This window comes from Mirounga angustirostris, unplaced genomic scaffold, assembly GCF_029215605.1.
Source record: "Mirounga angustirostris isolate CCGP_5_RB_7025 unplaced genomic scaffold, mMirAng1.0.hap1 SCAF_8, whole genome shotgun sequence".
Lineage (NCBI taxonomy): Eukaryota > Metazoa > Chordata > Mammalia > Carnivora > Phocidae > Mirounga > Mirounga angustirostris.
This window is the reverse complement of record NW_026991716.1, coordinates 29,677,047-29,749,135: the sequence shown is the minus strand read 5'-3', so window position 1 is coordinate 29,749,135 and position 72,089 is coordinate 29,677,047. Positions and strand designations below refer to the sequence as shown.

Below are 72,089 nucleotides of genomic sequence, written 5' to 3'. Positions count from 1 at the left end.
AGAAGCTACCCAAATGTGAAAAATGTAAGGGTACACAGATAAGTAAAATGCAACTATAAACAAAGGGAGAGAATTAACATGCATTCAGTATCTCCTATGTGCTGGCCACTTTTGTGGACGTTTTTCATTTTATTTTAATATCTACAAATGACACTGTGAACCACAAAGAATGAAGGCCCTGTGGCTGCTCAAGGCCTCTACAGGTTGCTTTAGTACAAATTAGAGAGAATGTTCCTTTCTCTAGGCAGATGCAGCCTCACTCGAGGACACTGCTGGGATTTCAGTCCCCAAATCCCTCTGTGCAGTGAACAATCTATGCAACCATAATATAGTGTCCTGAAGATATAGGAGTGGTATCTCACTCTTAACATGTCCAAAACCCAAGTCCTGATCCTGTCACATACAGGTACCACACCGGCATTCCCTCAATTGCTCAGGCCATCAACGTCTTTAACTTCTTTCTCTCACTCTCCTCAGATAAGCCACCAGCAAATCCCATCCTCATTACTTTCTCATTATATTTCAAATTAGATCACTTTTCACCATGATGAAAATCTTAGCCCAAGCATCAACATCTCTTGCCTCAACTATTTCAGCTGACCCCTAACTGGTTTCTTTCTACTCTTGCCCTCTTATAGTCTATTTTCCTCATCAGAAAGGATACTCCTTAACAAGCAGTTCTTAAATCAATTAACTTACTATACATTGTTATCCCTAATTTGCTATCCCTAATAAGAGAAATGTAAACATGAAAAATGTTAATGACTCGCCCAAAGCCACAGGGCTTGCAAGTGACTCAACCTGATAGAAATATAGAATTGTCTGACTTTAGATTTCATGTACCTTATTTTTACACAATTTAGTAATATCTTACTAATTTCCTGCTATGGATCTTTAGTGTAGAGTCTGCAATCTTAGCTTCTTTCTATTCCAGTCTACCTTTGCATTCTTAGGGAAAACTTGGATCAGTAAGCATTTTATTGTGGTCTAAATAAACCATAATTTAAAATTCATAAAGCCAAATGACAACTTATTTCTTTGATTTCCCAGTCACTCTAAGGTGGCCCTATGAAGCTCAATCATCTTGTTTCTAAATTCCCAAGCTCTACCAGTCTGCCCTCTATCACTTCTGGACATGGAAATATAAATTTGCTGGTCAGCTAGAGACTACAAAAATCTTCTGACAGGAAAATATTGGGCAAAGTCATTATATCAGTTTAGGTGCATGAAATGTAGTACTTAAATTTTGATATTTAAATATATCACAAGTTATATTTTAAAGTTGTCATGATAATTCAAAATTTTGAAATGCACTGAATTTATTTTTAATGTTACTAAGTTTTACAGCAAATGTCAGTGAGGCACATGAAAATGTTCAGCACCCTTGGTATTTTTCTGTTTTCAAAATATCCACAGAACCAGGAGAAACAAGTAATAATAGTGTAAACCAGAAGGTTTCATGTGTCTTGGACTTAATCCCATCACAATAACACCCAAGTATGGCAGGAAAAATTCATTTTCAGAGAAAAAAAAAACACATTGTCATTACATTTCCAGGTAGATCTTTACTTATACTTTAGTAAAATACCAAATTAGACAATTATGCAACATAATTTGTCATTTCCATACTGTATTATTTATTTTTACACTTTCATGAAAACAAGAGTGATAGCATGAGGAGTTTTCATGTAATTTGCTTTGTCTGTCTCCAGATCTTTTAGACAATGTTTCCATGACATTACTAAGTGATAAGTTTTAGGTTATAGGATCCACATCCAATCACAATATATGTGTGTGTGTGTGTGTATTCATTATAATTTGCCATCTCTTCATTAAACTTGAACTCTCAATAAGTTGAGTAAATATTTTGCCATTTTTTCTCTTACTTGACCTCAACTTATTTTATAACTAGTATGTTCTTCTGTTTCAGTGTTTCTTTCCATGTATAGTTTATTATCTCTTCTCCCTACATATTTACCTTTATTAACCTTCACCTGCTTTTTCATGTCATTTGACTCATAAATTAAGTCATGAGAAGATTTTGCCTCTAGTTTCTTGCCTACTTGGATATTTGAGGGCATTGATTGGGTAATTCTCTGTAATGATATTGAAACTACAGAAATAGAAAATCCAAACTGATTTTTCTTGGTTTCATTTGTGTTTTTAGAGGGATCCAAAGGAGATTACAGTAAGTATTCTCTTGTTTTTCAACAAAAATTTGCTTCCCATTAGAAACATTTCCCTAGATTGTAAATGCTTTGAGAAAAGAGAAATGCCATCAGTTCATATGAATACTAAGTAATAAAGTCTCCTAGTGCTGATTTAGGATAGTCTGTCATTAACATACTGTCAGTTTCTAAACTTGGTCTGCTGGTTTCCAAACTGACTGAGAGGAAAGGAAAAAAAAAAGAGGAAATGATGAGTGATGGAAAAGGGAAGTGATAGAAATAAAGGAGGAGAAGAGGAAAGGAGAAGAAAGGAAAGAGGTGGGGAAGAGATGAGGACAAAGAAATGTAAGCCACAAATTTTCATAGGTATAGCATCTGTCTACTAAAAGCTGAAATCCTTTATAGAGTTGGAAGGGATGGAGTTGATGGGAGTGGCCTCCGATACCACCACCGGGTCAGTAAGTTTCCCAAGGCCAGGGCTGCAATTCCTGAGAGGAGGTCACAGTGATTGATATGAAAGGTCAATGATCCAAATTCTGATGATTCACCTCATGTTTCTGTGTGTGTGTTTTAGCACCATCAGCCAACTCCCTAGGTAAGTTCCTTGTGGCTTTTCTACTATCATCTGGTTTGTACGTCCTGTAGTTTGTGTATGTTTTTTTCTTTTTCTATATCTTAAAAGAAGTTTTTAAACTAAAGTACAAAAATAATTGACACTTGTAAATCCATACCCTAGATTTGACAACAGATATTTTGTAATATTTCTCAAATGACAGGTAATATAGAAATCCCTTTTATCCCCATCCCTACACACATTCCACTCTCCCCTTTCCACAAACTCTTATAAATATACCATAAATCTTTTAAGTTTATTTTTGTCTATTTATATAATCTTTATGCATCACTGAACAATAATATTGTTTTGTATATATTTAAAAACTTTACTAAAATGACATCATTCTGAAAGTATCATTACAACTTGCTTTTTTCCCCAAAAATATTGTAATATTGAAAACATACAGAAATCCAGGTTACACATTTTAATTGTTAAATAAATATCCCAACTTACGGACATATTTTTCCTATTCTTTCGCCTACTGATGTGTTCTCAATGTGTTCAATTTCTGCTATCATAAATAATGCTGCAAAATGTCCTTTAATAATTTGAAAAATAGTTTATCCCGGGTACACACCCTGAAATGGGATTAATGACTCTCAGTGTGCATGAACATTTATGTAACTTAAGCACATTTTTACTTTACTAGTTGTTGTTTAATTGAATTCCACATAGGAGGCACTCCAAAATCTGTAAAAGTTTCCCATTTCTCTGCATCAGTAACAACCCCAATTTTGTCATATTTTCACCTTATTGCCACTTGGATAAGTGTAAAATTTTTAATTTGCATTTTACTGCTAACTCCTGAAACTGAGTATCTTATATGTTTACTACCTACTTAGGCTTCACCTTATACGAATTGTTCATTTAGTTTACCCATTTACCCATTAGGTTATTGATTTGTAGAAATTCTTTGTAACTATGAAAGCTAATCTTTTATATTTTGTTAAATATTTGCAAATATCTTCTCCAATACTATCTCTTACTTTTTTTAAATTTTATTATGTTATGTTAGTCACCATACAATACATCATTAGTTTTTCATGTGATCATCCACGATTCATCGTTTTCATATAACACCCAATGTTCGATGCAATACGTGCCCTCCTTAATACCCATCACCAGGCTAACCAATCCACCCTCCCCCCTCCCCTCTAAAACCCTGTGTGTTTCTCAAAGTCCATAGTTGCTCATGGTTCATCTCTCCCTCCGATTTCCCTCTCTTCATTTTTCCCTTCCTTCCCCTAATGTCCTCCATGCTATTCCTTATGTTCCACAAATAAGTGAAACCATATGATAATTGACTTTCTCTGCTTGATTTATTTCATTTAGCATAATCTCCTCCAGTCCCAGCCATGTTGATGTAAAAGTTGGGTATTCATCCTTTCTGATGGCTGAGTAATATTCCATTGTATAAATGGACCACATCTTCTTTATCCATTCATCTGTTGAAGGGCATCTCGGCTCTTTTCACAGTTTGGCTATCGTGGACATTGCTGCTATGAACATTGGGGTGCATATGGCCCTTCTTTTCACTACATCTGTGTCTTTGGGGTAAATACCCAGAAGTGCAATTGCTGAGTCATAGGGTAGCTCTATTTTTAATTTTTTGAGGAACTTCCACACTGTTTTCCAAAGTGGCTGTACCAACTTGCATTCCCACCAACAGTGTAAGAGGTTCCCCTTTCTCCACAACCTCTCCAACATTTGTTGTTTCTTTCCCTGTCCATTTTTGCCATTCTAACTGGTGTAAGGTGGTATCTCAATGTGGTTTTCATTTGAATTTCCCTGATGGCTAATGACGATGAACATTTTTTCATGTGTCTGTTAGCCATTTGTATGTCTTCTTCAGAGAAGTGTCTTTTCATGTCTTCTGCCCACTTTTTGACTTGATTATATGTTTTTTGGGTGTTGAGTTTGAGAAGTTCTTTATAGATCGTGGCTACCAGCCCTTTATCTGTAGTGTCATTTGCAAATATCTTCTCCCATTCTGTGGGTTGTCTCTTTGTTTTGTTCACTGTTTCCTTTGCTGTGCAGAAGATTTTATCTTAATGAAGTCCCAAAAGTTCAGTTTTGCTTTTGTTTCACTAGCTTTTGGTGATGTATCTTGAAAGAAGTTGCTGTGGGCAATGTCAAAGAGGTTACTGCCTATGTTCTCCTCTAGGATTTTGATGGATTCCTGTCTCACATTGAGGTCTTTCATCCATTTTGAGTTTATCTTTGTGTATGGCATTTGAGAATGGCCGAGTTTCATTCCTCTGCATGTGGCTGTCCAATTTTCCCAGCGCCATTTTTTGAAGAGACCATCTGCTTTGTCAAAGATTATTTGACCATAGAGTTGAGGGTCCATATCTGGGTTCTCTATTCTGTTCCATTGGTCTATATGTCTGTCTTTATGCCAGTACCATGCTGTCTTGGTGATCACAGCTTTGTAATATAGCTTGAAATCGGGCAACGTGATGCCCCCAGCTTTGTTTTTCTTTTTCAACATTTCCTTGGTGATTCGGGGTCTTTTCTGATTCCATACAAATTTTAGGATTGTTTGTTCCAGCACTTTGAAAAATGTCATTGGAATTTTGATCGGGATGGCATTGAAGGTATAGATTGCTCTGGGTAGTGTAGACATCTTAACAATGTTTATTCTTCCGATCCATGAGCATGGAATGTTTTTCCATCTTATTGTGCCTTCTTCAATTTCTTTCATGAGTCTTCTATAGTTCCTAGAGTATAGATCCTTTACCTCTTTGGTTAGGTTTATTCCAAGGTATCTTATGGTTTTTGGTGCTATTGTAAATGGAATTGTTTCTCTAATTTCTCTTTCTACAGTTACATTGTTAGTGTATAAGAAAGCAACTGATTGGGCGCCTGGGTGGCTCAGTTGGTTAAGCGACTGCCTTCAGCTCAGGTCATGATCCCGGAGTCCTGGGATCGAGTCCCACATTGGGCTCCCAGCTCGGCGGAGAGCCTGCTTCTCCCTCTGACCCTATCCCCTCTCATGCTGTTTCTCTCTCTCTCTCAAGTAAATAAATAAATAAAATCTTTAAAAAAAAAAAAAAGAAAGAAAGAAAGAAACTGATTTCTGTGCAATGATTTTGTATTCTGCCACATAAGTGAATTGCTGTATGACACATAGTAATTTGGGAGGGGAGTCTTTTGGGTTTTCCACATAAAGTATCATGTCGTCTGCAAAAAGAGAGAGTTTGACTTCTTTGAATACCTTTTATTTCTTTTCGGTGTCTGATTGCTGTTGCTAGGTCTTCTAGTTCTATATTGAACAATAGTGGCGAGAGTGGGCATCCTTGACGTGTTCCTGATCTTAAGGGAAAGGCTCTCAGCTTTTCCCCATTGAGGATGATATTCGCTGTGGATTTTTCATAGATGGATTTTATGAACTTGAGGAATGTTCCCTCTATCCCTATAGTCTGAAGTGTTTTAATCAGGAAAGGATGTTGTATTTTGTCAAATGCTTTTTCTGCATCAATTGAGAGGACCATATGGTTCCTCTCTCTCCTCTTATTAATGTGTTCTATCACATTGATTGATTTGCGAATGTTGAACCAGTCTTGCATCCCAGGGATAAATCCCATTTGGTCATGGTAGATGATCCTTTTAATGTATTGTTGGATCCTATTAGCTAGGATTTTGTTGAGGATTTTGGAATCCATATTCATCAGGGATATCAGCCTGATATCATTTGATATCAAGATATCAAAAAGGAAATTCTCCTTTTTGATGGGGTCTTTGCCTGGTTTGGGGATTAAGGTAATGCTGGCCTCATAGAATGAGTTTGGAAGTTTTCTTTCTGTTGCTATTTTTTGAAACAGCTTCAGTAGAATAGGTATTGTGTCTTCTTTGAATGTTTGGTAGAATTCCCCAGGGAATCCATCAGGCTCTAGACTCTTGTTTTTTGGGATGTTTTTGATCACTGCTTCAATCTTGTTACTGCTTATTGGTCTATTCAGGTTGTCAATTTCTTCCTGTTTCAGTCTTGGCAGCTTATAGGTTTCCAGGAAGGCCTCCATTTCACCAGATTGCTCAGTTTATTGGCATATAGTTGTTGATAATAATTTCTAATAATTGTTTCTATTTCCTTGGTGTTAGTCGTGATCTCTCCCCTTTCATTCATACTTTTATTAATTTGGGTCCTTTCTCTTTTCTTTTGGATAAGTCTGGCCAGTGGTTTATCAATCTTATTAATTCTTTCAAAGAACCAACTTCTAGTTTCGTTGATCTGATTTACTGTGTTTCTGGTTTCTAAGTCATTGATCTCTGCTCTAATTTTAATTATTTCTCTTCTAATGCGGGGCTTAGGCATCGTTTGTTGCTTTTTCTCCAGTTCTTTAAGGTGTAGAGTTAGTTGGTGAATTCGGAATTTTTCTATTTTTTTGAGTGAGGCTTGGATGGCTATATATTTCCCCCTTAGGACCGCCTTTGCAGTATCCCATAGGTTTTGGACCGATGTGTTTTCCTTCTCATTGATTTCCATGAATTGTTTAAGTTCTTCTTTGATTTCCTGGCTGACCCAAACATTCTTGAGCCGAGTGGTCTTTAGCTTCCAAGTGTTTGAATTTCTGCCAAATTTTTTCTTGTGATTGAGTTCCAGTTTTAGAGCATTGTGGTCTGAGAATATGCAGGGAATAATCTCAATCTTTTGGTATCGGTGAGACCTGATTTGTGACCCAGTATGTGGTCTATTCTGGAGAAAGTTCCATGTGCGCTCGAGAAGAATGAGTATTCTGTTGTTTTAGGGTGGAATGTTCTGTATATATCTATGAGGTCCATCTGGTCCAGTGTATCATTCAAAGCTCTTGTTTCCTTGTTGGTTGTCTGCTTAGATGATCTGTCCATCGCTGAGAGTGGAGTATTGAGGTCTCCTACAATTAATGTATTGTTATCAGTATGACTCATTATTTTGGTTAACAGTTGGCTTATGTAGTTTGCTGCTCTCATGTTGGGGGGCCTAGATATTTACAATTGTTGATCTTCTTGTTGAATAGACCCTTTAAGAATAATACAGTGTCCTTCTGTGTCTCTACCTACAGTCTTTAGCTTAAAATCTAATTTGTCTGACTGAGGGTTCTAGAGGGGAGGGGAGTGGGAGGATGGGTTAGCCTGGTGGTGGGTATTGAGGAGGGCACATTCTGCATGGAGCACTGGGTGTTATGCACAAACAATGAATCATGGAACACTACATCTAAAACTAATGATGTAATGTATGGGGATTAACATAAGAATTTTAAAAAAATCTAATTTGTCTGATTTAAGAATTGCTACCCCAGCTTTCTTTTGAGGTCCACTGGCATGGAAGATGGATCTCTATCCCTTCATTTTCAATCTCGATGTATCTTTAGTTTCAAAATGAGTCTCTTGTAGACAGCGTATAGAATGGTCCTGTCTTTTTATCCAATCTGCAACCCTGTGCCATTTTATGGGAGCACTTAGGCCATTCACGTTGAGAGTGATTAGTGAAAGATATGAATTAATTGTCATCATGTTGCCTGTGAAGACATTGTTTTTATAGATTGTCCCCATAAATTTCTGTTCTATATCCCTCTTGGGGTCTTTCTCCTTTTATAGAACCCCCCTTAATATTTCTTGCAGGGCCGGCTTAGTGGTCACATATTCTTTCAGTCTGCCGGTCATGGAAGCTCTGCATCTCTCCATCCATTCTAAATGAAAGCCTTGCCAAAAGTATTCTTGGCTGCATGTTCTTCTCATTTAGTACACTGAATATGTCTTGCCAGGCCTTTCTGGCTTGTTAGGTCTCTATGGATAGGTCTGACATTATTCTGATGTTCCTCCCTCTGTACGTAAGGAATCTCTTCCCCCTAACTGCCCTTAAGATGGTTTCCTTGGTTCTAAGATTTGCAAGTTTTACTATTACATGCCGGGGTGTTGGCCTGTTTTCCTTGATCTTGGGAGGGGTCCTCTCTGCCTCTAGGACTCAAATGTGTGTTTCATTCCCCAGATTAGGGAAGTTCTCAGCTATGATTTGCTCAAATACATCTTCTAGTCCTCTCTCTCTCTCCACTCCCTCCAGGATTCCAATTATTCTGACACTGGAACGCCTCATGGTGTCACTTATTTATCTGATTCTATTTTCATGGATTCTGAGTTGTTTTTCCCTGGCCTCCTCTTTTCCCTTTTTATCTATTATCATGTCTTCCAGGTCACTTATTCATTCTTCTGCCTCACTTACCCTAGCTGTTAGATTATCTAGATTGGATTGGATCTCATCGATAGCATTTTTAAATTCTGCCAATTCAGCTTTCATTTCTGCCCTTAGAGATTCTCTGTTGCCATTAATTGATTTCTCCATTCTAGCTATTGTCTTCACAATTGCTAGCCTGAATTCCATCTCCGACATCTTGGTTATATTTGCATCCATTTGTAAATCTGCAGCATAAGTCATAATCTCTGAGTCTTTTCTATTTTGGGGGCTCCTCCTCCTAGTCATTCTGTTGATGGGTGGTTGAGGGAATGTATAGAGTACAAATTATTGACCAGAACCCAAGCAAGATGCACCTGTTTTCTAGGGACCTTAGGGTTGCTGGCCTCTTATTTTCCCAGCCTGTCTTCTGGGGGAGGGGCCTGTTGCGCTGTTACTCAGGCAACCCTGTTTGGGCAGAGTTGCCCTGCGCCCCTGTGGTGGGGGATGGGCTCAGTGGGCATCAGTTTTGGGGGCTTTTGTTCTCTGGCGGCTTTTCCTGGCAGCTTTCTGTGTCTCTTCCGGGAGTCAGAGCAGAAGAGACCGTTTCCAACCTTCTGCCTCAGAACAGAGAGATCGCAGTCTGTTCTTCAGTGAGCTCTCCAGACCATATTGTCTCCGTTTCTGTTTGTGCTTCTATGAACTGCAGTGTCCTGGGTTGTGTGCCCCTCCACAGCACTCCCAGTCCTGCCTCCAGGTCGGGGCATGTCTCTGCCCTTTGTGCCTCTAAAACCGCCAGCCACTCCCAGTTCGCACGCATGACACTCCCGCTCCGGGTTCTGCCCTGGGGGCTGCCCTAAAGTCCTTTCCCTGCCACTACCAGTCTTTGAGTCGTGCCCTGTCCCCAGCGATCGAGGCTGTCACTCGCTGGCTGTGTAGGATCCCCATGGCCAGGCTCCCTCCCGCTGCCGTTTATCCTCCTATATCTGCCCGCAGAATCATGGCTCCCCGCTTCATACCTCGAAACCAACGTCTGCAATATTCTGTTTGTAGAGATCCAGATCTTCTTATGTCTCAGGCTGATTTCGTGGGTGCTCAGAGTGGTCTGGTAGAAATCCAGCTCAATTCCGGGGACCAGTTGAAATAGGGTCCCCTACTCCTCTGCCATCTTTCCTTCCCTCTCTCTACTATCTCTTACTTTTAAATTTTTAAAATTATGTTCAACTAGCCAACATACGGTACATCATTAGTTTTTGATGTAGTGTTCAGTGATTCATTAATTGCATATAACACCCAGTGCTCATCATATCATGTGCCCTCCTTAATACCCATCACCTGGTTACCCCATCCTCCCACCCCCTCCCTTCTGTAACCCTGAGTTTGTTTCCCGGGTCCATAGTCTCTCATGGTTTGTCTCCCTCACCAATTTCTTCCCATTCAGTTTTCCCTCCTTTCCCCTATGATCCTCTGTGCTATTCCTAATTTTTATGGTGTCTCTTGACATTTAGAAGGCCCCATTCTCCCTCCTCCCCACCAAACACACAATTAGTTGTAATAATACTTGTCAATCTCGTTTTCTTTTAGATTTTGTGGGTTTTGGGGTGTTTTTTTGGCCTTTCTGGTCTGGATATCACATAAATGTTATTCTACACCTTCTCTTAATAGTAATAATTTTCTCCTTCCACATATAGGATGTTAATCCAAATGGAGTTTTTTGTATTCGGGATTTTTTTTTTATCTCATGCTTAGTTTTTCTGTGGATTTTCTCTGTTTTAGTGAACCTTTGTCTTTTGTTCAACAGATACTAAATTGCTTCCATTACTAAAGGTTTATGACATATATTATGAGGAATGGCACATTTTTTTCTCTTTGTTGTTCTTTTCAGAAATGCTTTGCCTATTCTTGGACCTTTATTCTTACACAAATTTTAGAATCCATTTCTCAAGTATATGAGTCACAATAGGATTACACTGGAATTTCACTGAGTCTGTAGATTTATAAAATCAATTTTTCCTATGCATTAATATGATAATGTATCGTTACTCAAATCTTATTTTATGCCCTTCAATAATGTCCTATAATTTTCTCTAAAGGGTCTGGAGCATCTTTTGTTAGATTAATTACAAAGCACATATTTGTTTTTGTTTCTGTTGTGAATGATGTTTTTTTCCATTGGATTATACAGACAATTATTGCTGCTATATAAGTTGGATGTTGTATTGTTGAGAGTAGATTTTGTATCTAGCCACCCTGCTGAGCTCTAAGACTTCTAATAATTTAGAGTCTTGGATTTTGTATGTAGAAAATCCTATCTGTAAAAACTAACAATTCTGAGTCTTCTTTTCAGTTCTTAAACTTTTTCCTTATCTTATTGTTTTGTCCAAAATATCCGGCACTAATATCAGCAGTAATCACAGGCATCCTTCTTGGTAACTGACTTTAACAGGAATGCCTCTGGTTTCACCACTAAATGTGATGCTTGCCTCCATTTGGCAGCTCCCTTTTATCTGGCTAAGAAAACTCCTATTTCTAGTTTGCTAACAAAAATCTTCTTAAGTATTGAATGCATTTTAAGTAATGCTTTTTTTTGTACTTAATAGCATACTATTATTTTATGATTCTAAAATTCTAAAAACTGTTCACTCAATCTATGGATATGTCCTATTTTTTTTAAAGATTTTATTATTTATTTGAAAGAGAGATTATGAGAGAGAGAGCACGAGGGGGGAGGGTCAGAAGGAGAAGCTCCCTGCTGACTGGGGAGCCCAACGGGGGCTCGGTCCTGGGACTCCTGAGACTCTGGGATCATGACCAGAGCTGAGGGTAGACCCTTAACCAACTGAGCCACCCCAGGCGCCCCCTAGATATGTCCTATTTTTATTCCTAGTATCACTGGGCTTGTTCTTTCTTTCTTTGGTCATCCATGCCAAAGATAGTTATTATTTATTACTCTATTTGAAAATCAATTTTGGTTTTTTTGAACATCTACTAATTATTTTTTCCTATTTTATTAGTTTCTGTTTTATCTTTAGTATTTCCTTCTATTTTCGTTCCTTTTTCTAGTTTACTATGTGAAACACTTCATTAATTTCCAGACTTTCTTCTTTTCTTTTTTTAAAAATTTTTTATTGTTATGTTAATCACCATACATTACATCATTAGTTTTTGATGTAGTGTTCCATGATTCATTGTTTGTGCATAACATAGAGTGCTCCATGCAGAACGTGCCCTCTTTAATACCCATCACCAGGCTAACCCATCCCCCCACCCCCTTCCCCTCTAGAACCCTCAGATTGTTTTTCAGAGTCCATCGTCTCTCATGGTTCATCTCCCCCTCTGATTTCTCCCCTTCATTCTTCCCCTCCGGCTATCTTCTTCTTCTTTTTTTTCTTAACATATATTGCATTATTTGTTTCAGAGGTACAGATCTGTGATTCAACAGTCTTGCACAATTCACAGTGCTCACCATAGCACATACCCTCCCCAATGTCTATCACCCAGCCAACCCATCTCTCCCAAACCCCCCCACTCCAGCAACCCTCAGTTTGTTTCCTGAGATTAAGAATTCCTCGTATCAGTGAGGTCATATGATACATGTCTTTCTCTGATTGACTTATTTTGCTCAGCATAACACCCTCCAGTTCCATCCAGGTTGTTGCAAATGGCAAGATTTCATTCCTTTTGATGGCTGCATAATATTCCATTGTGTATATATACCACATCTTCTTTATCCATTCATCTGTCAGTGGACATCTTGGCTCTTTCCACAGTTTGGCTATTGTGGACATTGCTGCTATAAACATCGAGGTGCGTGTACCCCTTCAGATCCCTACATTTCTATCTTTGGGGTAAATACCCAGTAGTGCAATTGCTGGATCGTATGGTAGCTCTATTTTCAACTTTTTGAGAAACCTCGATACTGTTTTCCAGAGTGGATGCACCAGTTTGCATTCCCACTAACAGTGTAGGAGGGTTCCCCTTTCTCGGCATCCCTGCCAATATCTGTCATTTCCTGACTTGTTAATTTTAGCCATTCTGACTGGTGTGAAGTGGTATCTCATTGAGGTTTTCCTTCCAATTCTATTTTTTGGAACAGTTTCAGAAAAATGGGTATTAATTCTTCTTTAAATGTTTGGTAGAATTCCCCTGGGAAGCCATCTGGCCCTGGGCTCTTGTTTGTTGGGAGATTTTTGATGACTGATTCAATTTCCTTAGTGGTTATAGGTCTGTTCAGGTTTTCTATTTCTTCCTGGTTCAGTTTTGGTAGTTGATACATCTCTAGGAATGCTTCCATTTCTTCCAGACTATCTAATTTGCTGGCTAGAGTTGCTCATAATGTGTTCTTACAATTGTTTGTATTTCTTTGGTGTTGGTTGTGATAGCTCCTCTTTCATTCATGATTTTGTTGATTTGGGCCATTTCTCTTTTCTTTTGATAACTCTGGCCAGGGTTTATCAATCTTGTTAATTCTTTCAGAGAACCAGCTCCTAGTTTTGTTGATCTGTTCTACTGTTCTTTTGGTTTCTATTTCATTGATTTCTGCTCTGATCTTTATTATTTCTCTTCTCCTGCTGAGTTTAGGCTTTACTTGCTGTTGTTCTCCAGCTCCTTTAGGTGTAGGGTTAGCTTGTGTATTTGAGACCTTTCTTGTTTCTTGAGAAAGGCTTGTATTGCTATATACTTTCCTCTGAGGACTGCCTTTGCTGCATCCCGAAGATTTTGAACAGTTGTGTTTTCATTTTCATTGGTTTCCATGAATTTTTAAAATTCTTCTTTAATTTCCTGGTTGGCCCATTCATTCTTTAGTAGGATGCTCTTTAGCCTCCATGTATGTGAGTTCCTTCCGACTTTCCTCTTATGATTGATTTCTAGTTTCAAAGCATTGTGGTCTGAAAATATGCAGGGAATAATCCCAATCTTTTGGTACCAGTTGAGACCTGATTTGTGACCTAGGATGTGATCTCTTCTGGAGAATGTTCCATGGGCACTAAGGAAGAATATATATTCCGTTGCTTTGGGATGGAATGTTCTGAATATATCTGTGAAGTCCATTTGGTTCAGGGTGTCATTTAAAGTCTTTATTTCCTTGTTGATCTTTTGCTTAGATGATCTGTCCATTTCAGTGAGGGGGGTGTTAAAGTCCCCCACTATTTTTGTATTGTTGTTGATGTGTTTCTTTGCTTTTGTTATTAATTGCTTTTTATAATTGGCTGCTCCCATGTTAGGGGCATAAATGTTTACAATTGTTAGATCTTCTTGTTGGATAGACCCTTTAAGTAGGATATAGTGTCCTTCCTCATCTCTTATTACAGTCCTTGGTTCAAAATCTAATTTGTCTGATATAAGGATTGCCACCCCAGCTTTCTTTTGGTGTCCATTAGCATGGTAAATGGTTTTCCACCCCCTCACTTTCAATCTGGGGTGTCTTTGGGTCTAAAATGAGTCTCTTGAAGACAGCATACCGATGGATCTTGTTTTTTAATCCAATCTGATAGCCTGTGTCTTTTGATTGGGGCATTTAGCCCATTTACATTCAGGGTAACTATTGAAAGAGATGAATTTAGTTCCATTGTATTGCCTGTAAAGTGACTGTTACTGTATATTGTCTGTGTTCCTTTCTGGTCTATGTTGCTTTTAGGCTCTCTCTTTGCTTAGAGGACCCCTTTCAAGATTTCTTGTAGGGCTGGTTTCGTGTTTGCAAATTCCTTTAGTTTTTGTTTGTCCTGGAAGCTTTTTATTTCTCCTTCTATTTTCAATGACAGCCTAGCTGGATATAGTATTCTTGGCTGCATATTTTTCTCATTTAGTGCTCTGAATATATCCTGCCAGTCCTTTCTGGCCTGCCAGGTCTCTGTGGATAGGTCTGTTGCCAATCTAATGTTTCTACCCTTGTAGGTTACATATCTCTTCTCCCGAGCTGCTTTCATGATTTTCTCTTTGTCTCTGAGACTTGTAAGTTTTACTATTAGATGTCGGGGTGTTGACCTATTTTTATTGATTTTGAGAGGGGTTCTCTGTGCTTCCTGGATTTTGATGCCTGTTTCCTTCCCCAAATTAGAGAAGTTCTCTGCTATAATTTGCTCCATTATATCTTCTGCCCCTCTCTCTCTTTCTTCTTCCTCTGGGATCCCAATTATTCTAATGTTGTTTCATCTTATGGTATCACTTATCTCTCGAATTCTGCCCTCGTGATCCAGTAGTTGTTTATCTCTCTTTTTCTCAGCTTCTTTATTTTCCATCATTTGGTCTTCTACATCACTGATTCTCTCTTCTGCCTCATTTATCCTAGCAGTTAGCGCCCCATATTTGATTGTACCTCATTAATAGCCTTTTTGATTTCGACTTTAGATTTTAGTTCTTTTATTTCTCCAGAAAGGGTTTCTCTAATAACTCCCATGCTTTTTTCAAGCCCAGCTAGTATCTTTAAAGTGATGATTCTGAATTCTAGATCCGACATCGTACTAATGTCTGTATTGAGTAGGTCCCTGGCAGTTGGTACTACCTCTTGTTCTTTTTGTTGAGGTGATATTTTCTGTCTTGTCATTTTGTCCAGAGGAGAATAGATGAATGAGAGAACAAAATGCTAACAGGGTAACAACATCCCCAGAAGATATACTCTAAACAAATCAGAAAAACCTGAAACCAGGGGAAAAGAAAGGGAAAGAAAGAAAAAAGAAAAAGAAAAAGAAAGAAAAAGAAAAAGATAAAAGCAAACAAAAACAGAACAAAATAAAAAAAAAACAATATGATCAAATATGATCAGGCTGGTGCATAGATCAGTGCCACACACTAGATTTTGGGTGTATTTTCGTCTGTTAAAAGAAAGTGCTTCCCAAATTTTAAAGAAAGAAAAATTTATATATGTACAAAAATAGGGGTTGATACAATGACGGGATGGAATATTATATAAAGATGAAAATTATAAAAAATTTTATAAAAGGAATTGATAAGATAAGAAGTTGTTTGAAAAAAGAAAGAAGAGGATTTAAAAAGAAAAAAAAAGGGAGAGAACATGATCAGGCAGGAGACTAGAACAAAGTCATACACTAGAGATTTAGGGTATATTTTGATCTGTTAGAAGAAACTATGTCTCATAATTTTAAAGAGAGAACAACTAATATATATGCCAAAAATAAGGGTAACTACTATGAAGGGATAGAATATGACTCTAAAAATGAAAAATAAAAATGTTTTTTAAAAAAGGGATTGATAAGATGTTGTTGAAAAGGGAAAAAGAAAAATTAAAAAAAAAAAAGACAGTTAAAAAAAATTAACTTTGAAAGACTAAAGAATCATGGTAAAAAAGCCATGGATGCTATGTGCAGTATTCCCCTAGCTCTGGAGATCTGCCGTTCTCATTGATGGGTAGACTTGGTCTTGGCTGGCTGTTCTCCCTGATCCTGTGGGGGAGGGGCCTTTTGCCGTGGTTCCCAAATGTCTTTCCCAGATGCGGAATTGTCCCGCCCTTGCCAGGTCCGGGCTAAGTAATCTGCTCGGGTTTGCTCTCAGGAGCTTTTGTTCCCTGCAAGCTTTCAGTACAGCTTTGGAGGACTAGAGTGAAAATGCCGGCTACCCAATCTCCACCCCAGAGAAGCCAAGAACTCGGGGCCCCGCTCCTTAGTGCACCCCCAGAGAAAAGCAGTCAATCACTCTCATCTCCCTGGTCTCCAGCCGCACTCCGTGCTCACCCGGGCTGTGACCAAGTGTTTCTATCTCTGGCTCCGACCCCATGTGGAGTCTTCAAACCCAGCAGATCCCAGTGGTGTGCTCCTGTGCCACTCCTCCCCGGGGAGGAAGGGGAGTCTCCCTGGATCTTCCACTTGTTGGGTCCCTGCTGGAGGAGCAGTGGCCTGACTGTGCCACAGATCATGGTTTATGGCAACCCCAAGCTGAGAGCCCATGCCTCGGCTCCGTCTCTGCAGCCAGCTTCCCCGCTCCGATACCTGGGAGCTCTGCCACACTTAGGCACCCCCAGTCTTCCTGTGACCCCGAGGGTCCTGAGACCACACTGTCCCATGAGGGTTCCACCCCCCTGCTTAGCCAGTGGAGCGACGTCCCTTAGCAGAGCAACTTCTAAAAGTTCCGATTTTGTGCTCCACTGCTCTATCACTTGCCAGAAGCGGCCAATGGAGGCCCCCTCCCCCGCTGTCTATCCTCCCAAATATCGCCTCGGATTCACTTCTCCTCAGTCCTACCTTCCAGAGAGTGGTCGCTTTTCTGTTCAGAAAGTTGTTGCTCTTCTTTTCTTTGATCTCCTGTTGTGTTTGTAGGTGTTCAGAATGGTTTGATCCCTATCCAGCTGAATTCCTGAGACCAGATGAAATCCAGGTCTCCTACTTCTCTGCCATCTTGCTCCCACCAAAATGGCTTCTCCAGACTTTCTTATTTTCTAATGTAAATATTTAAGTTTATTCTAAGTTCATTTGCTATTTTTATTGTTGATCATAAATTGTATTACGATTTACAAGTGAGATGTGTGTGATTTAGATTCTTTGAAATGTGTTAAGACTTTTGATGCTTTGTAAGTAAACTTACAAAGAATATTTTTTATTGGTTGGGTTCAAGATTTTACCCACAGATGTACTATCAGCCCAAGCTTATTAACTTTATTATTCAAATATTCTCTATCGTTATTCTTTTGCATGACATACTAGCTTCACACAGATATGTTTAAGTCTCCAAATATAATTGCCTCCTTTTGATGTCATTTTTCTTTTTAATACTTCCCATTTTTCTTTTGCATATTTTGGTTTTTATTAGATATATACAAGTTGTAATTGTTCTTTTTTTTAATTTTGCTTTTTTACAATGATATCATGTCCATCCATAGACTCATAGATTTTGGATAAATTTTACATTATCTGATACTAGTATTGCTCCAAAACCTTTGTTGTAATATGTATTTCCCTATTATTTATTTATCCTTTTATTATCAAACTTACAGCTTTTCTCTCATTTTTATCTTTTTAAAATAGCATATTGCTTGACTCTGTTCACATTAACAATTAAAAATTTGTCTCAGATAAATTTAGTCCATTTTACATTTATTGTATATTGCTGATATATTTTACCTAAGTTCTGCCAATTTGTGTTTTCTATTTACCATGTTTTATTCTTTTATTTTTTAAATCTTCTTTCTTACTTTCTATTGGATTGTTAGATTTTCTTGTTCCTTTTGTTTTGCTTTACCTGTTTTGGTAGCTTTTATTTTATTCATTCTTAGATTTATAACATCCATACTGCTTGACTTTTCTAAAAAAAACTAATCAGTATTTTTTTTCTTACTCTAAGACTAGACAATAACCTCTTTTGACTATCTACCCTTTCAACATCTTCCATGTTGTTTTATAATATGATTTTTAAAAACAAAATAATTGTTTACTTTTTTATAGCCAATTGATTTGTAAAAATATGTCACCATTTTCTCTGTTTATAATTATTTGACATATCCTGTGTCTTCTTCTAATTCTTACCCAAGTACAATCCTTTAGTTGTTTTTAAGGCTCCATATATATGTGAACATTTCTCTAACCTTGGTATGACTGAAAATAGCTTTACTTCATCCTCAGCCTTAAATGAGAGTTTAGCTGAGTGTATAATTAACACTTCTTTTCTCTCAAGACTTTGCAGATTTATTTCATTTTCTTCTGGTGTTTCTTATTGTTGATAATAATTTACTACTAGTTTGATGGTTCCTAAGCAAATATGGTTTTAAGATTTTCTCTTTATCCTTGTATTCTTCATTTTAATTATGATGTCTCTGGGTGTGAGATTAACTTCATTTATCTTGCTCAAGACTCAAGATTTTCCATTCTGTGGACTCCTATCTCTCTTTAATTATAGAAAATTCTTGACATTAACTGCTATGAATATATCCCATGTTTATACTTAGGTCTATATCTATCTATCTAACAAACTATAGTCTCTCCTTCTAAGATTGCTATCAAATATATGTAAAGATTCCTCTCTCCTCTTTCAGGTCTGGTAATTTCTCTTTTGTCTATCTCATCTTTATTAATTATGTTAGTCTGTGATCCTGTAATAGATACATCTTAAAATCTCAGTGGTTCTATTCATAAAATTCTATTATGTAAAATGAGGGATGCCTGATTGGTAATTGGCTCTCCTCTCAGCAATGACTTCAGCAAGCAAATTCATCTTATCCTATGTCTCCACCATCTTCAACTAATGGCTTCTGAGTTCATCACATTTGCCTTAAGTGCGTGCAGGAGAAGAAGCTTGGAGATCATGAGTGGGGGGCTTTTATGGGGAAACCTGAGTATTATTCCACATATCTCTTTCAACAACATTAGGCTGGCTAGAACTCAATCATATAGCCCCATCTAACTGAAAGGGAATCTGGGGGAAATAATCAAACCATATTGTATTAGTTTTGTATTGCTACTGTAACAAACCACTACAAACTTAATGGCTTAAAACATTACAAATTTATTATCTTAGTTCTATAAGTCAGAAATCTGACACATGTCTCACTGGGCTAAAATCAGGGTGGCAGTGGGGCTGCGTTCCTTCTGGAAGTTCTGGGAGCAAACCTGTTTCCTTGCTTTTTCAGTTTCTAGATATTCCTTGGCTCATGGTCTCCCATCTTCCATCTTCAAAACTAGCAAAAATTGACTAAGCCCCCCACACATCACTTTGGCCTTCTTCCATTGTCACACCTTTTTCTGTGACTCCTTTCAATCTCCTGCTTCCATTTTTAAAGACCCTTATGATTCCATTGGGCCCATGCACATAATCCAGGATAATATCTCTTTTTAAGGTCAGCTGGTTAACAACCTTAATTCCATCTACAACCTTAAATCCCTTCCCTCACGTAGCCTAACATATTCAGGTTCCAGGACCTAATGGACATGGACATCTCAGGGCGAGATTCTTCTATCATATATGTGCCTTGGAGAAAAAGGAAATTACTTTGGTGAATAGCAAGGCAATCTCTTGTCACACTCGATCCTTATTTCTTGATACTGGGTCCTGGATAATTTCCTTCAGATTTACCATTCATTAATTTTTTCTTCAGTTACATTTATTCTTTTTGTTTACCCCCCAATAATTTTTATAATTTAATGACTGTTTTCAATATCTGCTATTTTCATTTTGTTCTTTGTCAGATATAGTTGCTCCTGATTAATTCTGCTTTTGCTTTGTAGATTCTATTCCTTCTTTCATATCTTTGAATATATGAAACACATTTGTTTGAAAATTCCTTTTGATTTCCTCTTCTTATATATGTAGTCCCATTTGTTGTGGCATCTGTCACAGCAGTAGATTTCCTCAAATGTATTTTAATATTAGTCTGTGAGTTTATTAGTTATCATTTGTTTGAGTTCCTCATAAACTCCCTATTGTGCAATAATCCTATTAGTACATAGATTTCATAGGGCACTTTTTATAACCATTTCTGCACTCATAGTTTCTCCCTTATATGAGTGGTTCAAATGTGGGTCCTATACCTGAACTTGGCTTACACTGAGAGTTCTACCATTGCTGGAGGCTCAATCTCCAGCCATAGCCTGCTGCAAATAGATCACTTCTTGGCAAACCCTGACAAACAGATATGAATTAATGGTGTCCTTTTCACAGATAGTGCTTTTGTGAGCCTTAGATATACACAATGACTAGTCCCAAGTTTTTCCAGAGCATGAGGTCTGTGGCCTTAATTTTTACTCCTGATCATGTGCTGAAAAGCCAACCTCCCACTAAGATATATGGGTGATGAACCTTCTCACTTGCTATCAAAATTATGGGCTTCCTCTTGATATATGGCCCTTGGAGACTTCTCTTTCCAGTTTTCAAGTTCAGCTTTATGGTTTAAAACTTTAAAAATTATCATGCCCAACTTTTCCAAGTGATTAGAGGAGAGGGTGAAATATCCATCTTGACAACAAGTCCCTTTTTCCTGCCTTGACTCTTTATCTTTTAATATCTAGGGACATCCTGATTTTGTTTTCTTGTTATTGAACTTCCCCATAGGACTCAAATGATTTTTGAGAAGTATAAACCCCCTATTGAAACTGTTATGTAGTAATAGTTTGGTGCAAAAGATCTTTCAAACAAAGAGGAAAAAAGAGAAAGAAAAATGAGAGTGAAGAGGAGGAGGAGGAAGATAGGTAGAGAAGGAAAACAGAAAGAACAAAAGCAGCAGGATCGGGAAAGAAGAAAGTCACAGAGGCAGAAAAGTTTCCATGGACTAAGAAACTAGCAATCCTCACAAGCATTGTTATTCTCTTACTAAGAGAACTTAAAAGATAGGCTACAAAGGTGTTATAATCCTACCCTACCAGAAGAGTATTGCTAAGGAAATATACAAAAACCCAAAAAAACAATCCGTAAATGGATATCCATCTGCCCACCACACTGCATTGCACCTGATAACAGAAAATGGGATGTGACCCATTGCTGCCCTCTTTCCCACAACATTTTCCTCATATGTAATCTATGTAGTCTTAGATTCTCCCTGAAACACACAGATCTCATTCTTGTTTGTTTTCTTTTAGCACTGCCTCGATCAAGTATTGGTAAGTTCCTTTACTTTTCTCCAATTCAATTCAAGGTGTCCCCAGGTTTGAATGGCAACAATGGAGGAGATGTCTAATCCCTATCTCCCTGAGCCACGACTGACACTCAGGGGTTGGTGCTCGCAGGGGTTCCCTGTTCTGATACTCCCCAAAATGAAAAACAGCAATAAAAAGGTGCCAGACAACCACATAAATTTTTTTGTGTTTCTTTTTAGGAGAACAAAAGGGTAAGTTCCTTTTCTCTTTCTCAATTCTAATTCCCTCTGTATCACAGACCTGGAGGTCATGCCCTAACTCTGCCTAGCCTCGTCCCTCATCTTTTCTTCCTTCTCTATAATAGAGCATTTAACTGAAGTTAATGAGAGCTTTGGAAAATGAAAAGTCCACTGGTTATGAAGAAAGAGACGATTCAAGTGGTTTTAGCTGGCTGTGATGGTTTCAGCAAAACAAAATATCTTCTTTCACTCAGAAGCAGGAAGAAGGAAGGAAGAAGGTTGTGAAAAGGGCAGGAAATGAGAGTAAAGGGGAGAGTTGTAATTAAATAAGCCATGTTTGTTGAGTCCATATTTACAGATATTGTAGATAAGAAAAGTGAATTTAAGGATATTATCTAACTTACCCAAAGGCACATAGTTCATAGAAGGTAAAACTGAGGTTCTACACACTGAGCTTTTGACTAAATCTTGTGCTTGTCCAACTATCCCCAGGACACCATTAAAAATATTTATATTTAATTTTTCAATTTAAAGTATCTTCCTGAAATAAAAAGTTTCAAGAAATGTAGGACATTATGCATATGTAAAAAATATTACATCCATTTTAATATGTAATTTAACAATGCAAAAAATGTGAATTAATCTAAATCTCAAAATTATTTTGCTAGTCCAATACTGACATAACTGCATCTGATGACTAAGGCTGTTTTATTACATAGATACATAATATGTATATGTAAGAGATATATATGTAAGATATATATATCTTACATAATGACATATTACATATATATCTTACATATAATGACCTTAAAAAACTATCAAGCTCCACATTTTATTACTGTTATAATCAAAACAGATTTTATTTAGTTTTGCTTTGTTTTCATCCAATTAAGTCATAGAAAGGATAATTTACTATAGGAACAAAGTAAAATATCTTCAGGCTGACATGTGCTAAGTAATCAACACAGATCTTTAATTTCTCCTGCAATATTTCTAGGCTCTGTGGTACATGAGTATGGAATCAAAAAATAGTTATTGCTCAGAGGGCTGCAAGAGACAGTACTTTAAAGGACAATTGGGCTTGTCAAAACAAAATAATGAAGAGAACATTTGGAGGAGTTAAAAATATAGGGGAATCTGCTGATATGAATTCCAGACAGCATGGTGTTCTGGGATTTTAGAGAGTAAGAAAGAAAATCAGATTAGGAGTTATACTAATCATTATGATAATATGCTCCTTAAGATGAGAATTATCTTCTGATGGTGAATAAGGTAAATGGATATGTGACACATATTGGGATTGATCTCAGAGGAAAGTGAGTAATTAGTTATTATATATGGTATTTAGCTGAAAGATTCATGAAGCCATTCACCCCTGAAGTTCAATATACTGTGTGGTCCTAGGGGATGAATGAGGCCCTCTTGAGAGGTCATTCTCAGAGACATCTCAGTGGACTACGGTAACTTGGGGAAGGGCTCTCAAACCAGGAGCATAAAGGACTTGATTCTATTATTTCTTTGAAAATCTTAAACCAGCACAGTGCCTGAGGCAGAGGAGGCTACGGTCCATCTGTCCCACACAGGTATATATAGGGATACATAGATAAGGACTGCAATTTGAAACAATATTATAATAATATGTATGGAGTATATGTGTTATATCTTCATAGCAATCCTATGAAGTAGATACTATTATAAATCTTGTGTTTAAAATGAGTAACTTTTAGGCACAAAAAATTAAATAACTTATGCAAGGTCACACAGCTAGTAAGTAGAGGAACTAGGATTCAAATCCAAGCATTCTAGCATCTGATCGCTCTAAAAAGATTTCGATGAGAATCGTATGCTTTTTAGACCATTAATCCAGACTCCTGTGGATTTTTGCTATTATTCCTCAGTGTCAACTCCAGGAAGAGCATTTAAGTCTCTTTTCTATTTCTCAATTCAGGAAAGAGTCATGTGAGTAAGCAAGAGGTAAAAAGGAGTACACAGGACAACTAAAGAAAGTTTAACCAAGACTTAACGTCTTCCACGTTCCCTTATGAGAGTCAACCTTTACAAAGAAGATGTAAATGGCCTCCCTGTTCATCACCAGTCCTTCATGTCTTTCTGGGCCTCTGTCACAGCACCAAAGCACAATATCCTTCCACCATCTGTGACTAAATCACAGGGGAGGGGAGTGGAGAGCTTCTTCCTGAAGCATCTCTTCAAATGGGATTAACTCTGATGCCTTTAAACAGTTGACCTCATGAATTTATCTGTGTGTTCATTTAGCACAGTTTACAAGGGAATTGAGCACGTTTCTGGTTCTTTCTCTGCCATGAATCCTTGGTATCTGGGGACCTTGTTCTGCCTGTCTGCCCTTTTCCTGGGCAGGCCCTAAATTTAGAATGTCAGTCTTTTTGCTTCCCATTGTCCTAGATTTTATTAGCTAAGGCTAAAAGGCCCAGGAATACAGGACTTCAGTTTGTGGATTTAGACTAAAGGAATCATTAAAAGTTGAGCTGAACAGAGCATTGTTAAATCCTGTCTTTTTAGAGACTGGTTAAATAAGGCTCCAAATAGATGACAGAAATGATCTAAGATCAAACTTCACACAGGAATTTAACCTTCAACATAAGGCAAATAAGACAAATGCTCAGCCTTCTTCCACTGAATATAGTGGGGTTCATTCTATAGTAGTTTACATATTACTAATACTGTCATGATTTAATATTAAAATTTCCACAAACCTTCCCTATTATTTAGGTTATTTTATAAGAGGAACACTCCAGAGATTAATAAAAAGAACACACAAAAAAAAGAAAGAGTCTATATATAGGAAAGAAGTTAATTTACTTTTTAAAGGACTATTCCAGAAAGAACAGAAAGAGAAAACTGTATGCAGTACAGAGAAAAATGCATTGAACTTTGAGACAGAAAAATTGGAGGCGAAAACTGCATATATTTTTTAGCATACTCAGGCACAGACCTTCCCCTCTCTCCGCCTCAGTCTTCTTTTTTTTATAAAATTGGAACCTTTCTAAGATTGCCTTTCTTTGGTTCTTTAAGCTATTACTTTATGAAGAGAAGATTCTCCAAACTGAGAAAAGGAAAGAAAGAAAGAAGGCGGAGTAGAAAATAGGGGAAAGGAAAGGTGTTGAATGAAATCAGAATACTGAAACTACAGTAAACCTGGAGACTCTCCTGAGAATTTCACTCCTGGATAGTGTCCAAAGTGGGGGAAGATTCGAGATGCAAGTGTGGTAATCCATCTGCCTACTGGGGAATGGAGGGTACAGTTTCTGGAAAGACTCTTGGGAAATGGTGGATTATTTAAACCATTAACTCTAAACTGATTTGAATATTTGTTATTGTTCTTTAGCGTTACTGCAAGGATCCATGAGTAAGTTTTTCTTCTCCTTTCAAATTCTGGTATTGTAGGGCTCCCACACTAGGCAGAGGCCGTCTCCCTGTCTTATCTGGGGAGATATGCTACATCAGAATGAGAGTGCTTGAGGCTCCTCATTCTCCACCTTCTCCTTCATTAGTTATCGTACCTACACCATGCTCACCTGCCTCACCTTTCCCCTAAGACAATGACACACCCCTTCTTGCTTTTAAGCAAATTCCTGCACTCTTGTCATGTCTTGTCATGGGACCTCATCTCCCAGCCCCACCTTCTCTTCAGCTGTCATAGCTTCTCTCTTCTATATCTTCGTATTTTTCTCTTCCATTAACTCCCTCTTCTTATAGAGCAGGTTTGATTTTCTTCCATCCCAACAGGTCCTCCCTGGACTCTGTGTCCCTTTCTAACTACACGACTCCCCCACCCCCACAAAATGCTGTTTACTTTGGCCATGGACTTGGGAATAAGTTATTGTTTACCCCATTATTGAAAATATGCATTATTCCTCCATGGATTGAGAGTGGTATAATAAGAATTATTAAAAACCACCTTAAAAATGTTTGTTTATTAATTAATGTATTATAAATGTATAGGGAGTCTGCTACTCCAGATGCAGGCTCTGGAGCCAGGCTGCCTGAAGTTGTATGCCAGCTCCCTATTTACTGGTTCTTTGAACATAAGCAAGTTATTTAATTTCTCATTAAGCTTTTATAATTTCAACTACCAGTTGAAAAATTAACAGAAAAGAACAGAAAAGTGAGGGAATATAGAAGACATGAATGGAGAAAGAAGAAAAATTGAGGTGATAAGGCTTAAGTCAGTCTCCTGGAACTGATTTCCATTTATTTCCAAAGCAGAATGAACGCATTTTCTAAACAAAGGGAAGAATGAGAGAGGAATGAGGGGCAGAAAAGTAATGAATTAGGGAAAATGACACAAAAAATTTAAAAATTTAGAAAGAGATAATCCTGGTTGACAAATTTTTTTCTTCTGAGCTATGTGCTTTTGATAAAATTTTTCATATTGAATATTATATTTTTGGTCACACTTAAACCGAGTAAAATTACTTCTTGCTCAAAGATCAAGATCACAACTTCTGGGTGCTTCACAACCTGAACATGTTTGTAAATTACAGGTTTTAATTAAATGTGACCCAACCAATACCTATGATTAAATTAATGAAAAAAGGGAATTCATTTGGTTTATCTCAACTCAGGCCGCAGCCTCTGGTGATGTGGATCTCACACTGTACTGTTGTTGAAATGTGCAGGGTACTCACTTAAACCTTTTCCTTTTCCAAAGTAGAGCTCCCAAACTGGCAACCCACTAGCCCAGTGCCACCTGTACATGTGTTCTGGTTGACCAGCATTGCATTATTTTAAATTTTGAATGTGAATGCTTCTAGATAGAGTGTGCACTTTTCAAATGCCCAAATTCCCCACTATCCCCTAAAACTGACAGATTCACAATTCATGAGACTTGCTGAAGCAGTTGAGCATTTGACCCCCACAAAGTCAACCAGTATCTCTGTTTAGCGGGGAAAATTTGGCACTCTCTAAGAGAACTAATTCTAGTATTTTCATCAGACAGACTATCCACAGAAGCTGTGTCCTTAACCGAAACATACATAATACTTAGTATTTTGGCAGGATACTCAAGTCTTATAATTAAGCTTTTTATCTGCTTCTTCACTTTGAAAGTAAGTGGAAACCTTTCACTGTCACGCTTATTTGCCTTCAACTGGGCAAGACCACAAAACTCTCAGTTCAAAACTTTCCAAAAATATATATGTTCCACCTCTGCTTATACCTTTGCCTGTGGCAGATACCAATAGGTGATTATAGTTCTCTTTCCTGCTCAGCCCACGTACAATCTAAAATTTTTCTCTTGTCCAAGGAGTTGCTACTAATTGATCAGGATTAGCCCATTAACGCAAATATATTCATCATTCCTGATATGGGTCAATATTATTAAATCTTAAATATATGGGAGCTGTCTTTTATAAATTATCTTTATTTGGTAGTGGGATTGGCAGTATGTTACCTTAGTCTATAGCACACAGAAAAGGCAGTATCTCTTCCCAAGTGCTGAGATCTTATCATTTCTGTGAAAAGCTACTATTTCCCCCCAAACACAACAAACTAGCAAACAAAAACCAAGTCATAAATATACAAGTAAAAACTATAATTATTTTAAGAGAAATAAGTTGTAAATTTTTCAACTCACTAAAAGCTTTCTTACTAAATATAATTTTTTAAAATAATACTTCAGCACTTAAAGAATGTTCAACAGAAATAAAACTATGTAAGGTAAAAAGATTTGAACAGGTAAAAGAAGAAAGAGTGGGGAGGAAAGCAATAGGGAGGAAGAATTTCAGTGAAAATTTCCAGAAGAGGAAAACGGAAGTCCAAAGTAGGTTCTAAAACTTCAAACCATAATTTCACACACACACAAAAAACATTTGAAATTCCATGGGAAAATTAATTCATCTCATAAATAGACTTGTTTCAGTAAAGAGGTCTTGACATCTTAAAATAAGATTGGTTACTCTCAAGGAAGAAGCAATGGTTCTCCACTCCTGCCAATCTCACTGCAACATCAACCGGTATAACTAAGGTACTGTGGTAACTAAGGAATACAAAAAGATTTTTTTCTTAAAGAGTGAAATCACACAGATCAGCAAACCAAAACAACACAATGAAGTGCTCATGAAAATGCCCTGTCACCAGCATTCAGAACTTTCCAAATGACAGTAAGATATAAGAGGGAAAAGTAGTCATAATAAAATAAAATTTTAAAAAAGTATGGTGACTAATATAACACAATAAATTAAAATTTTAAAGAGGGAAAAATAGAGAAAGTAGAAAAAAAGTAAACTAAAGCCAAATACCTTAAACACAGCGAAAACTTCCTACTTTGCATGAGTTTCATTCCTTTGTAGTCACTGAATATTTCTTTCCATAACAATTCTGACAGAACTTATCAGCTTTCCCATCCGTTATTATTCTTGATTTTTCACTGTAGCCATGCCTCTAAGAAAGGAGGTATAATTTCCATTTTAAAGATGAGAAAAGTAATGTTTCAAAGGTTTAGTGACTTATGTAGTCATAAAACTAGAGAGTAGTGAAGCTGGGACTCTCTAGTCTTGGATAGATATTTATTTATATTTATTTGAGAGAGAGAGAGTGTGCAGGAGAGAGTGGGGAGGGGCAGAAGGAGAAGGAGAGAGAATCTGTTTTTTTTTTCCATGAAACCAACTTTTATTATGTTATATTAATATATATTAATATATTATTATATTATATTAATTATATTATATTATATATTAATTATATTATATTAATATATTAACCATACATTACATCATTAGTTTTTGATGTAGTGATCCACAATTCATTGTTTGTGCATAACACCCAGTGCTCCATTCAGTACGTGCCCTCTTTAATACCCATCACCAGGCTAACCCATCCCTCTACCCCCCTCCCCTCTAGAACCCTCAGTTTGTTTCTCAGAGTCCATAGTCTCTCATGGTTCGTCTCCCCCTCCGATTTCCCCCCCCTTCATTTTTCCCTTCCTGCTATCTTCTTCTTCTTCTTTTTTTTTTTTTAACATATAATGTATTATTTGTTTCAGAGATAGAGGTCTGTGATTCAACAGTCTTATACAATTCACAGTGCTCACCATAGCACATACCCTCCCCAATGTCTATCACCCAGCCACCCATCCCTCCCACCCCCACCACTCCAGCAACCCTCAGTTTGTTTCCTGAGATTAAGAATTCCTCTTACCAGTGAGATCATATGATACATATCTTTCTCTGATTGACTTATTTCGCTCAGCATAATACCCTCCAGTTCCATCCACGTCATTGCAAATGGCAAGATTTCATTCCTTTTGATGGCTGCATGATATTCCATTATATATATATATATATATATATATATATATATATATATATATATATATACCACATCTTCTTTATCCATTCATCTGTTGATGGACATCTTGGCTCTTTCCATAGTTTGGCTATTGTGGACATTGCTGCTATAAACATCGAGGTGCACGTACCCCTTCAGATCACTACATTTGTATCTTTGGGGTAAATACCCAGTAGTGCAATTGCTGGGTCATAGGGTAGCTCTATTTTCAACTTTTTGAGGAACCTCCATACTGTTTAAGGAGAGAGAATCTTAAGCAGGCTCCAAACTCAGCCCAACATGAGGCTTGATCTCAGGATCCTAAGAACGTGACCTGAGCCAAAATTGAAGAGTTGGACACTTAACCATCTGAGCCACCCAGGTGCCCCTAGCCTTGGATCTTTAACCTCAAGACTATTTGTACCGCACATGTGGGGAGGAGGGAATGGGATTGCCTACACTTCTTGCTCTCTGAAAGTCTAAATCTAGATGAGATTATATTTGTCAATTTTTTTTGCTTAAACAACATTTATCTCTCATAGTTCTTGTCATTTTTCATCATAGGTGATGCAAAAGCCCTCAAAGGAACTTCAGAAACTTTATGTAAGTTTCTGCTACTTTTCAACTCAGTTTTGTTTTGTTTTTTAATCTTCTACGAAGTGCCTGCTTTGGGAGGGGGCCCTGGAGTGGGGGTTAAGTAGGCACATAAAGGAAGAGGAAAGGAGACAACTCACTGTTTTACTGTTCTCCTTTTCCTTTACCAGTGTGAGGAATTTGAGGCTGATTTCAGGATCCCTCTACGTGACAATTTTCTTAATTAGCAAAGTGGAAACTCTGCTATTAAAATTAATTCATAGGTGAAAGGAAAAATCCTTTGGTTGGATGAAGTTGTTTACCAAAAATAAACAGAAACTTTTAGAAGGATTTGACCATAGGAAGATAGTAAAAATTAAGAACAAGAAAAATAATTGCAGGAAATATGATCTTAAGAGTCTCCTAAGGAAAAAAGGGGGGGAATGAAGACTTACCTTCTTACTGCTTTCCATGTAAATGTAATAATGTAGTAAATGCTTGACCTGAAGCTCCCTGAAATGTACATCCTGCAGTCATACTCTCTCCAGACTTACCTGTTTGTGTTTATATTTTAGCTGGCACTGCAGGACCCATAAGTAAGTTTCTTTCTTGTTCTGTAATTCCCATGTGCTTTGCTTTACTACACTGTTAGAATATGTAAGACTCTCCTATTCGTGGATGTTTTTATTTCCTCCTGCACAAATTGTCAATTATTTTCTCCTTCTTTATTCCCTATTCTTATTTTAATAAGCTGGGAGCCTCCTGAGGAAGTACTATCACTTTTAAATTTCTCAAAGTCCTGAGATTCAATGGCCAAGGAAAAAGTGTTAAGAATAAAAGTGTTAAAAGATAAAAAAAAAGTTCCCTTACTAGAAATCCCAGTCACACTCAGCTCACTGATAGAGGGTCCCCTGCTATTAACAAAGAGTAAGTCTGCAAGAAGTGTCCAGATAGCATCTTAAATGACATTACAACGAACATGTCTGGCAGAAGCACTGGGAATGAGGGATGGGTGAGAGACAGTTGATACAGAAAAGAAAAAAAAGTGGTAAATGGAAACAGTGACCTATTCATGCTCTGAGATTTTACCAGTCTCTTAATGGCCTGCTGCTTAAAGTGGGTCCAGGGATCTGCATTAGCATCACCTTGGAGTTTCTTAGCAATGAAGAATCTCCACCTAAAACCAAAACAGAATCTGCATTTTTAAGAAAATCCCCAGGTGGCTTAGAACCATTACTTACAGGGTTTCAATCCTCTATAGCTAGAAAAGAAATAAAAAGTTGAATGCACTTGATCTAAGTTTAACCAGCTCCTCCATCCCTTCAGATTCTCCACAGCAAGAGTAGCCTTAAAGTCAATGACAAGAAAAATGAAACTCACCAAGGTTTCATTCATTTCTTAACGTATTTCTACCCATCACTGCTGAGGATGCTCAGAGCTTGAGCTCCTGGGGCAGGGCCAACACTGAAGAGGAAGAGTGATTTGCGGGTTAGAGCTGCTAACAAATCACATGCTGTATCTACTCTTCCTGGAGCATTTATACCCGTGAAACATGATTAAAATAATCAAAGTCAATCAAGAGTAAACACTGGGGAAGTGTCACTAAAGCACATGTAGCCCTAGAGGTAGAGAGAGGTGTCCGTGTGTATGGTGTTTGTAAAGGAGAAGGCTGTTATTGTTAAGCATGTGGGTCTAGTGCCTCAATCCCTTTACCAGTCAACTGCACTTAAAGTCTTGAGCCTTCTGAGAGTTCCTATTCCCTTTTATGCTAAGATATTGCAGGCCAAGTTACTCCAATGAGTAAGGGAGCTGAGGTCACCCACAGGAGACAGAAATTCCCACTGCCTCCTTCAGAAGATGAGGCCAGAGATTCTGGCTAAACAAGTTCCAATTAGCCCAGGTGGAAGAAAGGCAATGGCCTGTGGAATCTACTGAGTTACAATGACCCATCAGGGAAGGAACCCTGACCACTGCATCCCTGCAGCTCCAGCTGTCAGATCCCAGTAGTTACACGGGTCCTCCACGGTGGGGAATGAAGAATAAAATTTATTTACTCTTCTGATGAAGTAGAAATTTTGTTCCCTATGTCTGCATTTATGATGTTCTCCCAAAAATAATTTCAGTGCAAACTGTGTATTTTCTGTGCCAAAGAACCAATCTAATTAGTCTGTCTTGCTTTTCCCATATTTTAGCTGGAACCATTGGACCCATAAGTGAGTTCCTTTTCTGTTTCCTAATTCTGATACTCTTTGGTCTTCTGTGAGCTATGGGACCTCTCCTTACCCAAGTTCTTTCTATTTCCAGGCTTTCTCACCCACGCTTCTTGATTGCATGATTGCATTTGAATTACTGACACCTCCTGATGCTCAAGACATCAGAAAAAAAACACCCTGAACTGTCACTGAGTTTAAGACAAGGGAAAGCAAAATCATTCATATTTAAAATAATATGAAATATAAATAAATATTTAAAACCAGAAAAAAATTCTCTTTATTATGATAAAAATAATTAAAGTAACTACTGTGGACTTTTCCTAAACGGAGGGAAGCACTATAAGAACAGTTGGTTCTAGGAGAAGGGAAAAGAATAAGCATGATAAAGACAAAGGAGGAGGTGGTGATGAAAAAAAACCAACATAACTGATATCCCACCTACCCCTAGGAGTGTCAATCCTTTGAGAGAACTGAGTGTTGGGCAGGGCACAGAGGGAAAGAGATGAGGGATGAATGTGAAGGAAAGATTGACAACCTTCAGCCCCAGTTTTATACATTCCCCTCTGCCATAGATTTCTCATTTAAGATGAATACCAAATGACTTAATCTGGAGGGAGGGCTATTGGGCTTCTTTGCTAAAATTATCTACTGATATGCTTTAGTAATTCTCCCTCTGGTTGAGTTACTTCACAGTTTCTTTAAAAAGAATATTGGAGGCATAAGCATTCTGTTAATATCAAACCTGCTGATTTTCCTCTTCTCTGTATTTCAGTGCAATTCACAGCACCAATTCGTAAGTATCAAATTTGTTTCTCCACTCTGGTTCCTTTAATTTTTCACCCACAAGGTCTTAAGTACTGATCTGCCCTGTTTTCTTGACGCCATGTTTCTCAACTTCTCTAGCATTCCTATTACATAGTTTCCAAAGAAGCTGTGCATGAAGTAGAGAGACTGCAAAGCCCATGGGCTAACATAAGAAAATAGAAAAGGACCCTCTTAATAGCAGTCATAATGCCCTGTCAGCAAGGGAAATTCACTTTTCAAATAACAGTAAGTCCATAATGGAATCAGAGAAAAAAAAGAGAAAAAAAAATTTTTAAAGGAGACATTATGAATTAGTATGGAATGAGTCTATCCCAATCCTCTAAAGGTCACAAATATCACTGAAAAAAAGGGGGGGGAAGGCCCCCATTCCTGGAAGTCCCTATATTGTACAACACGGAGCCTGTCTGAGGATTGCCATGCAAGCAACCCTTGATGTTCCTAGGGTTTCTACTTATGACACTCCCTCTAGAGTGAGGGTTGAAGAATGGTTATTTCCCTCACAGTGATGAAGCCTACTGATTATCTCCCTCTCTCCCTCACCCCTCTCCCTCTTCCTCTCTTTTTCCCTCTCTGTTTCTCAGCAGGAGCTACGGGACCTATCAGTAAGTTTACTGCCTGATTCTCCACTGTAGAGAATTTTAATTTCCTGCAGTAATGTTGGGATTTCAGGGGTTTGGGGTGTTTTCTTGTACCTACCATTTCAGTAAGTCATTAATGATGTACATTCCAGTGCCAAACACAAACTATAAGGTTTTCAATCACATCACACAAAGGACTTTTAAAAACAGAATGTGATGGATAGAAGTGAAATTATAGGGGAAAGGAAGAAAATTAAGTTTAAATGGAAAAGGATTTTTCCAGTCCTCTACAGGGGTTTAAATGGGCCAAAAGGGTGACCTCTACTTAGTACCTTTGCTACTTAGCCTCTCAGTAGATCCATTAGATAAGGAGGCTCTTATATGGATTAGATTGTCTTAGCATCCATGAAGAAAGTCAACATCCTTGCTAACCCACTGTAGCTGAGCCCAAGTTTAGTGGCATAGATTACCAGGAAAAGCATGCAAATGAGAACTATGGGCTCCAGAGCCTGAGAGCAGCTACTGATTTCTTTTCTCTTTTCTTTTGTTTATTTTTCTAGCGCTCTCTCAAAAAACCATTGGTAAGTCACCTCTCAATTACAATGTCTTTTGGTCCTGTACAATGCTTAGAATGTCAGTTGATTTTTATTTCAAATGATTCATGCCCATAGACTCCAGGATCAAGTGTTTCTGCTGTCTCATTATTCCACTCAGAATTCCTAGAGGTTGGATTCACCCAGGTTCTGCAATAAAAAAGATATTAACTATGAAGCTGAAATACGAAGTGAAAAAATAACCCCCTAGGAGTGGTCTTTTCTAAGTTCTATAATCTAGCCTTTTAGAACCACCATGTAATAAAGATTTAGAACACAGCACCTAAACCTCTTGCTTTCCCTGCAAATAATTTTTTGTTATTGGGATTATGTTTGAAATAATGCAAATCCTGTTTTGTCTTCCAATCTAATTTCTCTGAAAAGTTCTCTCCAAGACAGTTAGGTTTTATTTTCATCAACTTTTAGCAACTTACCTTATTGCATTTTTCCATAGAAACATTATAAATAATGGTTAGGTTCAAGATACAGTTGTCCATAATTACATATTTACAAACTAAGAGCAAATAATTATAGCTTCACACACTGGGTTATAGGATTCCTAACAAAAATTAGGAATTTTTGAAATTAGAAACCTAAAAAAAATGATGTTTGAGGTTTCCCATATTTGCCTGACAGAATGAATGTAAGTTCTGTATCTGTACTTAGTCATTCTTTGTGTGATTCCTTCATAAATTTGCATGTCATCCTTGAGCACAGGCCATGCTAATCTTCTCTGTATTGTTCCAATTTTAGTATATGTGCTGCTGAAGTGAACATTCTTTGTATAATTCCTATAATGGCTTACAGTTTTTCTAACTCTCCCATGCATTATTTTGTTGGGCCTACACAACATTTCAATGGTGGTGGGTAAAGCAGATATTATACCCATCTTGAGAGATGAAAAAATTGAGGTTCAGAAGACATTCCTCAAAAAAATAAGGGAAGGAAGATAGTTAATGAAGTTAGAACTTTAGAAGTTGTGCTGACTCTTTTTTTTAAATGTGAGTTTCCACTACTATTTTGAGTGTTCTAAAAGGTTATTAGTTAGGAATACAATGAACTTAAAATATTAAAAATAGTGGACAAAAAGGCCTATGGGGAGAGGAAATGAGAGAAAATGAAATACAAAGAGTAACAGACAGAAATAAAGATACAGGTTAAAAAGAGAAAAATTGAGAGAAATTTAAATAGAACAAAAGTAGGAAGAAAGTTGAAGGCAAGAGACTGAGTTCAAGGCAGGAGAAGAAAAAAGAGTAAATGAATATAAATAAAGCTGAGAAAGAGAAGTAAAAGAAGTCTACAAAAGAGTCACAAATTAAAAAAGGAAAAAGAGTAAGAAAATATAGGAAAACTAAGAAAACAAAATAATACTTGAAATGATTATCTGTCTAAAGATTTAGTGGCTTACACCACAGGGCAGGTATCCTAGGAATTCTACTCCAGGATCAAGGGCATTTTTTTTAATAGATATAGTCAAAGCAAACATTAAATTACTTTTGCAAAATACCTAAATTTCTAGCTTGTCTACAACTCATGGCCCAGGATAGCCACAACTGGTAATCCATCTTCTAGCTTTTTTACACAGAAAAAAAAAAATTCAGAGTTAAAGGTTTTGGGGCTTATGGGTTAGAACTGGGATATTTCTCATCATGAGTGCCATGAAGTAAGGAGCTATGGAGAAGAGAGACAACGCAATGCCCACTGAAAGGAAGGGTGGTCTTTTAAGATTCAATTAACTGTGCAGACTCAGATGATGATCCCAGCCTTCACCAGGCTACTCAGCGGGACGTAAGGCAGGAAGCACAGCTTGCCACTAGGGCAGCATCAACCATCCCTCTTCTGTGACAGTAGTCCTCGAAGTGGTCTATGCAGGTGTCTAAGGTGCCACCCAGGAACTATTCTCTTTGGCCTCCGATAGGCTACATACAGAAGCTGCTTGGAGTTAGAATCCCCAGGAGCCAAAATATCCTATAAGAACTCCACACACATAACCTGCAGGGATCCCATAAGGAACATGCCCAAATACATGGTCACTACATTCAGGGAAGCCCAAAGATAAGGCTTTCTAACAGGTATTTATAGTTCTCCCAGTTCACCAACCAAGAATCATTCTTCCTTTCATTTTCTTATTTTTTAATTAATTAATTAATTAATTAATTAATTAATTAATTATTTTAGAAAGAGAGGGAGTCCGTGGGGGAGGGGGAGAGGGAGAGAGTCTTAAGCAGACTCTGTTCTGAGCATGGAGCCCAATGCGGGGCTCGATTTCATGACCATGACATCATGACCAGAGCTAAAATCAAGAGTCAGACACAACTGACTGAACTATCCAGGCGCCCCAAGGATCATTCTTAAGTAAAAGGAATGTTGTCAAGTAAGATAGCAGGTTTAATCAGAACTAGAAAATCACCTGAAGGCCAAATTCTCATTAAAAACTGAAGGTTTTTTTTACTCTTTCCCAGAGACACTCAAGCTAATCAAAGTAGTAGTCAGTTAGCTGGAAACTGTAAGAAGACTATATCCTTACCTCCTACCTTCAAGCCTACCCTAGAGCATATTAGTTGGTCAGAAATATTTTAGTACAAGGGTGGGTCCTTTAAAAAAGCAGTATCTTCTGACAGGAAAGAAAAATATAAAGTTTAAACCTTTAATGTCTCTAACGTCTCCTAGGTTGACAATGATTCTAGAGAGATCCTCATCTCAGGCTGAATTGCAATATATGCTCAATATCTCTTTTGCTATACAGTTATCATACCTGGCTTAGTTCTCCCTAATGTTCTTATTACTGTTATCACTTCTTCTCCCTTACTCTACCTCCCAAAACCCCATCCCTATAATAAAATTAATGAAAAATGTATTCTTCATCCAAACACTCATACTAATATGCCAGTTTTGATTTCTTTTTAGTGCAAACTCCAGGACCTATTGGTAAGTTTCCTGTATATACACCAACTCATATATATTACTCAAATTCATAATAGGTAGCATAACATTTTTCTAATAATAATTATAGTAGTTTGTCAGTATACATTAGAAGACTGTTCCAAAGCAAAGATGCAATAGAGAGAATCTGGGGGAGGACATAAGAAATGAATGAGAAAGAAAACAAAAGAAGGATGGCCAAGAGAGTGAAAAAAACTGACATGAGAGAAAAAAAGATGGGGACAATGAAGGAAAGGAATACAATAAAGATTTCACTTCAAACACCTGTTGTAGTAAAAGGCAAGCATGAAATGATTCTCCCTCCAACTAAAACAGGGTTACAAGTCTCCTAGGGGAAGATCTGATTCTTATGGCGAGGATACAGTCCAATAAAAATATTTAATCTTGAAGATTGGGATTTAGTAATTCTGGGAAGTTATTTAACTGTTCTCCTTTGGAAAACATCAGTGGTATGTGTGTTTACCATATTCAACAACCACAGTAATTTATGTTTGTTTCTATTTTTAGTGCAATATACTGGGCCCAGTGGTAAGTCACTTATCTATCTTTTTCCTCTGGTGTTCTTTGATCTTCTACAGTGTATAAAGGGCCTGTCCCTTGTCCCAAATGTTACCTATTACCATAAGGACAGTGGTTTTAGACATGTTTTCATGCATCTCAGTTTCCACTTGTTGACAATTCTTTAAGGTTATTTCTTAAGAAAAAAGTAAGAAAATGTCCCTAGTAATGGTCATAATGGCTTCTATAATAATATAGAATTTTCTACAGTAACAGAGAAAGAATAAGTGTAGCTTTTCACTTCTGAAGTAATTTGTAGTTCATAAAGGGCCTACTCAAAGACAAGAGAGACAACGTAAAGAAAATGAAAAAAAAGGAAAGTAAATTTTAAAAATAAATGTAAAATAAGGAAAAAACAATCAAATTTAAATAGACTGAAGTCTTACCAGTTTTTTTTCCCCCAGTTTCCTGGGAAAAGTGTACTAGGGAATACTACTAAGGATCTAGTCTATACTGAGTTCCCCAATCTTTTCTCCCAATGCTTTCTCTTTCCTCATGCCCTATCCTGCCCACTTGCCCCAAACACCCAACACACACACAGCTTCAGGGAACAGGATGTGATGGTAGGTGGGCTGCAATTATAGGAACTGGCAAATGCATCAGGCAACTATGAACTATAAGTGAAAGAGAGTGAAGGGTAAGCTCATATTGTGACTAGCGAGGGCAAAACTATTGTCAAATTCTAGAGTGTCAAAACAAAACAAACCTCAGGTCATTGTAAATTCTGAGTCCGAAATTAAGTAATAGCATTCCAAAGTTTAAGCCAAACAAGAGGACATTATCAGAAGGCAAGTCAGATGTACTCAAACATTCCTTCAACTAGCTGAGCTCTTATATCAGAAACTGAGCTGAGGCTTGGGGATAAAGTCATGAACACTATATCAAAAAACTTATGATGTACTATAGGCTGGCTAACTGAACGTAATAAAAAATATACTTCCAAAATAAAGTCATGAATAAGGGAGAAAGATTTGGTTAATCTCTGATGCCATGGAGTTTATCATCCTACAAGATATCTTGGGGAAAGGAACTCAAAACATGGAGAGGGCAAGCAGTCTTCCACACAATCATACTATGATCACTAAAAGTGGATGCTGCCTGCCCTAAATGCTGGTTCTAAACACTTCCTTTGTGAATAAACATATGAGTCATCATTTGTAGACTGTTCTCCTAATTCAGGGCCTCCTTTCTCAGTACTCTTAATTATCACCAAGACTTACAGCTTGGAAGCTGTCATAATTCTTATAAGAGAGAAATCACAAACCAGCTCACCTCAGAGGATCTCACTGGGGCTAAAGGAAGGGTCTCATCTGGCCCAAAGTCCCCAAATAGCTACCATGTGCCTGAGAATCTATATGGGCACATGGATTCCCTTTCCCTTTCCTTTCCTGCTTAATTCCCTCTCCCCTATGTGTAAACACTTAAAACATACAGTAATGTATAAATGGAAATTATACTGCTACATTTATTCCTTCCTAGCTTTCCCCTAAATTACAGGTAATTTGAAGAAAATACAAAATGCACTGATTATTTTTTTTAATAAAAATGAGTGCTCCAAATAGGACTAGTTAAAAAAAAAAAAAAAGGAATGGGAAGAAAACTTTCCAAATCAACTAAAAGTTTAGGTAGGGAAAAGAAATAAATGAAAATGAGAATGACAAACGTACATAGAAGTACACATTTAAGATATTATGAACCTCTAGAAATTTCAAGCATTTACCACCAATGAAAGGAATGGAAAGGAGGACAGCCACGCTTCTGCCCCAGAGCAGCAGAAGCAGGCCTGAGGATGCAAAACACAGGGGTGGGAGCTTAAGTTCAGATGTTACACTGAGCTAAAAGGCAGGTTTTAGAGCTCCCTGCATCCTCCTTGTAGTTACCCTTTTCAAGCCCATCATGGGATAACTGAGTTCTCTTCGTTCTACATACTCTGATTTCTCCCTTTTCTTTCCCTTCCATTTTTCTGCCAGGTGAAACTTCAGAAATGACTAGTAAGTTCCATACTTGTTCTTACACAGTAGTTGCCTTTGGCTTCCTACAGGGTCTGCAATCTTTTGCTTCTGTCTTGTGGGTGTAGACATTCATGTTTCTCCATCTCTTGCTTATTCTACTACCAGACTGCACCCCCACCCAAGGAATGGATGAATTGAGGGGAATACAAACCCCACTTATTAACCAAAAAAACTTAATATGGATACATTACATAAAAATATCAGAGGAAACTACCTGAAATTTATTGTAATCTGTCAACAAGGGGGTGGGGGGACAGCTTGCTCAGAATAGCAGAAACAGGGAGTAGAAAAGTAAAAGCAGCACAGTTTAAATTACCCAATCTCCTGTAGGATTTTAAGCAGGAGGCAGAAGTGCACAACAGCTGTAAGGGTCCAGTGCTCGCTCCATGAACATTTCTGGTATTCCCTCAGAAAAAGAAAACTAACCCCCTTTTCACCAGTCTTTCCACACTGATTTCTCTCTTTGTTTTTCAGCTACAGGATCCTCTTGTAAGTATGACTATCTCCCTTCATGATGGAACTCAATTATCTCCAGCAGTGTCTAACAGATCTACTTAAAAAAATTTATCCATCCATATTGGGATAGCAATACTTAAAGCTCCTATTTCCCTGACCCTTTTTTTTCCATTACTCAGAATTCCACTAGGTTATTAGTAAGTTTCTAAAATGTTCACTGAGTCGCATAAAATCTAAAGAGCAGAGAAAAAATTTCTCCATGTTTCTAAAGATTGGCAGGGACTTTCCATACAGAAGGAGAAAAAATGAACAGGAAAAACAAAGATACAGATAATATTTCTGTTTTCCAGCTGGGTCATCTATATGAGCAATTAGTAAGTTGTTTATTTGTTTCTTTGCAGTGCACTTATCAAAGTCCAGCAATGTCTATTGGAATTTGAGTTCCAGTACATGAACTTGAAACTTATTTTCTTAGCTTTTCCTTCTCCATTAACCTGAATTCCACCAGCTGATTATAAGTTTCCTAGAAAGTTCAAATACTCCTGATCAGAAAAACTTTTTGAACAGTTATACCACTAGAAAATTTACCAATAGAAAAAAACGAATAGGAGAGTAAATGAGCAGGGAGCAGTAAGAAATCTCTCTGCTTATTTTTCAGTGGGATCAACTCCTCACACAAACAGTAAGTCTGCGTATTCATTTAACTCTCTGCCACGGGCTTGATTGGTTCTTAGTGGGGTCCAAGAGTCTTTATCTAGCCATGTTGGTATGCAAAGGGCTTGAGGTACCTCATGGCCCCTTGCTATTTCATTATCAAAGTCTCTCTGGGTGATTCATGATGCAGTAGAAAGTTCTAACACTACTGATTTACATAAACAGGGGAGAAAAAAGTTTTGCTTAGTTACAGAGACCACTAATGAGACTATCTACAGAAAAGGAAAAAATGATGGAAGAGAAAGGAGAGGATCAGAAGTTTCTAAAACAGTTTTTCATTTGGACCTCCTGCCCTACCCACTCTGTTTTTCCACATTTTGAATTCCAAGACACCTGAGGAAAATTTCCCTGGCCATTTGGGATTTTAGAGGCTTGAAGTTCCTATTTCATAGACATCCTGTATTCAAACTAACGATAATTCTCCTAGCTTTTAAATAATTTTATGGGAAAAATCAAATTCCATGATTTACATAAAAAATAAAGATCAGAGACAAAGGCTTTCCAGCAGTTGAAAATGACATGTTACAAGGGACAAAACAAACTGAATGGGGAAGAAAGGAAAAGGAGGTAACAATTTTCTCTGTTCTGTTTTCCAGCGGGATCAGTCCCACCTGCCCTCAGTAAGTCTTTCCATATTTCCTCCGCTGTGGAGTCCTATAACTTCTTTCCCTGGCTATGCTGGGATTTCTGGGCATGGGCACATACTTCCTTAACCACTTGCCTTCCCATGGCCAAATACCATGGGTATTCATGCTTTTTTGAAAGTTCAAATCCTGCTGATTTACACTGAAAGTAAATAAAGACCAAAGGGAACATTTTCCCTATTGTTACAATGACTTAATGAAAAAGAACTCTAAACTGAGAGGGGAAAAAAGAGTGGAAGAGAAAAGACTTGCAAAAATACTTTTCTGTCTTTCAGCTGGTCCACTACCTTCAATGCCCAGAGGTAAGTTCAGTCTGTTTTGTTTTTTGGGCTTTTTGTTTGTTTGTTTTTTACTGTTTTCTATTGTTGTTGTTCTCTACATGGCCTACAGAACTGTTTCTGCCCTGATCATTTCTAACTCCTGTGCAACAGCCTGAGACTCATAGCTCTTACCTTTCTTTGCCTTCTGCTCATCCTGTGAAGTAAACTTACATTTATTTAATTTCAAACATTTGTTTACTTTGCATCTCCTCAGTGATAAGAACTATACAGGTGCTTTAACTATGTTATATCCCATTTAATCCTTGGAGTAAATCAATTGACTTCTTTCAAGGGCTAAGAAACCAAGGGCACATACTTGCCCAGGAACACAGTTCACTGAACCATAGTTTGAACCAAGAGCCATGTGACTACCAAGCTTCTTCCTCACACCAATATGCTTCCCTAGAAGGAAAGTTGTTCCTTTCAAACAATTATTCACTGATATCTATTTTTTTTAAGGTGTGCCCCTGCCTCCCGTAAGTAAGTATTATATCTCTTTCTCTACTATGGTTCTCTGGTCTTCAAAGTCTAAGGGACTTCGTTCTGTTAAAGTGATTTGAGTTTCTCATTGCTCTCTTGCTTCCCCTACATTATAGATAATTTAGGAATATACTGATTAAAACAAAAGAAGTAAAGTAGCATTTGTCAACAACAACAAAAAACCCTGAAAAATATAAATAACAGAGGTAGGCAAAATTTTTGAGAGACAAACAGGAAGTCCAAAATAATGTTTAAATAGAGAATTTTGAGTGTTCCCTCAAAGTAAGCTTTCTTCTTATGTCTACCCAAGTCCTCCCCTCAGAGACACCAATGGAAAATGTTAGATAATACTATGTTTTTTCTACTTAAGAAAAATTACATGGATTTCTTTTTCTTATTTTTTAGTGATTTCACAGAGAACCTCAAGTAAGTTCTTTACTTCTCAGCCTGTCAAATGTGAGACTTTTCCCAAGAACAGATATTCTATTTCTAAAGTGTACAAAAGATTGAGATTCATGTTTCTCATATTTGTTTGCTTTCACATTACCCAAGTCCTCCAGATTAGAAGTGCCAGACAGTTCTTTTTGATTCATAACTGTAGGAGTTCCCATTACTTCTGTTCCTAACTCAATTTCCCAGGAAACAGACACAAAGAGTGACTCAATATTTAAATCAGATCAAGTACTGACAATAGTGATCTTTAACATAGAATTCATGAAACAACCTTTCACACTATGTCCAAATTTTCCATAATTCAAATCTGGTCCTCATACCTATGTTACAAATGATTTTTATGCAATACCAATATCCCTCGGGGTTCCTCAGATTGAAATTAAATTACATTACTATTAAAACCCAGAGTTCTTGTCAAGACTTTAAAAATTCAGATGCCAATGGAGCCCAGGAAGATAATATAAATGAGTAGGTGAAGCACATCACCTAGTAATAGTGGAAAGATCATGTACAGTCTAAAGAAGGTAGCTGCTGCTCAGCTCTAGCCAATTTCTCCATGCAAAAATGCAGATCTAGAATTGCCAAAACATCTAACTTAATCCAGATTTTAGATAAAATTTCCCAATTTTTAAAACATGGATCACTCTAACAGATTGCAAACCTGCTTATATACCCCTCTGTTTCCATCTAAACACATTCTGATTGTATTTTTATAATAACTTTTGAACAATTGCAATAGTATTAGGACACAAGGATTGGTATCCGAGGAGGGAGAATTGGAACTGTTAACATAGACATTGTACATGTTCTTTCTGAATCCTGAACAAGGAGACTGACTAGCTAAATAGTCTCACCACCATATGAAAATACTGAGTCAAAAGGGTCAATGGTGCAGACCCAAGGATGAGGTTGGAAACCTCAGATGTCCATGATTGGGAAGAGGCCCTATAATTGGGAACACCTGAGTTTAGCAAAAGGCACTAATGGTTTTGCAAGTGGAAATTATAATCCAGAACCTAAAGTGAAGAATTTAGTATCCTTTTCAGTGGAGGCACCAGAAAGGGTGGGAGGAAAGATTTTAAAATCCAAAACTTAAGGGATTGGGAAGAGATAAAAACATATGCCAAAGGCACTAGAGAATACACCACCTTCTTTCTGGCTGGCTTGGTTTTGCCTGTTATGTTTATTATTATTATTATTATTATTATTATTATTATTTATTATTATTATTAAAACTACACAACTGAGCTTAAGCATAAATAAAGAGGGTCTGGAGGGTAGAATGATTTTAGAACCCAACATGGTGAGAAATGGAATTGAGACTCCCTGAGCAAAGCTGGGAGCAGAAAATACCCTACCTATCTGTCCTAGCCATGAAAACAGAGTCACCTGCACAGGCCCAGACCTAATCTGCTCAAGGCTCAAAGCCCTACTGGAAGTGTGCCATCCATGCCGTACAGGAATCCCAAGCCAAAACAGTTGAGATCTGGTTTGGTAATGCTGTACCCTGATAGCTAAGGCAATAAAAACCACAAAACTCCCCACAAGAAGGGAACTGCAGCAGAATAATCACAGGATAAAACAGCCACAAAGATAATTCTCAAGGAATAAGAGACACCAAAAAAATTATGAAAATGCATGAGGAAATCCAGCACCACAAGTGACACTTCATAAGCCCCAACAAATTGGAGAATTTCAACCCAAAGAAATACAGCTGCAGCAATCTGAAGAGAACTAAAATAATAAACTTTATTTTTTTTTCTTTTTTTTAGAAAGCTTTATTTTCTTCCCATTATGGATGTATTTTTATTGGCACATATTAAAGTTTTAGGATATTTTACATATGATTAACATATCATCAATCACACTAAAAGTCCAGTGACTAAATGCAAATTAAAGATTTATAGATTAGGATTCTATTTTTTTTATTTATTTTTATTCTTATGTTAATCCCCATACATTACATCATTAGTTTTAGATGTAGTGTTCCATGATTCATTGTTTGTGCATAACACCCAGTGCTCCATGCAGAATGTGCCCTCCTCAATACCCACCACCAGGCTAACCCATCCTCCCACCCCCCTCCCCTCTAGAACCTTCAGTTTGTTTTTCAGAGTCCATCGTCTCTCATGGTTTGTCTACCCCTCCGATTTCCCCCCCTTCATTCTTCCCCTCCTGCTACCTTCTTCTTCTTTTTTTTTTTCTTAACATATATTGCATTATTTGTTTCAGAGGTACAGATCTGAGATTCAACAGTCTTGCACAATTCACAGCGCTTACCAGAGCACATACCCTCCCCAGTGTCTATCACCCAGTCACCCCATCCCTCCCACCCCACCCCCCACTCCAGCAACCCTCAGTTTGTTTCCTGCGATTAAGAATTCCTCATATCAGTGAGATCATATGATACATGTCTTTCTCTGTTTGACTTATTTCGCTCAACATAATACCCTCCAGTTCCATCCACGTCGTTGCAAATGGCAAGATCTCATTCCTTTTGATGGCTGCATAATATTCCAAGAACTAAAATAATAAACTTTAAATCTTCAAAGATACTAATGCATTTAACAAAAATATACTGGGTGCCTACTCTAAATACTGAGAATATAATAGGGGGGAAAAAGCCACTGCACTCCAATAGTTTACATTTTGAAATAAAAACAGGCAAATAATAACAAACTAACATATAATAACTTTCAGATAAATGCCATGAAGAAATTTAAGCAGAGTAACAGAAGAGACTAGAGAAAGATGGCATACAGAGGGGAGAAAGAGTGTTCCAGGCAAAACAACAAGGATGTAGGGTCTGCTGTAGGGATGCATATTCTAGCTTAGACAGATGAAAAGAAAGAGGGAGAATGGTAGAAGACTAGGTCAGAGAAACAGGGGCCACTTATGTGAGGCCTTTAAGTCCTTGGTAAAAACTGGCAGATTTTATTCTAACTATAATGAGGGTCCACTAGTAGGTTTGAACAAGGAGTCATAATGTCTGCTTTATAATTTTATAACATCTCTCTGACTACTGTATAGAAGATTAACTGCAGAGAGAGTGACAAGGGCAGGGAGCTCAAGAGGAAGGAAGACCAGTTAGGAGGACTGGGATTAAAGAACCACCAGTTACATGTGAGTGTGACAAGAATAGTGATCAGAGTGAGGGTGGGGAGAAGTCTTTTAGGGTAGAGCCAACAGATTCTGCTGTTACACTGAATGTGAGTTTAAATGGAAAAGAACTAAGGGTTATTCTCAGGTATGGGGCCAAAGCAACTGGGAGAATGGGGCTATTTACTGATCTAGGTAAGATGGGAAGACAGGCAGATTTAGAGGAGGCAATCTTGATTCAGTTTTGCACATGTTAAATTCAAGATGCCTTGGACATTTATGACTAGTTTATTAAAAAGTCTGCACTCAGTAGGCCACAGGCATGGTCTCGGACACATACCTCTTCCTTATCCATTAACATTTGGGGTAGAACCTATAATTTTCTAGTCATTTGAAATTATTAAAAACCCTCAGGCCACTCCTCGTGAAATACTCCATTTTAGCAGTCAATCTTAGGCCCACTGACTCAGAACAGGGAAGAAGTGCAGTCTCCTTCTCCTTCCTGTCCACCTCCTTTGATTATAGTTCCCACTGAACTGAGGCTAGAAAGATATATTTCACTTAATTAAGCATGCAATTTCCCTGTTAGTTGCAGTCCTTTTTTCTAAGGACATGAGACAGGCTGCCTTTCAACGTCATTTAGGGTAGGCACTCAGATGTCTTGTAGAATACATGTTGACTTCTTTGAAGGAACATGCAAGAACTTACCCAGTTCTGAGGACTCTACTTCACAGTCTCTAATGTGAGAGTATTGACTCCAGTATGGCCTATTCTAGAGCCCCACAGCTCCCTCCCCACAGTATACCTCATAGTCTGTTACTACCATCACCAAATAGGCATGAAGTTGAGTAAGATACCAACACAAAAGTTCAAGGTTAGATGTCTTCTTTTCTTTGTTATGTCTGCTTTGTTTTCTTTTCTTTTCTTTTCTTTCAAGATTTTATATAAATTCAAGTTAGTTAACACATAGTGTAGTATTAGTTTCAGGGGTAGAATTTAGTGATTCATCCATTGCATATAACACCCAGTGCTCATTATAACAAGTACACTCCTTAATGTCCATCACCCAGTTACCCCATTCCCCCCCCACATCCCCTCCAGCAACCCTCAGTTTGTTCCTTATTGTTAAGAGTCTCAGATATATATATCACGTCTTTTTTTTTTATTTGAATTTTAGGTATTTAACATACAGTGCAATATTGATCTCTGGAATAGAATCCAGTGATTCATCACTTATAACACCCAGTGCTCATCATAACAAATGCCCTCCTTAATATCCATTACCCATCTACCCAATCTCCCATCCACCTCCCTCCATCAACCCTCACTTTGTTCTCTATCATTAAGAATCTCTTATGGCTTGTTTCCCTCTCTCCTTTTTTTTTCTTTTCCCCCTTCCCATATGTTCATCTGTTTTCTTTCTTAAATTCCACATAAGTGAGATCATATGGTATTTGTCTGACTGACTTAGTTCACTTAGCATAATACATTCTAGCTCAATCCATGTTGTTGTAAACAGCAAGATTTCATTCTTTTTGATGTCTGAGTAATACTCCTCTGTGTGTGTGTGTGTGTGTATCTCATATATTTTTTATCCATTCATCAGCTGATGGACATTAGGACTCTCTCCATAGTTTGACCTTTGTTGATAATGCTGCTAACATTAGGGTGCATGTATCCCTTCGAATCTGTGTTTTTCTATCCTTTGAGTAAATACCTAGTAGTGCAATTGCTGGATCATAGGATAGTTCTGTTTTTAACATTTTGAGGAACCTCCATACTGTTTTCCAGATTGGCTGTACCAGTTTGCATTTCCACCAACAGTGCAAGAGGGTTCTCCTTTCTCCACATCCTCATCAGTACATGTTGTTTCTTGTGTTGTTAATTACATCCATCTTGACAGGTGTGAGATGGTACCTCATTGTGGTTTTGACTTGTATTTCCCTGATGATGAGTGATGTTGAGCATCTTTTCATGTGTCTATTAGCCATCTGGATGTCTTCTTTGGAAAAGTGTCACCCATGTCTTATTCCCATTTATTAATTGGATTGTTTATTTTTGGGTGTTGAGTTTTATAAGTTCATTGTAGATTTTGGATACTAACCCTTTATCAGCTATGTCATTTGCAAATATTTTCTCCAATTCTGTAGGTTGCCTTTTAGTTTTGTTGATTGTTTCCTTTGCTGTGCAGAAGCTTTTTATCCTGAAGAAGTCCCAATATTCATTTTTGTTTTTGTTTCCCTTGCCTGTGGTGACGTGTCTGGTAAGAAGTTGCAATGGCTGAGGTCAAAGAGGTTTCTACCGGTGTTCTTCTCTATGATTTTGATGGTTTCTTGTCTCACATTTAGGTATTTCATCCATTTTGAACTTATTTTTGCGTATAGTGTCAGAAAGTGGTCCAGTTTCATTCTTCTGCATGTAGCTGTCCAGCTTTCTCAACACCATTTGTTGAAGAGACTGTCTTTTTTTCAATTGGATATTCTTTCTGGCTTTGTAGAAGATTAGTTGACCATATAGTTGTGGGTCCATTACTGGGTTCTCTATTCTGTTCCATTGACCTATGTGTCTGTTTTTGTGCCAGTATCATACTGTCTTGATGACTACAGCTTTGTAATATATCTTGAAGTCCAGAATTGTGATGCCTCCAGTTTTGTTTTCTTTTTCAGAATTGTTTTTGGCTATTCGAGGTGGTTTGCAGTTCCATACAAATTTAAGGATTGTTTGTGCTAACTCTGTGAAAAATGCTGGTGGTATTTTGATAGGGATTGCATTAAATGTATAGATTGCTTTGGGTAGTATAAACATTTTAACAATGTTTGTTCTTCCAGTCCATGAGCATGGAATGCTTTCCCATTTCTTTGTATCCTCTTCAATTTCTTTTCATAAGTGTTATATAGTTTTCAGAGTATAGATCTTTTACTTCTTTAGTTAAATTTATTCCTAGGTATCTTTGTTTTGATGCAATTACAAATGGAATCAATTCCTTGATTTCTTTTTCTGCTGCTTTGTTTGGTATATAGAAATGCAACAGATTTCTGCACATTCATTTTATATTCTGTGACTTTGCTGAATTTATGTATGAGTTTTAGCAATTCTTGGTGGAGTCTTTCAGGTTTTCTACATAGATTATCATGTTGTCTGCAAATAGTAAGTTTGACTTCTTCCTTGCCAATTTGGATGCGTTCTTTTCTTTTTGTTTTCTGATTGCTGAGGCTAGGACTTCCAGTACTATGTTGAACAACAATGGTGAGAGTGGACATCCCTGTCATGTTCCTAACCTGAGGGGAAAAGTTCTCAGTTTTTCCACATTGAGGATGATAGTAGCTGTGGGTCTTTTGTATATGGCCTTTATGATGTTGAGGTATGTCCCTTCTATCCCTCCTTTCTTGAGGGTTTTTATCAAGAAAGATGCTGTGCTTTGTCAAATGCTTTTTCTGCATCTATTGAGAGGATCATAAGGTGCTTATCCTTTCTTTCATTAATGTGGTGTATCATATTGATTGATTTGTGGTTGTTGAACCCCTCCTGCAGGCTAAGAATAAATCCCACTTGGTTGTGGTGAATAATCATCTTAATATGCAGTTGGATTCAATTAGCTAGCATCTTGTTGAGAATTTTTACATCCATGTTCATCAGGGATATTGGTCTATATTCTCCTTGTTAGTGGGGTCTTTGCCTGCTTTTGGAACCAAAGTAATGCTGGCCTTATAGAATGAGTTTGGAAATTTTCATTTCATTTCTATTTTTTGGAACAGTTTCACAAGAATAGGTATTAACTCTTCCTTAAATGTTTGGTAGAATTCTGCTGTGAAGCCATCCAGCACTGGACTCGTCTTTGTTGGGAGATTTTTGATTATTGCTTCAGTTTCTTTGCTAGTTATGGGTCTGTTAAGATTTTCTATTTCTTTCTGATTCAGTTTTGGTTATTTATATGTTTCTAGATGTATCCATTTCTTCCAGATTGCCTAATATGTTGACATAAAATTGCACATAATATTCTCTTCTACTTGCTTATATTTCTGTGGTGTTCGTTGAGATCTCTCCACTTTCATTTATGATTTTCCTTATTTGGGTCCTTTCTCTTTTCATTTTCATAAGTCTGGCTAGGGGGTTATCAATTTTGTCAATTCTTACAAAGACCCAACTCCTAGTTTCATTGATCTGTTCTACTGGGCTTTTTTATTTCTATATCATTAATTTCTGCTCTAACCTTTATTATTTCACTTCTCCTGCTAGATTTAGGCTTTATTTGCTGCTCTTTTTCCAGCTTCTTTAGATGTAAGGTAGGTTACATATTTAAGAGTTTTCTTCCTTCTTGAGAAAGGCCGGTATTACTATATAATTTCCTCTTAGGACTGCATTTGCTGCATCCCAGATGTTTTGGACTGTTGTGTTTTCTTTTTTTTAAATTTTATTTTATTATGTTATGTTAATCACCATACATTATATCATTAGTTTTTGACATAGTGTTCCATGATTCATTGTTTGTGTATAACACCCAGTGCTCCATTCAGTACGTGCCCTCTTTAATACCCATCACCAGGCTAACACATCCCCCAACCCCTGCCCCTCTAGAACCCTCAGTTTGTTTCTCAGAGTCCATAGTATCTCATGGTTCGTTTCCCACTCCGATTTTCCCACCTTCATTTTTCCTTTCCTAGTATCTTCTTTTTTTTTTAACATATAATATATTATTTGTTTCAGAAGTACAAGTCTGTGATTCAACAGTCTTACACAATTCACAGCGCTCACTATAGCACACACCCTCCCAATGTCTATCACCCAGCTCCCCATCCCTCCCACCCCCAGCCACACCAGCCACCCTCAGTTTGTTTCCTGAGATTAAGAATTCCTCATATCAGTGAGATCATATGATACATGTCTTTCTCTGATTGACTTATTTCACTCAGCATAATACCCTGCAGTTCCATCCACATCATTGCAAATGGCAAGATTTCATTCCTTTTGATGGCTACATAATATTCCTGTGTGTGTGTGTGTGTGTGTATACCACTTCTTCTTTATCCATTCATCTGTTGTTGGACATCTTGGCTCTTTCCATAGTTTGGCTCTTGTGGACATTCCTGCTATAAACATTGGGGTGCATGTACCCCTTCGGATCCCTACAGCTGTATCTTTGGGGTAAATACCCAGTAGTGCAAATGCTGGATTGTATGGTAGCTCTATTTTCAACTTTTTGAGGAACCTCCATACTGTTTTCTAGAGTGGTTGTACCAGCTTGCATTCCCACCAACAGTGTAAGAGGGTCCCCCTTTCTTTGCATCCCCGCCAACATCTGTCGTTTCCTGACTTGTTAATGTTAGCCATTCTGACTGGTGGGAGGTGGTATCTCATTGAGGTTTTCATTTGGATTTCCCTGATGCCGGGCAATGTTGAGCACTTTTTCATGTGTCTGTTGGCCATTTGAATGTCTTCTTTGGAAAAATGTCTGTTCATGTCTTCTGCCCATTTCTTGATTGGATCATTTGTTCTTTGGGTGTTAAATTTAATAAGTTCTTTATAGATTTTGGAAACTCGCCCTTTATCTGCTATGTTATTTGCAAATATCTTCTCCCATTCTGTCGGTTGTCTTTTGGTTTTGTTGACTGTTTCTTTTGCTGTGCAAAAGTTTTTTATCCTGATGAAGTCCCAATAGTTCATTTTTGCCCTTGCTTCCCTTGCCTTTGGCAATGTTTCTAGGAAGAAGTTGCTGCGGCTGAGGTCAAAGAGGTTGCTGCCTGTGTTCTCCTTTAGGATTTTGATGGACTCCTGTCTCACATTGAGGTCTTTCAACCATTTGGAGTCTATTTTTGTGTGTGGTGTAAGGAAATGGTCCAGTTTCATTCTTCTGCATGTGGCTGTCCAATTTTCCCAACACCATTTGTTGAAGACACTGTCTTTTTTCCATTGGACATTGTTTCTTGCTTTGTCGAAGATTAGTTGACCATAGAGTTGAGGGTCCATTTCTGGGCTCTCTATTCTGTTCTACTGATCTATGTGTCTGTTTCTGTGCCAGTACCATACTCTCTTGAGGATTACAGCTTTGTAATAGAGCTTGAAGTCCGGAATTGTGATGCCATCAGCTTTGCTTTTCTTTTTCAACATTCCCCTGGTGATACGGGGTCTTCTCTGGTTCCATACGATTTTTAGGATTATTTGTTCCATTTTGGTGAAAAAAGTGGATGGTATTTTGATAGGGATTGCATTGAATGTGTATATTGCTCTAGGTAGCATTGACATCTTCACAATATTTTTCTTCCAATTCATGAGCATGAAACGTTTTTCCATTTCTTTGTGTCTTTCTCAATTTCTTTCATGAGTATTTTATAGTTTTCTGAGTACAGATTCTTGCCTCTTTGGTTAGATTTATTCCTAGGTATCCTATGGTTTGGGTGCAATTGTAAATGGGATCAACTCCTTAATTTCTCTTTCTTCTGTCATGTTGTTGGTGTATAGGAATGCCACTGATTTCTGTGCACTGATTTTATATCCTGCCACTTTACTGAATGCCTGTATGAGTTCTAGCAGTTCTGGGGTGGAGTCTTTTGGGTTTTCCACATAAAGTATCATATCACCTGCAAAGAGTGAGAGTTTGACTTCTTTGCCGATTTGGATGCCTTTGATTTCTTTTTGTTGTCTGATTGCTGTGGCTAGGACTTCAAGTACTATGTTGAATAGCAGTGGTGATAGTGGACATTCCTGCCGCATTCCTGAACTTAGGGGGAAAGCTCTCAGTTTTTCCCCATTGAGAATGATATTGCTGTGGGTTTTTCATAGATGGCTTTTATGATATTGAGGTATGTACCCTCTATCCTATACTCTGAAGAGTTTTGATCAAGAAAGGATGCTGTACTTTGTCAAATGCTTTTTCTGCATCTATTGAGAGGACCATATGGTTCTTATTCTTTCTTTTATTAATGCATTCTATTACATTGATTGATTTGCAGATGTTGAACCAACCTTGCAGCCCAGGGATAAATCCCGCTTGGTTGTGATGGATAATCCTTTTAATGTACTGTTGGATCCTATTGGCTAGTATTTTGGTGAGAATTTTTGCATCCATGTTCATCAAGGATATTGGTCTGTCATTCTCCTTTTTGATAGGGTCTTTGTCTGGTTTGGGGATCAAGGTAATGCTGGCCTCATAAAATGAGTTTGGAAGTTTTCCTTCCATTTCTATTTTTTGGAACAGTTTCAGAAGAATAGGTATTAATTCTTCTTGAAATGTTTGGTAGAATTCCCCTGGGAAGCCATCTGGCCCTGGGCTTTTGTTTGTTGGGAGATTTTTGATGACTGTTTCAATTTCCTTAGTGGTTATACGTCTGTTCAGGTTTTCTATTTCTTCCTGGTTCAGTTTTGGTAGTTGATACATCTCTAGGAATGCATCCATTTCTTCCAGGTTATCTAATTTGCTGGCATAGAGTTGCTCATAATATCTTCTTATAATTGTTTGTATTTCTTTGGTGTTGGTTGTGATCTCTCCTCTTTCATTCATGATTTTGTTTATTTGGGTCCTTTCTCTTTTCTTTTTGATAAGTCTGGCCAGCGGTTTATCAATCTTGTTAATTCTTTCAAAGAACCAGGTCCTAGTTTCCTTGATGTGTTCTACTGTTCTTTTGGTTTCTTTTTCATTGATTTCTGCTCTGATCTTTATTATTTCTCTTCTCCTGCTGAGTTTAGGCTTTATCTGCTATTCTTTCTCCAGCTCCTTTAGGTGTAGTGTTAGGCTGTGTATTTGAGACCTTTATTGTAGCAAGGACACTATATCACACTTAAGTGGTCTATCCAACAAGAAGATCTAACAATTGTAAATATCTATGCCCCCACATGGGAGCAACCAATTATAGAAGCCAATTAATAACAAAAGCAAAGAAATACATCGACAATACAATTACAGTGGGGGACTTTAACACACCCCTCACTGAAATGGACAGATCATCTAAGCAAAAGATCAACAAGGAAATAATGACTTTAAATGACACCCTGGACCAAATGGACTTCACAGATATATTCAGAACATTCCATCCCAAAAGAACAGAATACACATTCTTCTCTAGTGCCCATGGAACATTCTCCAGAAGAGATCACATCCTAGGTCACAAATCAGGTCTCAACCGGTACCAAAAGATTGGGATCATTCCTGCCTATTTTCAGAGCACAATGCTTTGAAACTAGAACTCAATCAGAAGAGGAAAGTCAGAAAGAACTCAAATACATGGAGGCTAAAGAGCATCCTACTAAAGAATGAATGGGTCAACCAGGAAATTAAAGAAGAATTAAAATATTTCATGGAAACAAATAAAAATGAAAACACAACTGTTCAAAATCTTTGGGATGCAGCAAAGGCAATCCTAAGAGGAAAGTATATAGCAGTACAAGCCTTTCTCATGGACTGTTGTGTTTTCATTTTCATTTGTTTCCATGTATTTTTTAAATTCTTCTTTAATTTCCTGGTTAGCCCAGTCATTCTTTAGTAGGATTTTCTTTAACCTCCATGTATTTGTGGTTTATCCAAATTTTTTTTGTGGTTGGTTTCAAGTGCATAGCATTGTGGTCTGAAAATATGCATGGTATGATCTCAATGTTTTATACTGGTTGAGGCCTGATTTGTGACCCAGTGTGTGATCTATTCTAGAGAATGTTCCATGTGCACTTTAAAAGAATGTGTATTCTGTTGCTTTAAGATAAAATGTTCTGAATATATCTGTTAAGTCCATCCATCTGGTCTAATGTGTCATTCAAAGCCCTTTTTCCTTGTTCCTCTCCTGCTTAGATGATCTGTCCATTGTTTTGAGTGTGGTGGTAAAGTCCCCAACTAGTATTGTGTATTATCAATGAGTTTCTTTAAGTTTGTTATTAATTGATTTATATATCAATATATGCCCCAACTTAGGGATTATTTACAATTGTTAGATCTTCTTGTTGGATAGGGCTTCTTCATCTCTTATTTCAGTCTTTGGTTTAAAATCTAGTTTTTCTGATAAAAGTATGGCTACAATGCCCACTCAATCCTTGTGAAGCTCAAGCATCCTTGCTACAAGGAAAAGGAAGAGAAGACCTGTTGCTCCATTGCACCCTCATCACCGTGCACTATTCCCTCTCACCAATTTTCTTTTCCTAATGCTCAAATAGTAACAAAACAAACCAGCAAATCTATTATGAAGACATTTACCCAAAGGATAAGTTGCCACACATCCTTTCCCACAGACATCCCAATCATTGTAAGCAAGTCTCTTGAAGTCCCTCTCATTTGCTTTCAGAAAGGATATCACTATCTCTTCCTCCCCCACAACACTCTTCCTTAGTCAACTACTCACAACTCTGAAGACTGCTTTAAGTCTCCTTCCTCTTAAAGTTGTTTTCTTATTTGGACTTGAAAGGAAAGTGATATTTGGTACAGGAGAACTAATTTAGACACCATTTGTTAAGGCCTGAGAGAAGCACCTGTGTCTTGCAACAACTCCAGGAACCCCTTCCCATTGTGTCTGGGAACACAGATTTCACAACTACACCAGTCTCTTCATGAGGGCTTGTCTCACTTCAGCTGGGTCAGGAGGGAGATGGGAGGTCATAAACTCTTTTCCTCAAATTTTTGATACTAGTTGTCAATTTGGGGATAATAAGAAAAGTCCCCCTCAACATCCTGTTCCCCATCCAAGTGTATACTCTGTATCAAAAATCAATTGAATATTTGAATCTGAAGCTACCAGGAGAGGTCAGGTAAAGCATAAATTTGACAGAGATTAGCACATAGTTAGCATTTAAAACCACTGGACTAAATTAGATCACCAAAGGTAATCTAAGGACTGAGCTCAAGAACATCAATTTTAGAGGTTAGGAAGAAGAGAAATATCTGGCAAAGTATATCCCAAAAATATTGGCATAAAAATATCTGGTATATAAAGTAAGCAGGAAGAAAAAGAAAACAGGGTGGGTATGTCATAGAACTGAGTATTTCAAGATAGAAAGGATGAAATGAATGAATGATTACATCAAGAACTTCTGAGAAATAAAGTTTTGGACTGGGAATTGATCACTGAATTTTATAAAACAGAAGTCATCAGTAATCCTGATAGGGTAGATGGAAACAAAAGCCTAATTGGAGGGGTTAAGGAGAGAATTATCATTCTCATAGAGAATTTTCATTTTCAAAGAAAGACAAGGCAGATGATACAGCATATAGCATAGAGTGGAGCTAGTACAGAATCAAAGAGGAACCAAAAGCTAGAGTTCTGGTAAGTCTTGGCTTCCCCAGTGGAAAATAAAAGAAAAACTATCCACTAATAAAAAAGATAAAAGAAGGACATTTATATTTTAAAGATATTTTGGAAAAAGAAAAGGTAATAAACAACAAAGCCGAAATCTTAGAAATGAAAAACTGTTACTGAAGTTGAAGCAATAGATAATTAAATAATATATTAATATTTATAGTTATGCAAGTATATAGTTATTTCAGTAATAGTTAAGTATTATATTAATCACATATACAAAGAGTAAACTGGAAGATAGAACTGAGGAAATCTCTCAGAAGAGTACACAGGGATGAAGAGATTAAAAATATGAAAGAAGAGAACCATGCCTGGATAGAATGAGGAGGTCAAGTGTAACAAGAGTTCAGAAAATTCAGAGAACAAATACCAAGTAATATTTTTACGAAATAGTAATTAACAACATTCCAGAATAAAAGAGACTTAACTCCTCAGATCAAAAGGGGTTGCTGAGTGCTGGAAGTAGACAACTTTAAAATAGACACACACACACATGCACATACACACACAGGACTTATCATAGTAAACTGACAGAGATAAAAAAAATCATAAAAATGCCTGGAGAAGCCAAGATTCATCTACCAAAAATCATTTTAATGCTAACTTCTCATTAGCAATACTACATTCCAGAAGACAGCAAAACAATGTCATCAATGAACTGAAAGAAAATTATTGTAAACCCAGGGAGGGAGCTTGGTTTTGTTTTTAAATAGGACTGAAGATTAACATTGAAAAATCAGGAGATGATGTCCAACCCTTTGTGCAAGGCAAAGCCTCCGGTACTTCCGACTCTGTGGTTTCTGTTTGAAATTCCTTTTTCTCTTCTGGGTGCTGATACTCCTCTCGATCCTCATGTTGTTGGTGTTTTGTGTTTTGTGTTTTTTGTTGAGCCAATGAGCCAAATTATCAGTTATGAGTGAAGATGAATTGAAATCATATATTTCTATATATTCAAGAAGCTCACTAATTTCAGTGAAAGATTTGCTGAGGAGACATACTTTAGTGAAAATAAAACTTTAAAAGGAGTTAGAAACAAAAAATATATATATAAGAAAATAAACTAACAAAACACAATGTTAAATCTAAAATGTTGACTATAAAAGAGAAAAAGAACAAAAAGAAAAAGAAGCAAGAAGAGGAGAAGGAATTGAAGGAGAAATTTATTAGTGTGTTTAAAATGAGTGGATCTCAAGCATCAGAAAAAATAACATAGAGGCAAGGCTGGTGATTATGTATGAAGATAATTTGACAGAAGGACAGAAGTACTGATTAACTTTAAACTTTGTTTAAATATAAATTTGAATATATAAGCTTAAAAAAGTCAACTCTTGGGGCGCCTGGGTGGCTCAGTCATTAAGTGTCTGCCTTTGGCTCAGGTCATGATCCCAAGGTCCTGGGATCGAGCTCTGCATCAGGCTCCCTGCTTGGCGGGAGGCCTGCTTCTCCCTTTCCCACTCCCCCTGCTTGTGTTCCCTCTCTCACTGTGTCTCTCTCTGTCAAATAAATAAAATCTTTAAAAAAAAAGTCAACTATTAATACAATAGAAATGCAACACACAGCTTCTGAACCTATAGGGAAAGATAAAAGGAATAAACAAAACCTGGTTAATCTCAAAAAATCAAAGCTCAAAAAGAAAAAACAAGTTTTTTTTAAATGAGGAGGCAGAAAAATATACATGTCCTTTAACACAATACAATAAATAAAACAAATGGGATAAACATTTAAAATGGCACCACAAGACCCTGAAGAGCCAAAGCAATCTTAGGAAAGAACAAAGCTGGAGGCATCACATTTCCTGATTTCAAACTATATTACAAAGCTATAGCAATCAAAACAGTATGGTATTGGGCGCCTGGGTGGCTCAGTCGGTTAAGCGACTGCCTTCGGCTCAGGTCATGATCCTGGAGTCCCGGGATCGAGTCCCACATCGGGCTCCCTGCTCAGTGGGGGGTCTGCTTCTCCCTCTGACCCTCCTCCCTCTCGTGCTCTCTGTCTCTCGTTCTCTCTCGCAAATAAATAAATAAAATCTTTAAAAAAAAAAAAACAGTATGGTATTGGTATAAAAACAGAAACACAGATCAGTGGAATAGAACAGAGAGCCCAAAAGTAAATCCATGTATATATGATCAATTTACAACAAAGGAGTCAAGAATATACAATAGGGAAAGGACAGTTTCTTTAATAAATGGTGTTGGGAAAACTGGATAAACATATGCAAAAGAATGAAACTGGACCACTACTTACAACCAAATGAAAATCAACTCAAATGGACTAAGGAATTAAATTTAAGACCCAAAACCATAAAACTCCTAAAAGAAAACATTGGTTTCTGACATTGGTCTTTGCAATGAATTTTTGGATTTGACACCAAAAGCCAAGGCAAGAAAAGCAAAAATAAACAAGTGAGATTACATAAAGCTAAAAAGCTTCTGCACACTAAAGGGAACCTTCAACAAAATAAAAAAATAACCTACCAAACTGGAGAAAATATTTGTAAATCATATATATGATAAGTGGTTAATATCCAAAATATATAAAGAATATAAACAACTCAATAACAAAAAAATAAAGTTTGATTTAAAAATGTACAGAGAAACTGAATAGCCTTTTTTTTTTTTTTTTCCAAGAAAGACAAGGCATTCAACATAACTCATCAGGGAAATGCAAACCAAAACCACAATGAGATGTCACTTCACACTGGTTAGAAGGGCTACTATAAAAAAGACAAGAGATAACAAATGTTGGCAATGATGTGGAGAAAAGGATCCTATGTGTTGTTGGTGGCAATATAAATTGGTTGAGCCACTATGGAAAACAGTATAAAGGTTTCTGAAAAAATTAAAAATAGAACTACGGTATAATCTAGCAATCCCATCTAAGAATAACTTCAAAGGAAATGAAAACAGGATATCAAAGAGCTATCTGTACTCCCATGTTCATTGTAGCATTACTCACAATAGCCAAGATATAAGAGTCTATCAACAGATGAATAGATAAAGAAGACTGTGTGTGTGTATACACACACACACACACACAATGGAATATTATTCAGCCATGAGAAAGAAGGAAGTTCTGTTTGTGACAACATTAATGGATCTTGAGTACATTATACTAAGTGAAATAAGAATGAGAAAGACAAATACTGTGTGGTATAACTTATATCTAGAATCTTAAAAAGAAAAATCAAACTCATAGAAACAGCAGAAAAGTAGTTGCCAGGAGTTGAGGAGTGGGGAAAATATGGAAAGGTTGGTAAAAGGTATATACTTTTAGCTATGAAATGAATAAACTCTGAAGATCTAATGTAGAACATGATGACTATAGTTGATAATACTGCATTATATAATTGAAATTGTATAACTGAAATTTGCTGAGAATAGAACTTAAATATTCTTGCAAAAAATTATATATATAATGAGGTGATAGATGTGTTAATTAACTAGATGGGAAGAAATCTTATACAACACATATGTATATCAAATCATTACAATGTACACTTTAAATATCTTACAGTTTTACTTGTCAATTATACCTCAAAAAGCTGAAAGAATAAAAAAGAAAAGAAAAAACACCAAAAGTAGAACAAAATAATAAAATTAAAATTAAACACCAAAAATAATCAATTTCTTTTTATTTTGTTGAAAAAATTTAAACAAAAAAAAGGAAGAACACAAGTGTAGGAATAAAAAAGGAACTTACCTATGGATACAATAAAAATTTTTAGAATCATAAAAGAATGCACTAAACTAAATGGGAATACATTAAAAACAAATACCAATTTTTTAAAAATATATATATATGAATTACCAAAACTGACTCAAAAAGAAATATGAAACCCAAATATTGTTGATAATTACAAAACAAAGTAAACAGTAAGTCAGAAAACCCTCTCACCTTAAAAGCCCCAGGGATGCCTGGGTGGCTCTGTTGGTTAAGTGTCCACCTTCGGCTCAGGTCATGATCTCAGGGTCCTGGGATCAAGCCCTGCATCAGGCTCCCTGCTCAGTGGGGAGTCTGCTTCTCCCTCTCCCTCTGCCCCTCTCTCCACTCATACTCTGTCTCTCTCTCAAATAAATAAATAAAATCTTAAAAAAAAAAAAAAAAGCTCCAGACAAGATGGTTTTGCAGGGAAGGGTTGCCAAATTTTCAAGAAACAGGTAATTCCTATAGTTGGAACTGTTCCAAAGAAACAGTTTCAAAGAAACAGAAATGAAATCTATTTCAACTCGGGGGGCGGAAATCGAAGGGGGAGACAAACCATGAGAGACTATGGACTCTGAGAAACAAACTGAGAGTTCTAGAGGGGAGGGGGGTGGGGGGATGAGTTAGCCTGGTGATGGGTATTAAAGAGGGCACATACTGCATGGAGCACTGGGTGTTATACGCAAACAATGAATCATGGAACACTACATCGAAAACTAATGATGTAACATATGGTGATTAACATAACATAATTAAATTAAATTAATTTAAAAAAAGATTAAAAAATCTACTTCAACTCATTTTAGGATGTTATGATTCTTTGATTTCAAGGCAAGGCAAAGATTGTATAAGAAAAAAATGCATAGGGTCACCTGGGGGAGGCTCAGTCGGTAAGCCTCTGCCTTCTGCTCCAGTCATGATCCCGGAGTTCCAGGATCGAGTCCTGTGTCAGGCTCCCTGCGCAGTGGGAAGCCTGCTTCTCCCTCTGCCCCTCACCAAGCCCGTGCTTTCTCTCTCTCACTCTTTCTCTCTCTCAAATAAAATCTTTTAAAAAATGCATAGACATATTTTACTTAGAAACACAGATACAAAATTCCTAAACACATAGTGCAATGATACACTGATCATAAACACAGTGATACTGTATTTATTTTTAATGCCTCATAACCATGATAGAAATTATAGAAAACCTATCAATAAATTCACTAAATTCATAGATAAAAGGAGAAAAATGTATGATCATTTATAAAGATAAAGAAAACTTATAAGATTCAACACAGAATTCTAACCAAAACTCCTATTAGCAAGAAATAAAAACTTTCTTAAAAGGGAATAAATAAGAACTTCCTTAATCTACTAAAAGAGATCTATTTCTTTATCATTCTTAAGAATTCTAAAAAACAAAATTTTAGAAGCATTGCCACTCAAGTCAAAATCAAGAACAATATTACTACTACCAATTTATACCAGCCTGTTCAATAAAGCAAAAACAAAAGATATAAAGACACAAAGAGAAGGGAGAATTTGTCATTATTTTCAGACTATGATTATGTGCATAAAAAACTACAAAACATGAATGAACTACTAATACTTAATACAAAGTCAGCAAAGTTGCTAGATACAAAAACAACAAACAAAACTTAAAACATCCTAATGCCAGCAATAACATTTTAGAAAATATAATTTGAAAACAAAATTTTAGTATTCACTAAAGGAACAAAATTTACAAATCTCCTAAGAATAAACCTCCAGAAAGTGTGTTGTGTTGTCTTATAGAGAGAGCATGATAAATATTAGAAATCCAATGGAACACCTTGTTTTTAACCTAGCCAGCTTAGCCATTTTGCCTTGATATTACAGGGGCACTTGATATTACAGGAGATGAAAAAATCTTGTATCCTGAAATAAACTGAGAGAGAATATGAGGAGATGAGGCAGGTAGGGGAAGGGAATGGAGAAGAAGTAAGGAGGAAGAAAGGGTGGGAAGGAGGGAAGACAGGCCAGCCATCTAACTGGTCTTGTCTACTCTTAAATTGATTAATAGTTCAGCTTAGCACCGGGCCCTAAAATAAAACCTTCAGCCCATTTGCTCTATATTGCTGACTCCCTAATGGAAATAATTTTAGTGTCAACTTTTACAATGTTGATATGGACACATGTAGTGACTGTTGTCAATATATAATTATAATGCAGAATTCATTTATTCACTAATGATAATAATGAGCAAACTGATTATAACTTTGTAGATTTTTCCCCTTATATTCCTGCTATGTCTTTTATTCTGTGAGCCAGTTCTTCTGAATCATGTCTCCATGCAAGCATGACAACTTAGAGAGAGAGAGAGGAAGAGAAAGAGAGCAAGAAAGAAAGAAAAATGTTTCTCAGTATTCACTTTGCCTCCAGTTTTTGGCAATACCTTTTAAAAACATAATATAAGACCTGAATAAATAGATAAACCATTTTCAAAGATGGGAAAATTCAACAACAATATAAATGTTTATCCTCCCCTCAACCAATTTACAATTCAATAAAATTCAAATAAAAATCCCCAACAGGATTTTTTGTGGATTTTGAAATCAATTCTATAACTTATATAAAAAAGAAAAAAAATCCAATAATAAATAACATATTTATAAACATCAAGGTCCCAAGAGGGAAGGCTCACCCTAGGTATTTCATTTGATTATCAGGTCCTTTTAAAAAGAATACTGATTGAACGCGTGTGGTCTTAGCACAGGAATAAACTAATCAGTGTGGGTATGCTAACCAGTGGGGGTAAAGAGGAGTGGCATCAGCAAAATGGCAACAACAAAATTTCTAGCACTTGTCTGATCCAGAAACATCAGTTTGAACAACTATCCATGTACGATAATACCTTCACAAGAGCCAAGGATTCCAGATGAGAAACTACAGAACCTGGGTAAAGCACAGAAATAAGAAAAGATCCACTGAGGAAGGTAGGAGATATAGATTCACATTACTCCTATCACCCCTCTTCCATGCACAAGTGGCCTAGCACAGGGGGAGACACCTATGGGAGGAGAGTCCTCAGCTCACTCTGGTATGCCCTGGCCAACTCCTATGGCATCAGGCTCCTGATGAACTCCCAACTTAGGCAAATGTGGACAGAGGATCTAGGTCTGCCTATGCTGACCCAGGTCTCAGTCCCTTCACCACAGACTCAAGGACCAGGCCTACCACAGTGAACCCAGGCTCCAGGCTTGCCCCCACAGACCCATGTACCAGGCTGGTCTCCATGTACCCCAAAACAGGCTTCCTTACCTCTGATCCAGGAACCAGACCTGCTTGCCCACCAAAACTCTAGCAGCAAGCCTGCACATGGCACCACAAGAGGGCCTACCCAGAATCTTTTAATGATCTGAATGGTAGAGTTTTGCCTGCCAAATCCAGTCTGAAAAGACTGGAAGTAGTGCCTACTCCCTCAAATGCAGAGACACCACCACAAGACCATAACCATCATGAATAATCAAGAAAATATGACTCCATCAAAGAAAACTAATAAAAAATCCAATGACTGACCCTAAAGAAATGAAGATCTAAGGACTATTTGACAAAATATTCAGAATAACTCACTACTCTTTTTTTCTATGTGGTTGAGTCTCTTATGGAACCTCTCTATTGAATTCTTCAGGTCAATGTTTTCTTCAGCTCTAAGATTTGTTTTTTTAATGGTTTCTATTTCTTTGTTGAATTTCCCATTCTGTTTATGCATTGTTTCCCTAATTTCTTTTAGTTGTCTACTTTATATAGTTCACTGAATAGTGACCTAGAAGACAAGTTATTTGAAATCATCTAATCAGAGGAGCAAAAAAAAAAAGAAAAAGAATGAAAAAGGGTAAAGGAAGCCCACATGAATTATGGGACACAATTAAAAGAAAAAATCTGCATATTCTTGAAGTCCCAGGAAAAGAGGGGGAAAGGAACAGAAAGCTTATTTAAAGTAATAGTGACAGAAAACTTCCCAATCTGGGAAGAAATTTGGAAATCCAAATTCTTGAAGTTAGTAAATCACCTCAAAATTTCAACCCAAGGACATTAATTACAACTACCTAAAATCAAAAACTAAGAATTGTAAAAGCAAGAGAAAAAAATAGTTACACATATAAGGGAACCTTCATAAGGCTTTAAGTTAATTTCTCAGCAGAAATCTTTCAGGCCAGGAGAGTAGATTGATATATTCAAAGTGCTGAAAGGAAAACACTGCAAACCAGAAAGACAACCAAGCAAAGTTGTCCTTCAGGAATGGAGGAAAGAGAAAGACTTCTCAAACAAACGAAAACTGAGGGAGTTCATCACCACTAGACCTGACTTACAAGAAATTCTGAAAGGAATCCTTTGAGGTGAAATGAAAAGCTGCTCATTAGTAATATGAAAATATATGACATACTGGTAAAGTTAAACATATAGCCAAATTCAGAATATTCTATTACTGATATATGGTGGTGTGTTAATCACTTAAATCTAGCATAAAGGTTTAAATGACAAAAGTATTAAAAATAACTATAGCTACAATAATTTGTTATGGATATGCAATATAAAGAAGTAAATTATGACATGAAAAACATAAAAATAGGGTGCCTGGGTGGCTCAGTCATTAAGTGTCTGCCTTTGCCTCAGGTCATGATCTCAGGGTCCTGGGATTGAGCCCCACATCAGGCTCCCTGCTCATCGGGAAGCCTACTTCTCCTTCTCCCACTCCCCCTGCTTGTGCTCCTGCTCTCGCTCTCTCTCTCTCTGTCAAATAAATAAATAAATAAATAAATAAATAAATAAATAAATAAAATCTTTTAAAAAACACAAAAATATAGGAGAAGGAAATAAAAAGATAGAGTTTTTGTACAGGTTTGAAAATATCAGCTTAAAATAGACAGCTATAAAATGTTTTATGTAAGCCTCATGATAACCAACAAGGCAAAAACCTACAGGATATCCACAAAAGATAGGGAGAAGGGGGGTCAAATCACACCACTTGGGAAAATCATCAATTCACAAAGAATGACAGCAAAAGAGGAATACAAGAACAAGGGGCTAAAAAACATCCAAAAACCAATAAGATGGCACTAGTAAATCCTTACCTATCAATAATTACCTTAAAAATAAATGGATTAAATTCTTCAATCAAAAGGCAAAATGGATTAAAAAACAAGACGCAAGTATATGCTACCAACAAGAAACTCAATTCACCTTTAAGGACACACTTAGGCTTATAGTGAAGGGATGACAACAACATTACATGCATGAGGAAATCAAAAGCGAGCACAGAGGTAGCTGTACTTACATCAGACAAAATAGACTTTAAAGCAAAGACTGTAACAAGAGACAAAGAGGTTCATTATATAATTATAAAGTGATCAATTCTTCAAAAGGATATAACAATTGTAAATATATATGCACCCAACATTGGAGCAACTAAATATATTAATCAAATACTAACAAATATGAAGGGAAAAATAAACAAAATACAATAATAGTAGGGAACTTCAATACCTCACTTTCAACAATGGAAAGATCATATACAGACTGAAAATCAATAAGGAAACAATACCTTAGACCAATGAAGCTAAGAGACATATACAGAACATTCCACTCAGCAGCTGAATAAACATTCTTCTCAAGTGCACACACATATTCTCCAAAATGGATCATATTTTAAGTCACAACATAAGGCTTAGCAAATACAGAAGATTGAAATCATATCAAATACCTTTTCCAACCACAATGCTATGAAACTAGAAATCAATACTAAGAGGAAAACAAGAAAATTCACAAAAGTGTGGACATTAAACAACAGGCTGCTGAATGACCAATGGGTCACAGAAGAAATCAAAAGGCAAATAAAAAAATTTTTCAAAACAAAAAGTGGAAATACAACATACCAAAACTTATGACATACAGCAAAAGCAGTTCTCAGGGGAAGTTTTATAATGAAAAACACTTATATTAAGAAAACAACCCACAAACAACCTAACTTTATACCTCAAGGAATTACAAAAAGAACAAACTAAGCCAAACATAGCCGAAGGAAAGAAATAACAAAGATCAGATCAGAAATAAATGAAATAGAGACCAGAAAAACAACAGAAAAGATAATGAAACTAAGAGCTGGTTTTTTGAAAAGATAAAATTGACAAACTGTTTAAGTAAAAAAGAGAGAAGACTCAAAATCAGAAACGAAACAGAAGCCATTACAACTGAAACCAAAGAAACACAAAAGGTCATAAAAGACTACTATGAACACTTATATGTCAACAGCTAGATAACCTAGAAGAGATGGATAAATTACTAGAAACATACAACCTACCAAGACTGAATCAGGAAGTAATAAAATTTGAACAGACCAATAATGCGTAAGGAGATTGAAATAGTAATCAAAACCTCCCAACAAAGAAATGCCCAACACCAGATAATTTCACTGTGAATTACATCAAACACATAAAAAGCAGTGACGCTAATCTCTGTCAAACTCTTCCCCAAAAAATGAAGTGGAGGAACACTTTCAAATTTATGAGGCCAGCATCAACCTTGTGATAAAGCCAAATAAAGACACTATAATAAAAGAAAACTACAGGGGTGCCTGGATGGCTCAGTCAGTTAAGCATCTGCCTTTGGCTCAGGTCATGATCCCGGGGTCCTGGGATCAAGCCCCATGTAGGGCTCCCTGCTCAGTGGGGAGTCTGCTTCTCCCTCTGTCTCTGCCCCTCCCTTCATTCATGCTCACGTTCTCTCTCTATCTGAAATACATAAATAAAATCTTTAAAAAAGAAAACTACAAACCAATATTCCTGGTGAATAAAGATACAAAAAAATCTAAACAAAATACTAGTAAATATCATATTTACAAGATCATACACAATGATAAAGTGGGATTTACCCCTGGATGGCTCAATACATGCAAATCAATAAATGTGCTAGATCACATTAATAGAATGAAAGATAAAAATCATATGATCATCTCAATATATGCAAAAAAAAGCATCTGACAAAATTCATAATAAAAATTCTCAACAAATTAGATGTAGAAGGAATATACCTCAACATAATATAGCCCATATGTGAAAAACCCACAGCTAACATCATACTCTATAGCAAAAGGTTGAAAGCTTTCCCTTTAATATCAGGAACAAGGCAAGGGTGCACACTCTCACCACTCCTATTCAGTATGGTACTGGAAGTCCTGGCCAGAGTAATTAGCTAAGGATAAGAAATTAAAGGCATTCAGATTGGAAAGGAAGAAAGAAAACTCTCTCTGCATGCATGTGATATGATTTTATATATAGAAATCCTTAAAGATTCCACCAAAAATCTGTTAGAACTAATAAATTCAGTAGAGTTGCTGGATACGAAATACACAAAAAAAATAAATTGCATTTCTGTATACTAGCAATGAAACATCTGAAAAAAAATGAAGCAATCTCATTTACAATAGCATCAAAAACAATGAAATACTTAGGGATAAATTTAACCAAGAATGTGAAAGATCTGAACACTGAAAATTATAGGACATTGATGAAAAAAACTTAAAGAAGACACAAATAGGGGCACCTGGGAGGCTCAGTTGGTTAAGCATCTGCCTTTGGCTCACATCATGATCTCAGGGTCCTGGAATCTAGCCCTGTGTCAGGCTCCCTGCTCAGCGAAGAGTCTGCTTCTCCCTCTCCCTCTGCCATCCCCCCCACCCCTGATTGTGTTCTCTCTCTCTCAAATAAATACAATCTTTTTTTAAAAAAAATGAAGAAGACACAAGTAAATGGAAAGATATTCCATGGATTGGAAGAATTAACATTGTTAAAAGCCCATCTACCCAAAACTATCTATAGAGTTAGTGCAATTCCTATCAAATATCCAATGGTATTGTTCATAGAAACAGAAAACACAATTCTAAAATTTGTATGGTACCACAAAAGACTGAATAACCAAAGCCATCCTGAGGAAGAAAAACAAAGCTGGAGGCATCACATCTCATCCACTCTATTACAAAGCTATAGTAATCAAATAGTATGTTAGTGGCATAGAGACCAATGGAATAGATTTGAGAGCCCAAAAATAAACCCATTCATAGTCATGTAACATGACAAGGGAGCCAATGGGGAAAGGATAGTATCTTCAATACATGATGCTGGGAAAAAACATATTCACAAGCAAAAGAATGAAATTAGACTCCTATGTTACTCCACTCACAAAAATAAACTCAAAATGGATAAGACTGAAAACTGTAAAATTCTTAGGAAAAACTCCTTAACACTGGACAAAATAAAAAGGTGGAACTACACCAAACTAAAAGGCTACTGTAGAGCAAAAGAAATGATCTGCAAAATGAAAAGGCAACCTATGGAATTAGAAAAAATATCTGCAAAACCCCTATCTGATAAGGAGTTCATTTCATACATATATCCCATATATTATGTATATGAAACTCATCAACTCAATAGCAAAAAATCTGATTTAAAAGTGAGCAGCAGAACTGAATTGACATTTTTTCAGAGAAGACAATACAATGACCGACAGGTACATGAAAAAATGTTCAACATCACTGGGAAATGCAAATCAAAACTACAGTGAGATATTACCTCACATCTGTTATAAAGGCTATTACCGTAAAGAGAAGAAAAAAGTGTTGGTGAGGCTATGGAGAAAAGGGAACCATGTCCACTGTTGGTGAGTGCACACTATGAGGTTCCTCAAAAATTAAAAATAAAACTATGATATGATCCAGCAAACCTACATCTGAATATATATGTGAAGGAAATAAAATCACTGTCTCAAACAGAAATCTGTACCCCTATGCTCACTGTAGCATCATTTACAATAGCTAAGACATGGAAACAATCTCACTGTCCATCAATGGATGAATGGGTGTCTATACATATATATTCACACACACAATGAATGGGTACATATATAGATAACACAATGAAATATTATTCAGTCATAAAGAAAGGAAATCCTGCCTTTGGTGACATCCGTGGACCTTGAGAACATTATGCCAAATGAGATATGCAGACAGAGAAAGATAAATGTTCTCCCCTATATGTGGAATCAAAAAAAGCTGAATTCAGAACTAGAGAGTAGAATGGTGGTTGCCAAAGGCTGGGGTGGGGTGGGAGAAATAGGGAGATGTTGATCAGAGGGTACCTACTTCCAGCTACAAGATGAATAAGTTCCAGAGATCTAATGTATAGCATGGTGACTAAAATTAACATTACTGTACTGTATATTTGAAATTGTTGTAAGAAGATCTTAAATGTTATCACCACACACACACACACACACACAATGGTAAATATGTGAGAGACTAGAGGTGTTAATTAACCTTATTGTGGTAATCATACTACAGTATATACATGTATTAAATCACCACATTGTATACCTTAAACTTACATGTTATATGTCAATAATATATAATATAAATGAAGTTTATATATTATAAAATCAGTGTGACAAAATCAAGAAGCCAGAGACAGATCCTTATATAGGAGAACAGATTTATGACTCAGAAAAGGAGGAGCCTTTCTTTTAAAATACCCAGAAAACAAGTAACATAAATGTTAACTAACAAAAATTCAAAACTTTTTATTGACCAAACACACTACAAATAAGGTTAAAAGAAAAGAGGCAGTCAGACTGAGAGAAAATATTTGCAGTGTGCATAACTATCAATGTTATCAGCATTAAGAATATAAATACAATTTCACAATCAGTAAGAAAAATAAATTAAATGATTTAAGGATAAAAATAAACAGTTCATGACGCCTGGGTGGCTCAGTTGGTTAAGCGACTGCCTTTGGCTCAGGTCATGATCCTGGAGTCCCAGGATCGAGTCCCGCATCAGGCTCCCTGCTCAGCAGGGGGTCTGCTTCTCCCTCTGACCCTCTGCCCTCTCGTGCTCTCTGTCTCTCATTCTCTCTCTCAAATAAATAAATAAAATCTTTAAAAAAATAAAAAATAAAAAAAACAGTTCACAAAATAGAGAAACTGAATGCTAATAAACATAAGTTGCCAAATCTCATTAATGATCCAAAAAACAACATAAAAATGAGATACTACTTTTCTCAAAATATATTGGCCAAAATTTTAAAGCTTGACAAGATCAAATATTTATTAAAATATGTGGTAAAGGGGCATCTGGGTGGCACAGTTGGTTGAGCATCAGACTCTTGGTTTCCATTCAGGTCATGATCTCAGGATTGTGACATAGAGCCCCAAGTCAGGCTCTGTGCCCAGTGTGGAGTCTGTTTAAGACTCTCTCTCCCTCTGCACTCTCTCTCTCTCGAATAAATAAATGAATCTTGAATTCTACTTCTGGGTATAAACATGAGTAAAGTCTTACATTGGTACATAAAATGTCATGTACAAAGATGTTTATCGTGACATTTAAAAATCAGAAATAAATTAACATACATAAACTCGTAAGATAGAATAATATACAGCAGTTTAAAGTGAACTAACTCGGGGCGCCTGGGTGGCTCAGTTGGTTAAGCGACTGCCTTCGGCTCAGGTCATGATCCTGGAGTCCCTGGATCGAGTCCCGCATCGGGCTCCCTGCTCAGCGGGAAGCCTGCTTCTCCCTCTCCCACTCCCCCTGCTTGTGTCCCCTCTCTCGCTGTGTCTTTCTCTGTCAAATAAATAAATAAAATCTTTAAAAAAAATAAAAAATAAAAAAAATAAAGTGAACTAACTCTACATGTCTGTGTATATAATTGAAAAAAGATCTCCATAGTGTTGAATTAAACAAGCCAGATGCAAAATATTTCCTGATACAAACTGATATTAAAAGATGACACATAATAATAAAAAATAAGTATTTCAGATAATTGAATAGCAATTTATGTATCAATATTTTTAAAAAGATGATACTTATGCAAATTAAAGCAAAATATATTGGAACCCACCATATTGCTTAAAGATCCACATATATATCAAAGTACTTTTAAAAATTACTGGATACACGCTGAATGCTTAATTGAGGGAAGAAAATGAACCTGGGATTGGTGATTCAAAGGGATTTTAGACACCTCTTTATTATTTTTTTTCTTAGAAGAAAAATTGGGAATATGACAAACATTACATTATAGGTAGTATGATTATTGATTTCTGAGATATTATTATTTTTTACAATATCTCAAAAAGAAAGCAAATAAAACAATAATGCTGTGAAGCCCTAAGAATCCATAGCAACATTTGCTATGGTCACCAGTGTGTCCACCTGCAAAAGATCCAGCCTCTCTTACAATGCACCCTGTTCCTTCAAGCTCTGAGAATCTCTAAGGGAGTGATGACACATTCTCACCCACTAGTCTACCAGAACAAACATCTGGTTCCTCTTATTTTATTCACTGTCCATGAGGCTATTTGAAGGAACCCCACTTACTTCCATGAGTGATGCCCTTCTTTGTCAAGGCGCTGCTTCTGAAAAAAACCACTGATCTTCACAATGACTTGGGGTGCTGGGTTCCATGAAAAATGAAATTTTCATACTTTGCACTGATACTTATAATCTGAGCCCCAAATTAGCACAGCTTGAGTTCAGTCTCATAATACTACTTCAGTGAAATTGCTGCTTAGTCAACTGTGAACAAAAATACACACACACACACACACACACATTCTTCCACACTCAAGGAACAGTTTTCACCATTAATGCAACCGAAATTCATAATACTTAGAAAACAATAATTTTCTTCTTTGTGGGTTTTCTCATTCTTACATGTAGTTTGATTACTCAGAGTCATAGTGTATCAGACACCTCTTTTTCAAATCTTACTTTGTCATCTGATCTCTTCTTTGCTTTTTCACACCTGGCTTTTTCTAGTGATTCCCTAGAACAAAAGAACAAGCTGCCCCAAAAGTGTATTAATTATTTTACCTCTTGCTAGATTAAAAAAAAAGAAAAAACCTCCTTATAACTTTGAAATTATTTTTCCTAGCCTGATCAAGTTTTCAAAATCTTACAGCTAAAAATTTTCCAGGACTTAGGCACAAAATGTCATATGATCACCCCTCTCCCAGCAATCTCTTTTGCTCACCCTCATGCTCTTGTAGTAGAGATCATTGCATGCCTTCATATACCCCATACCTGTTTCACCTTTATATAAGGCACAAAATCTTCCTAATGGGTGCTTGAAGAGAACAGAGGGAAAGGAGGAGCACTCTGATGCTGGCTACATTAGGGAGAATTTTTTCCTTGATTCAGTAAACATTTGTTAAGTGCCTGCTCTTGCAGAGGCCATACTAAGTGTGGGGTTCGATGAAGCTCTCACTGAAGGGAGTGACAGAGTAGGCAAATCAAGTAAGGAATCTTAGTGAGGACTGCAGAGATGGAGTTTGTGGGTGCAGACTGGAAAAGTAAAATGACAAAGGAGGACCAAGAAAGTAGCTCAACTAAAATAGGTTGGAATATAATACATTTCCTGACTTCACACAATCAGGGATCTAGAGGAAAAGGTAAAGTAAGCCCCATCACTAGCTCTGGATCCTTCCTTCCAGGACATTCCCAAGGCAAAGTGATCCCTGCTTAATCATCCTTTTCACTATTGTTCAGTGTGTGATGCTCATCCAGGAATGGCATCAGTGAAAATGTGTTTCTGTTTCATCAGACAATCACACTAATTTGTTTGTTTGTCTTTTTTACTAAAGCAAAACCTGAGAA

The 72,089-nt window shown here is 37.0% G+C and overlaps 1 non-coding gene across 1 annotated transcript; it reads right to left on the bottom strand.

Annotated features, from left to right (window-relative positions):
* Nucleotides 1–34,443: 34,443 nt before the first annotated feature.
* LOC123838041 (U6 spliceosomal RNA) lies at nucleotides 34,444–34,548 on the bottom strand. Its single transcript, XR_006789381.1, has one exon. It is a non-coding gene; the product is annotated as a U6 spliceosomal RNA (small nuclear RNA).
* Between the last annotated feature and the right edge of the window lie 37,541 nt (nucleotides 34,549–72,089).